The following is a 72,089-nucleotide window of genomic DNA, read 5'->3' on the forward strand; positions in this document are numbered from 1 at the left end:
TAAGGTTAAATTTGGAAATCTGAGTTCAACACTTATACTTACTGTTAAAGTATAAAAATTTATTTATAAAATCAGTAGGTAACAAGTCTTAGGCGTTAAATATGGTTTTAAACCATACTATGCGCCTAATTAGCGTAAAAGTCAGTAATTGACGGTATTCAAGGTGTTTATAAAATTCTGAAGTTTTGATCAGTCTTAAATGTTTAAAATATTTTATTTAACATATGATATCAGTAGGAAAAAGGTTTGGTATGCAAATCATATGTCAAACTCATTTCATTAACAAAAAGGGCTTTATTGTCAATTACTGAATTTATGCTAGAACTCTATGCTATGGTCAGTATAAAATTTGACAAAAATTTCCAAAAATCCCTAAATATTATATCATAACAGTGGGTATCAAGTTTGGTGCCAAAAATTGGGTTTAAATATGATTTATGCCAAAAACGCAATTTAATTAACAAAAAGTTTTTGTTTTACGATATCTTGCATAACTTTTATTTTTGACCATAAACTGATGTCAAATTTTTGTGACATACTTATATATCAGTAATAAAACTTTTTGTCCTCTCACATTTTCAAAAATCTCGTTTTAATAATAAAAGGGCAAAATGGTCAATTTTAAGCAAATAACGGAACATGCATGTAATCTCTAATTTCTAAGGAACCATGTAATATAACTTCAGAGAGTTATACTAACATATAATATGGTCACAAAAGGAATCCTAAGGCATAGCTAAACTAAGCTAAATCGGGTCAGAACTGAAAGTCAAAGCAAAAGTCTTTGCGACTTTTGGTTGCGAACCGAGCCTAAACTCAGAATTGTCGGGTTGAACATGCCTAAACATGTTCTTATATTATTTACCAAGTTGTTTAAGTGATAAAATGTAATTTATAGCTTCTACATTATCAGTTATGATTTATTTTGCAAAAACTGACTCGTTTGGCTTTTCTGTTAAGTAGTTTGACCCGACAATTGACCAAGTAAATGTGATAATTAGGAGGTGCCCTTTTAAGGGTTTAACACCTACATAATTACCAACACATAGCCACTTTCAATTCGAATAATGGTTGGACCGTTAGTGACTAATCACAAAGTCAAAGCGTAATTACGATATCTTTGACTTTCGGTCATTAAACTAATAAAAGCTTAACTATAGAAGCTAAGAACGCTTACAATGGTCCTTAGCACGAAAATTAGACTTGAGAAAGCTTCCTAGATGACCAGGATGCTTCAGAGATCAATTGAGAGCAAAATGTTTAAGAATTTTGAATGTGCAAGTCTGAATGGTGAAATGAAGCACCTATTTATAGCAAAAGGGAGTTGTAGGAGATGAATCCAAGTGTCCCCAGGTGTTATATGATGCATACAAGTGTCCTAGTGGTTTCCCAAAACCGTATGCATGCTGCTGGTTTTGTTCAGAGTTGCAGAAGATCCTCAAAGATTGCAGGTTTGCATGCTGGCAGCTGCCAGTTTTGGCTAGAAACGGGGAGCTGTCGCGCCACATGCTAGACCAGGATAATCCTGGCGCGCCACGCGAGGGGACATGTTTCAAAGTTGTTTTGTTTGTTTGCATGATCAGTCCCTGCACTTTCTGAACGCGAATAAATGACTTTTTCAGCATGCATGGTCAACATAATCAGGTCTGGGATGCTCTAGGGAGTGGGAAGATGCATTCATAAGTTTTGGATGCTTTGAAAATGTCTCTCTATTGAATAATTGCTATATTTACACTTTTGACCCTTTTCTTGGAAATTTCAATTTACATCACAATATTGAACCGGATCTTTATGAAATCTTTATCAGATATTCATGAGGGTATATTAATACATTACAAAGCTTCGGGAACGTTAAAAGGTCACTCAGAGGTAAGAATTAACATGTTGACACTTTTAACCCCTGTGTTTCGTAACTTTTGATTTTTTAAGCACAAGCGGCTTCTTATGTCCATCAATTTATTCAATAACAAATATGAATATCTTATGAAGTCAATCAGAGGCACAAGTTTGGCATGTTGACACTTTTGGTCCTTCTATTTACACCTTTACATTATTTGACAGTTTTTGTCCCTCAAGTTTTCTTTTAACGTGATCAGGGTTTATGACACGTGTCACCAATGAATTAGACATGATTTTGCGAGGTGTTACATAAACCCTAAAAGCTAAACACTATATATATTTAAACAAGATTTGACGAGACAGTTCCAATGCTACTGGAATGAGATCAATCGGAGTTCGTTTGACCCGGTTTCCTACACTTCCTAAGTTAAGATCGTTTTGTATTTGATCCTTTCCCTGTGGTACCTTAGTGTTAGAAACTCACCAGTGATTTAATAAGTTTGGACTTTGATTCATGGACTTCGATCCTTTCCCTGTGGTACCTTAGTGTTATAATCTGTTTAAACTTTTTTTAAAACGGTCCAACACATGAGCACACATCAATCAAAATGTCTAGAAAGATCTTTGATTTCTAGTTATTCTGAAAGTTGCTTCTGTTTGATTTTTGGATCACATATATTCTGTTTTTATTTTCTTAAATGTTGTTTCTGTTTTCATTTCCTCTGTTTGATTTCTGAAGTTGCTTATGAAACTTGTTTCGGTTTTCTTTATAATCTCTATGTTTGTACTTGTTCATTGTTCTCATTGCTGTTTTAGAAACTAAATAGTTTAATGTATACAGACAGAAACCGGTGCCAGATTCATATAGGCAGCACTGGTGATTGATATTATGTTACAGAGCTACTTCCTTCACAAGGACTCATGTAATTAATTTGTCTTTTTATCCAACTGATTGACTTCTGATCCGTCCCTAGCATTCAGGTAACATTCAACGTGTAATTAGTTTTAAATTTAATTTTTTTCATTATTTTTTTATTAGAATAGTTTGCATTAGCAAAGTAGAGACTTGATAATAACTACTTATACACAAAGGATGCAGCAAACTGTGGTCATCATTTAATTTAAGTAGTAGTATCTATAACCATACTTTCATAATATCTTTGACGTTACATCTTACCCATAATTCTCTATGTAGCTATTTTACATCTCAATGCTTGATTGCTATGTGTATTTAGAGATGGCAATTAAAAAAATTCTTTGGAACGAGTTGATTTGGGTTGTGTTATATTTTAAAAGGGTTTTAAAAATTGTATTGCTGACTACATTTGACTTTTTTCTGATGTGGCGTGTACAAACTGTTTGACTTTCTGATGTGGGTTCTATATTCTGGATGCAGGAGCTGACACAAATGTAGTTATCCTGCATAACCTATTCCTTTGCAGCTCATAACCCAGAAATAGCCAGGTATTTTCTGGAATTATTCTTCCTTTTCAGTTTTACTAACCGTTGTATGCTTTAAAATTTCACATTTTTCTACACAAGACTCAATAATTACAACCCACAGCCTAACACTAGTCATGTATGCTCATGATTCTTACTTCCTTTTCAGTTTACTAACCATTTCTATTTCAACATTTCATGTTTTTCTACAAGAACTTGAAGACTGCAACTCACAGCCCATCACTCACTAGTCACGTGTGCTCTCAATGTTATTTCCTTATTAACTAGCATCTATTTTTAAATTTATGGAATCTTATATCCTTTTCATTTTACTAACCACTTCTGTGTTATAGTTTCGGATTTTTTACACAAGACCAGAAGACCACATCTCACGTCTCAACACTAATTAGGTATGTTCTTGAATATTACTTCATTTTCAGTTTACAAACTGATTTGGTTTTAAAATGTCAGGTTTTTCTACATGAGACTCAGACGGCAACTCATAGCCCAACACTAGTGAGGTATGTTTCCATTTATTATTTCATTTTTAGTTACTAACCGACTTCCTTTCAAAAATTCTGTTTTTTCTACAAGAGACCCAAAAACTACAACTCACAGCATAGCACTAGTGAGCCAGTGAGGTATGTTCTCGAATATTTATACTCGAATTTGATCATTGCCTAAAACAACTCTAAATTTGTGTAGTAACAGGTTATTGTAACAAATGTATTTAGCTTAATAATGCCTTAATAATCACACAAAAAGACATTCCTACAAGTCTGTTTATCAACTAATAACAAATTACATATGTAAACAACTAATCGCATGAAATTAAAATTGCCGATGTTCACTATTACTGTCAAAATAACCGATTCAAACGATTGTAAAATCCCTAATCCTATGCGCATTTTTACTAAGAACATCCAGAATTTCGTAATCCAGATTGATATAGTATTGGTACATAAAATTAACAAAAGATTTGTATAATCTGACGGATAATTATATGAAAGAATGACATTAATTCGAGTGGAGTACCTGTTGCAGCTGCTGCTATGAAGGCATCTGAGAAACGCAGGAGTTGCTAGGGTGTATGATGATGACAGTGGAGTTATTTTTTAAGAGAAGCCGATTAAGAGTGCCTTTGAGATAACAATGATGAGTTTAACAACCGTCCATTGATTATCAGTGGGTGCATGCATGAATTGACAGACCTTATTAACCGCGGAAGCAAGATCGGGATGAGACAAAGTCACGTATTGCAGGTCACCCACAACTTGGCGGTACCGAGTTGGATCGTCAAAAAGAGGGCTATCTCCCGGTAATAAAACAAACTTAGGACACATTGGCGAGGCCACAGGTTTGGAGTCCCCGATAAGCCTGCACATTGAATAAGATCAAGTAGGTATTTCCGCTGAGAAAGAACAATACCCGATTGGTGGTGAAGAACTTCAATACCAAGGAAATAGTGTAACCGACCCAAGTCTTTGTTAGCAAGCATCGAACCAAGCTGCCGAAGAATACCAGTGACAACACGGTTATTGCTTCCTGTAATACTAATGTCATCAACATAAAATAGCATATAGATAATAGAACCAGCCTATTGGAGGATAAATAGTGAGGGATCGGTTTTCGAGCCATGGAAACCAAGTTGTTGCAAAGTTGTTGAAAGCTTAGTAAACCACGCCCGAGGGGCCTGTTTGAGACCATAGATGGATTTTCAAAGCAGGCACACATGATCAGGCTTCGAAGGATTACCGTGCCGGTCTGTCTTTAACCTGTAAACCCATTTACAATCAATAACATTAGTGTTGCGAACTGGTGGAACTAAAGACCAAGTTCCATTCTGACAACCAAAGAATGTTGTACGTTTTGGGTTAGGACATAGATAAGATGGACGAGTGCGGATAGGCGGTGGGGGTGGTGATTGTGGCGTTGGGGATGGGGTTTGGGGGGAGGTTTGGGTTGGGGGTGGTGACGGCGGTCCAGTGGGTGAAGAGGGATCAATAAGAGTGGGATCAGAAAAGGAGATGTAGGAGAGTTAGTTGGTGTAGGAGAAGATGGGGATTCTTGGTAAGGAAATATAGTTTCATTGAAACGTACATGTCGGGCAACATAAATACGTTCAGTTGTCGGATGAAAACATTGGTATTCGTGGTGAATAGGACTGTATCCAAGGAATATACATGGGATAGATCGGAAATCAAGTTTGTGGCGATTGTAAGGACAAAGGTAGGGAAAACATTGGCATCCGAACTATCACACCCCGACCACGTAAAACAAGGCAGAAACGTCGGGGAGTGTCGTAACAGAATCATTGTTTCACAACCATGGATTAAATAATTTCGTTTTATTGAATTATTGAACTCATTGTTTTATTACAAATCAGATAATTACAAATATTATCTTTCAAGTTTTAAAGTCGCTAAGGCACGAGTCCATCCTATGTATAGCATGCATCAACAATCATCACATAACAACACCTGAAACATATGTAAAAATAGGTACGTCAACATAAAAATGCCTATTATATACATAGGTTTTATTATAATAGGATTCATGACTTGTAAGTTTAGAGAAAAATATTTAATCAAAAATAGTCATGAACCTTAAAATATTTTCTTTTATAAAATCATACTAAAATTTATAAGAAATCAGGTGATATAACAGAATAATGCATAAATAAATAATTAAGTAAAATGAGTTTGTATAAAATATGTTGTTTGTAAAACAACATTTTGATAAAAAGGTTTGTAATATATATATATATATATATATATATATATATATATATATATATATACACACTTTGGTTTTAAGAAAGTCAATTAAGTAATATATTAAAATATATTTTAGTTCCAAAATAGTTAAAAAATAGTATATTAAATATACTTTAATCGTCAAAATAATAATTTTCAGTAGTATGTCAAAAGTATACTTTGGTTTTATTAATAACATAATAAACTATGCTTTGGTTTTATAAATAACATATTAAACTATGTTTTGGTTTTATAACTAACATATTAAACTATGTTTTGGTTTTATAAATAACATATTAAACTATGTTTTAGTTTTATAAATAACATATCAAACTATGTTTTAATAATTAACAAAATATATGTTGGTTTTGTACAATATCACACATGAGAGCATATCAAACTATACCTTTGGGAGTATAACAAAATATACAATAAAAATGTGATTTGGAATTTATTCAAACCTTAGTGCATCAAACTACACCAATTGAGACTATAGAAATACCACAAAGGCAATCTCTATTTGGATAAAAATCGGTTTCTGACATTCCTTACAACAGGAATGAGGTGTCTAATCCTATAGCGCTATATCATACTACCAACCGGTCTGGTGAACATAAAATAGGTACAATCCAACAATTAATTTTATAATCTTTGAAAAATTAGAGTTTAAACCATAAATAATCATTCAGTTTATCAAAAGATAAGTATTAATATGTATAATCAATTATACTTTTGAAATCATGAACATAAGAAATAGGTACACATATTTCACCCCAAAACATTTGAAAACAGTAAAAGAGGGGACTACGTACTCACTTGAGAATGCCTAAAAGTCTTGAATAAAAACCAAGCAAAGCTAGAGGGATCACGAAAATCAATCGGCACCTAATATAAGTAACTATGTAAATAAATCGGACCTAAATCGGAAGATCGGAAAGAATGAGGTTTCGTAAACCAAATGAGTATAGGACTCATGTAATATGGTTTAACAAAGCCTACATACTAAAACGAAACCTAACCTAAGTGCTTACGACCCATTACGACCCGTTTAGGTAGCTCACGCTACTTTAACACGTCGTTCGCGTAAAACGCGTTCGGACCGCCTAACTAGTCCTATGAAAAGTATCATATGCCTTAACATGTCCAATAATGTTACCTAATCAGTTTAGATGTAAAAAAATTTAGGTTACATATGCTTAAAATGAATTTATGCGTAAGAAGGGCATTTTGGTCATTTACCTAAGGCATATAAACTACCTATCATATGACTACTTAAACGAAGTGACCATAAGGTATAACCTCGGAAGGTTATTCCCTATACAACTATGGTCACAAAATATGTTTGGTCAGATCCTAATGATCGACCAAACGGGTCTAGTTCGAAAGTCTAAGCGGTTGTTTAGACCGCTTGACTTACGACTCTATATAAGCACTAAACTAAAAGTGATGGGCTAAACATGTTGAAACATGTTTAGTTAAGTTAGAAAACAGGTTTTGAAATCAAAACAAAGTGTTTTGAAACCCAAGAGTAGTTTGGTTACAAAATACGCATGAATATGCATTTTGGCCGAAACTACGACTCGTCACTACGCCTAAATAACGTGGTAATCAGTAGGTATAGTCACAAGGGACTATGACCATCGTGATTACGCTCACGTTGCGAAGTTCAAATGAACTTCGTGTTGACCATTGACTGGTCAAAGCTGAAAGTCAAACACTGTTTGACTTTCATGCTTAAAAACGCATAAAAGAACGAAAGAAGCTTACAAAGGGTCCACGCTAGGAAGATATGATCTATAAATTCTCAGGTATGAAGCATTTGAGCTTCAACTTAGAGAATTATTCAGATCATGAGTGAAATGAAATGAGGTGGGGTGGGTTTTATATAGTTTTCATAGAACCGTTAGGATCGTTTCTCGTAAACCGAGCTTGAATCATGGCCTTCCATGTGGGCACATGGTTTTCAAAACCATGGGAATGTTAAAAACCATCAAATAACAGCCCATAGTATCCAAAATCAGCCACTAAAACCCATCAAAACTTCAAAAATGGACCAGATTCAATGAATCTAAAATGAGTTTCCAGAAATGTCAAAAATGGTCCCTTCATGTTTAAAAAGTCAGTTTTCGGCACGTTTAAGCCCCGTTAACCTCATTTCAAGGCTCTAAATGATGTTAAAGTATAGGGAACATAAAACATGCTCAAAAATATCTCGGATGTCGGTTCGTTTGGTCGTACGGTTGCGTTGTTCGGTTAATTACGACGAAAGTCGTAACGAACGCAAAGACGATCCAAAGTAAGCGACGAATGGAATTTTATCATGTCAATCACTAAAATAAAATATTTTAATGATTACATAAATTTTTAGATGTCCGGATATATACAGAACGTAAGATATGCGCGAAAATGCAAACTTATGCACTTTTTGACGCTTTTAGTTCCTATTGATCAATAAAGTTTATTTTAGCATACCGAACCCCTCAAAGCCTATTTCTAAGCTATGTAAAGGATATTTAAGGTATGTTTAAATTATGGTCAAGTTCCGGAATGTTCGTTACTATGCAAATCGGCATAGTTTCGCAGTTTGACACAAATAGTCCCTGCGATCGAACAAACTTATTTTCAACACACCAAACCATCCAAAACTTATTTCTAAGTTATGTGAAGGTTATTTAAGGTATGTTAAGCCTATGTCACTATTCCAAGGTGTTTGTCGCATTAAACTGATCACATTTACGCATCAGTTCGCGTATAACTTCCCAGAAAGCAATTTAGAGCTCGAAATTGAACAAGAATCGATATGTGCAAACGATACACATATTTATACAAATCCCAAGTATGAAATACAATATTTCATTGGTTTGGTATTTGTTTGATGGTTGAAGTGACACAGGTGTCACACGAACACTCGTTGGAATGAGTAATCCGGGTGTCGATGAAAGACAAGCTCAAAGGGAGAGTGATTTGAGGAGACACGAGAGGGAAGTCGATTAATGAGATAGACAACAGTTTGAAAGGAAAAGGACCAGAGATGTTGTGGTAATCAGGACTGACTGGGGGGTGTGAATCTCGATGAACATTTTTACCCCTGCTGCAAAACGGTGATGCCACAACTTACTCTGGTATAATCCTTTAGGTTAGATATTATGACCCAAATGGTGATGCCACAACTTACTCTGGCATAATCCTTTAGGTTAGTTTTTTTTTTTTTACCAAAATGGTGATGCCACAACTTACTCTGGCATAATATTTTAGGTTAAATATTATGACCAAAAAGGGGTACTGTCACAACCCCCGACCCCTTAGGAACGGGCGGCCGTGAGCCAGTTTCGGTGGTATCGTGTATTGTCTAATTTGGCAGCGGAATTTTTCATCAGGACCGTAGTTAGGAAATATTTTTATCAGAGTAAAACCACCATATTTTCATAATATTAAACACATGGGTAAAAACCCAAGTTTGTAGTACACACATTTTCATAGGAATAAATCCTATTTTGTTTATAAAAACATCTATTTTATTTTAGGTAACTTTATTGCCACTTTTCCAAGCCTTCAGTGCTCTCCAGCTGGCTTTTATTGGCTTCACACTAAGTTACCTGAAACACGTGTTTAAAACATTTTATCAGCAGGAAATACTGGTGAGTGAATCCCAGTTTAATCAAGTTTAAATAAAAACCAATTTGCAGTATTGAGGGCACATCCGCAATTACATTTGTATCCAAGACATCACAATTAACATCAGTGGTACGGTCATACTCAACTTATGGGATGTTACCACGCCAGTAACCAATTTTGTATACAAAACCCCAACATACCCACTATAATTGTATTCTTTACAAATACTCAATAACTGGTTTGTATGTATTTAGTTAAGTGAGGTTTTGTAAAAACAGTTAACAAAAAGGAGATTACTCACAAAAATGAGTACATAAAAAGAAGGATCAACTCACATTGTTATTATAGGGCTTTCCTTTGTGATTCCCTGGTTATAGTCTAGTTAAATAAACAATGCACACGCGTTAGTATAATAACCCATTTTAACATTAGTAATACCCTCCCCGAGACGGTATTCCAACGACTACGTCGGGCAGAACCACGACAGCCGTTACGGAACCCTAAATCAATCGGGCAGAGTATCTAATACGTATCCAGGGGTTATGATACTTACAACGAGGCAGAGCTTCGCTAATTAGGGGGGTATTAGACCCGAGTATAATGCCCACTATTTAATTTTGAGAGAGAAAGAAACGATTTTGAACGAAGCAGACTGAAGGCCCGATGCCTCTTTATATAGTGCTGAAATCCGTCTTCCTCGCGGCCCGCGTAACATTAGGGCAGGGCCTACGCGGCCCGCGTTGACCCCAGGTCAATGCGTAGCTTGGCTGGGTCAGCTCATAGACTTGCCGGGTGTTGGGCCACGTGGCCCCACCGGGCTGCGCCACCTTTTAGCTCCCACGCGGCCCGCGTGAACTTAACGGGTAGCTTACGCGGCCCGCCTAGACTTATATTTTCTTGTTTTTGATTATTTTTAATAATATATCATAATTCGGGCTCGGTTTTCACGTATGGGATGTATTTCAGGAAGTGTAGGGTGTCAGAAAAATATTCGGGAGGGTTGTTATATTTTGGGTACAACTCCTGGATTATTTAATAAAATATATAGTACACTCACATTAAGTATAGCAACCCAATTCAACTTTATCCCTACGTCACGAAACAGAACCCCAACGAATTTAGGCAGAGCCTTGATATACGTTACGGGACCCTACGTCAGTCGGACAGGGTATCAGTGATCAAGGGCTACAATACTTAAAACGAGGCAGGGCTTTGTGTGTAATACTTAAAGAAAATATGGAGCATATATATGTATAATAGATCGAGTGAGAAGGGAAGAATCTGTGCATTTCAAATGGCTTCTCAACTTCTATTTATACCTGAATTCTTTACTTAGTGGCTACGTTTCACAGGACACATACATATCTTCAAAAGTTAGTTCAGCCATACACGTAGATACTTTCCATTCACATCTATGTTTTTGATTTGTTTTGGCCTTATGGGTTCCACGTATACCCACTTAAATCAATATTTTAGATTTATTATTATTATTATAATTAAATTTCTTTCACAAGTACTTAACGTGTATTATGATTTTATTTTCAAATATTTTGATTTTCATTATCAACTATTATATTAATTATATATTATAATTAATTCAGCTACTTAACTTTATTTGACGCATATAACTTTTAAAATATGATGTTTTATAAATTAATAAATATGCCTTTAGAACGAGAACATTTTTATCTACATTTTGAACCAAGTTTCATTAAAAACAGAGTAGGTTCAAAATTAGTTATTAAACGGTTCCTACGTTTGCCCAAAATATCTCATATTTCCATTGGTGAATTTACCCATGATGCATCCTTTTAATAACATAAGTTTTTATTTCTTATATATATATATATTTTATATAAATAGAGTTTTGGAAATGTTACATCCTCCCCACCTTGTTTTAAATCTCGTCCTCGAGATTCCCTGAAATATGGATGATTATTTAGTTAGTTTTAGCTTCTAGGTATATTCTGGTCTTTATTTTCGAATTTCACTTTACTTTGACCAGAACTATTCTTTATGCTTTGAGATTCTTACCTTTAATTTGTATGATCTTTTAATGGATTTAAATTCTTCATTTACCTCTATAACTTTGAAGAGGTACAACTAAAGATTTATCAGTTAGGTATGTATTCCTGTCATTTCAAATAAATTTAAGGGTTCCGAATGGTAAATCTTAGTAGAATCATAGGGGAAGAGAGTTCTTGTAAATATAGCTAGTCGTGGTTACTCTTATTTTCTCAAGAGCTCTTAATAAAGGTAAAACGACTCTCTATAAGTTTTTAGATGTTTTGTGTCTTAGCACAACTTTTGGTTACAGGCTTCCCAATGCATTAATAATCGCAAAGGAAAATCTTATACTTTCCATGGCGTCCCAACTCATAGGGTTCCCGTCGTTTGTCGCACGAGTTTCGAGACTGATGATCAAACAAAATAGTGTTTGATATCGGAATTATAGACGTATACGATAGATTCTTGATTAAATCTAAAATTATCATTGACACACTTGTTCGTGATTTATCCCTAATTGTCAATCAATATGGTCTTTGGATTTCTTCATAGATATACATATCTATATAATCATATATTTCACATACTGTAATATACACACCATTCATCAGGTCAGTGTATTTAACAGATTCATATTTCCAAAAATAGGTCAGACATCAAGTCATGGTACTATTTAGGGAATTCCATTAACATAACATATACCCCCTCTCACCCGGTCTCGCCGGAGAGGTACCCCCATCTTACCCGGACAAGCTGGAGAGTCTACCAGTCTTGCCGGAGAGGTAATTATCATTGTATTTCCCTTAAATAGAATTTCTCTCAAATCATGATTTTTAAAAATGCATTATTTATTTTGTCTTTATATCAAGAAACAAGGAAATTAGTATTCTCATGATGGATCATATTCTAGAACCGAGTAGTATTAATAAACAAGAAATAACAGTGGCCAGTTGTTATCGCTTATTTATCATACTTGCACTGTTCTAGTCATCATCCTCACGGGATACCAATAACCATCACACTTTATCCACGCAAGTAATTAGCTTATCTCAAAGCTTTATACTAAGGCATTTTTCTTAGATTCAAGTCTAAATATTGTCCTGGTTGTTACCAGTGAATATCAATATCGTAACTCTTTCATTTAAGCATAGATATTATTATGGTTGTAGTTTTCTTTTGGTTGGAGAATGGAGTTTCAAATATATCATTGTCTCCATTGATACTATAGCTAGGTTCAATGTAATAAGTATGCTTACAGTCAACTCTGTTCATGCTTATATATTATGAGATTCCGATGCATGGAATATTTTGTTGAAACAGATGGTATTTTTAAAACATAGTAGGTTTCATGATTTATTCTTATAATGGCTTCATGTCTTTATAAGAATTACCAGTGCTATTTTCTCTTATGTTTATCTTCAGAAGATATTTGATTATTATATTGTGTATACCATCAGCAGATTGTATATACATGTGTATATTTATTATTTAGAAACAAACGAAATTTTCAAATCTCTAGTTTAACATTTAAACTTTCGAAATATATACACATATATAAAGTAATAAGTATACATACGATGGTACCAATTATCAAGCTTAATTCCATGACTTTATTTTATCTTCTTATAAAAGTAGTATATTGAAATAAATTCTGTCAAATATAATATTTTGAAATTTAAAAGTTTAAGGAAATAAATTAATCCAAGTATAATTTTCTGGACTCATAAAAACAATTTCATTCTTAACTAATGAGTTAAACCATACCAGGTACAATATTTATATTACCTTAATAATTTCTCCTCAAGTAATCATCTATATATATGTATTCCAATTATCACATGCCTACCTTTTCCCTTTTGAATCAATCATAATATATATTTAAGATTGACATGCATTATTTAGAAGACTATGTGCATATGTGATTAATGACATGGTATTTATGGGTTACCCAGAGATATATATACTATATGTAAATTACTTTCTGTAATCGAAAACTTTAGTTGTAGCAATGTAACGGATATATATATTAAATATTAATATATATAGTACAAACTTAAAACACATAAATTTTTTTTTTCAACCTTGTGTAACGTACTTCATCCCATACTATCAAAGTATGTTTATTTTATATTTAGAATATGTTAAGATTAATACTTTACTTTGTATATATTCGAGATCCATTTTTTTTTCCAAGTATTTAACTAAATAGATCTTTTATAGATTCACGTAATCGGCTTTATAAAAATTTATTTGTATCACGGGTACATCACTGATATTTTATTACTACAGTTATTTTATGAGAATTTCCATCCCCATTATTTAACCAATCACAATTCAATTTCTTCTCTTTTATCTTCGCTATAATCTTTTTAAAGTATGAGAACTTCGAGACTACTTAGGGTAAGTTTAACATTCAATTTATCAACTCAACTCATTTATCAATATTGTATTATTTAGCTATTATATATCAGCCAAGTGACTCGAATACTTTTCTTTAGGATACACAATCCTATCACTAATATGACTGGTTAATCTTATTTCCGGGCATAAGACCTATTTTGGACATATCTTAATATTAGAGATTTGTAGAAATGCTTTCAATGTTTAGTTAGGCCTTTCTACATAGTCTAACCAACCCAAATCTCTAAAAATTTTAAATGATTTTATTAAATCATGAATACCAATCATATTCATTTAACCATCTATTTTATTACTAATTATTTTAATAGAAACTTTTACAAGTAATCCCAACATCAGTTATTTCATAAAACTATGAAAGTATGAAGTCTTATGGTCAACTAGTTATAAACCAAAAATGATAAAATAGAGTGAGAAATTGGTACACCTGGGTTTCAAAACTTGCTTTGGCTAGATCCACTAAAGCAATCTTTTAAAGATTTTATCACTTCTTAAAATCCTTTCGGTTAATTTAATAGCTTCGGTTTTATTTATTGGAGTATAAATTATTTTGAAACATTATTATTAAAACCATAAAGTTTTAAAGTTTTATACCATATATTTCAATATATATTTTTAAACCAAAGTAAATGATTGGTTTCAAAAGAGAGTCATAAACATGACTGCTTTGTTAACAACTAACTTAGTTTGATGTATATTATAATGTTATTTGAGTAGGTGGTATTAATTATCACAGACAAATTTCTAGTATAAATATTTGGGTACCATCATAAAAATAGATTGATTAAAAACGGCGAACATTGCGACTTATATATATATGTATATTTATTGCAACTACAACTGGGGTTCAAAATATACTAGGGATTATGCATTCATAACTTATTTTAATCTATGTAGGTTATAAGAGTATTATGCTCAACATACTTTTATGTATGGTTTTATTCTATCTTTTTCTCTTACTAGGTTGTTTATTTAATGGGCAAAATTTCTTTTTAAAATTTCTGGCTCATAGGTGGCATGGGTGCTGGTACTGGTTTTGCGGTTCAACTATTTAATATTAGTTCTGTAATGGCAAACATATGGAGATTTACCCATTGTTTATCTTCCCATGGTAGGTTATTGCCTATTTCCTGAGTTTGTGCATTTGTTTCCTTATTAATTATTACTTCCTTTGGTTGTGACTTCTTTATTTTCTCTTGATCTTTTTTTTTTAGTAATCCTACTTCTCTTTTTAGTGGTAAATAATTTCTCAGACTGTGCCTTACGAATAAAAATTCCCTTCTCAGTATCTGCTGAGTATCCTGAGGGATTTGGTTGAAGTGATGTTCCTTTATTTTTACTTCTTAAAAATATTAACTATTAATTCTCTTTTATACCGATTGTACAAACTATCAGACCCATTTTTTTTAATGGTGTATTATAACGTATGTTTATTAGAAGTATACTATACGACAACGTGTATATTATTTTACATACAATTAATATTGTATATTAACACAATTTCTGGATTTAAGGTCAATTCAGGAATTTACCATAATCTATACCACCATTCATAAGGATAGATCATGGTATAGATCATGAAGTCTATGAATCAATTAAAATAACATACTTTTATTTATTTAAGGTGGATACATAATATTATTCGATTTCTTACGTAAGTTTATCATAAATTATGATTTTAGATTTAATATCTAAAATTTATACCCATGATCTAACTCAAGGTGGTACCTTAAGTTACTAATTGTATAAGAGTGTAGTATAATACATCTGCCTAGGTAGCCTATGGGTACGTCTAGTCATACTCTGAACTCAAAACATAAAAATCATAATATAAATATTAAGATTTATCTACACGGAATAACACATAAATTGTTATATTAATTTCCTAACACAGAATTTAAAACTTAAGTGTCAGCAGAACACTTCTTTGGCTTGAGCCAGTGGCATAGCTCTGATACCACCTTCTGTCACAACCCCCGACCCCTTAGGAACGGGCGGCCGTGAGCCAGTTTCGGTGGTATCGTGTATTGTCTAATTTGGCAGCGGAATTTTTCATCAGGACCGTAGTTAGGAAATATTTTTATCAGAGTAAAACCACCATATTTTCATAATATTAAACACATGGGTAAAAACCCAAGTTTGTAGTACACACATTTTCATAGGAATAAATCCTATTTTGTTTATAAAAACATCTATTTTATTTTAGGTAACTTTATTGCCACTTTTCCAAGCCTTCAGTGCTCTCCAGCTGGCTTTTATTGGCTTCACACTAAGTTACCTGAAACACGTGTTTAAAACATTTTATCAGCAGGAAATACTGGTGAGTGAATCCCAGTTTAATCAAGTTTAAATAAAAACCAATTTGCAGTATTGAGGGCACATCCGCAATTACATTTGTATCCAAGACATCACAATTAACATCAGTGGTACGGTCATACTCAACTTATGGGATGTTACCACGCCAGTAACCAATTTTGTATACAAAACCCCAACATACCCACTATAATTGTATTCTTTACAAATACTCAATAACTGGTTTGTATGTATTTAGTTAAGTGAGGTTTTGTAAAAACAGTTAACAAAAAGGAGATTACTCACAAAAATGAGTACATAAAAAGAAGGATCAACTCACATTGTTATTATAGGGCTTTCCTTTGTGATTCCCTGGTTATAGTCTAGTTAAATAAACAATGCACACGCGTTAGTATAATAACCCATTTTAACATTAGTAATACCCTCCCCGAGACGGTATTCCAACGACTACGTCGGGCAGAACCACGACAGCCGTTACGGAACCCTAAATCAATCGGGCAGAGTATCTAATACGTATCCAGGGGTTATGATACTTACAACGAGGCAGAGCTTCGCTAATTAGGGGGGTATTAGACCCGAGTATAATGCCCACTATTTAATTTTGAGAGAGAAAGAAACGATTTTGAACGAAGCAGACTGAAGGCCCGATGCCTCTTTATATAGTGCTGAAATCCGTCTTCCTCGCGGCCCGCGTAACATTAGGGCAGGGCCTACGCGGCCCGCGTTGACCCCAGGTCAATGCGTAGCTTGGCTGGGTCAGCTCATAGACTTGCCGGGTGTTGGGCCACGTGGCCCCACCGGGCTGCGCCACCTTTTAGCTCCCACGCGGCCCGCGTGAACTTAACGGGTAGCTTACGCGGCCCGCCTAGACTTATATTTTCTTGTTTTTGATTATTTTTAATAATATATCATAATTCGGGCTCGGTTTTCACGTATGGGATGTATTTCAGGAAGTGTAGGGTGTCAGAAAAATATTCGGGAGGGTTGTTATATTTTGGGTACAACTCCTGGATTATTTAATAAAATATATAGTACACTCACATTAAGTATAGCAACCCAATTCAACTTTATCCCTACGTCACGAGACAGAACCCCAACGAATTTAGGCAGAGCCTTGATATACGTTACGGGGCCCTACGTCAGTCGGACAGGGTATCAGTGATCAAGGGCTACAATACTTAAAACGAGGCAGGGCTTTGTGTGTAATACTTAAAGAAAATATGGAGCATATATATGTATAATAGATCGAGTGAGAAGGGAAGAATCTGTGCATTTCAAATGGCTTCTCAACTTCTATTTATACCTGAATTCTTTACTTAGTGGCTACGTTTCACAGGACACATACATATCTTCAAAAGTTAGTTCAGCCATACACGTAGATACTTTCCATTCACATCTATGTTTTTGATTTGTTTTGGCCTTATGGGTTCCACGTATACCCACTTAAATCAATATTTTAGATTTATTATTATTATTATAATTAAATTTCTTTCACAAGTACTTAACGTGTATTATGATTTTATTTTCAAATATTTTGATTTTCATTATCAACTATTATATTAATTATATATTATAATTAATTCAGCTACTTAACTTTATTTGACGCATATAACTTTTAAAATATGATGTTTTATAAATTAATAAATATGCCTTTAGAACGAGAACATTTTTATCTACATTTTGAACCAAGTTTCATTAAAAACAGAGTAGGTTCAAAATTAGTTATTAAACGGTTCCTACGTTTGCCCAAAATATCTCATATTTCCATTGGTGAATTTACCCATGATGCATCCTTTTAATAACATAAGTTTTTATTTCTTATATATATATATTTTATATAAATAGAGTTTTGGAAATGTTACAGGTACCACAACTTACTTTGGCATAATCTTTTAGGTTAAATATTATGACCAAATAGGTGATGCCACAACTTACTCTGGCATAATCCTTTAGGTTAGTTTTCATGAGAAACGGTGATGCCACAACTTACGCTATCATGATCTTTTAGGTTAAATATTATGACCAAAAAGGGGTTGCCACAACTTACCCTGGCATAATCTTTTAGGTTAAATATTATGACCAAATAGGTGATGCCACAACTTACTCTGGCTTAATCCTTTAGGTTAGTTTTCATGACAAACGGTGATGCCACAACTTACGCTATCATGATCTTTTAGGTTAAATATTATGACCAAAAAGGGGTTACCACAACTTACCCTGGCATAACCAAAATCAAGTCACTTGGAGCACCATTTTGAAGTAAGTTTTACATCAATGGACTCGTGTCATCGTTCTGATCAAAAGCCCTAAGAAATCTGTTTGTAATTTGGAAAAAAGCACAACTCCGTTAAGTTTTTTTAAGGGGGACCATTGTAGGTAAAATAGGTGAAAGGTGGGACTGGTGGGGGGAATATTCTAAGGTGGGATTATTAATGGCCAATAAGGTCTAGGTGGGATTATTACAGGCTAATTCCCCTTTTATATAATATGTCATGGATATATATATATCAAAATTTATCATATTTCAACTTCATCGATAAAACGACATTTACTTAGCGTGTAAAACATTCAAACGATATTTACACAAGTTTACCCAAACATTCAAAAGATGGTTATACAAGTTTTTTTTTAACAAAAACGACTAATATAATAGCGGAAGCTTCATTGATTTGTGTGTTCGGTCCTCATTCAAGCTTTGATCGCCGTCCAAAAAGACTTCATAGTTACCTGTAATCCAAAATGGTCATAAAGTTTAGTTATGGAAGTGTATAATTTAATAAAAACCAATCTGCAGCACAAAACAATTGAACTGAACAACTTTTGCTGAGTTTGTAACCCGTCACGTGCCACGACGGGAACTAACATCATTGTCGCGTGATGCGACGGTGCTCGCGGGCCGCGACCACAAAACCTAGACCCTGTCGCGCGGCGCGAGGGTCCTGTTTCGACAGAAAGATTTGTTTTCAGACCTGCATTGTTCCAGCCAAACTAGTTTTTACGAAAACAACCATAAGTTGTTCAATATTGATCCGATTTAAGTCACGTTTCTTCCTATGTTATCATAATTCGATCCTCTATAACATGGAGTCAAAACCCAACATCTGAATCAACAAAATTCTTAAATTTAAGCTCTCGGCTTATAATAATTTCAAGTTATTTTGACCCGTTATGTTTTTAAACGTCAATTTAGTCAAAATAACTATCTATTCTACACTAACATCACAAACTCAGATGTTTACAGATACTAGGGCTTAACCATGAGGTTTATGCGCTCATTATCTTTGGTTGATCCATTCGACTACAACTTAGTCGAACATTATTGACATGAATTCCGTATACGGAATTATGCTTATTTTAGTCATACTCAATACCTGAGTTTTGACTTGTATTACGCGTATCCGACTCTCGGTTAACGCTTATAATGAATATTAATTCATTATCCGGTCATCATCTCGAAGTCTCTATCGTGTAACCTTCCCGGTTTACATCAAGACATCGATTTGACCCGTTTAGCTTTCTTAGCGACATCCATCGCTCTATATCACCAAAGTTTCTTTACTTTGGTTATTTTGACCCGTTTGGTTTGTTAGCGAAATCCATCGCTTTCATACAACCAAACATGTATAATTTGAGTCATTTTGACCCGTTTGAACATTATAGTGGAATCCACCACTTTTACCTTTTTACTTACCGCTATTCTCTAGTTATTCAGTTCGGTTAATACATACGGAAATCCTCTGTTTAGTAACAACCAAACTACATAACAATTCAATTATCATTCAAAGTAAATAAACATAAGATACTAGCGAAAATTTACGAAGCGCATAACCGCGTACCTTTAAAGCTTTCCTTTTAAACGGTTATCTGTTCAGCCTTGATTACTCGATGATCCGCCCAAATTATCTATATAATCCAATTCGATCATATCGCTTAGAACTCATGATTCAATATTCGACACATAATGCATTTAACTACTCAATTAAGTGAATCTTTCATATTTATCAATATTTCAAGATCACTTAAGCATTTTGTCGAACATCTTGTGGGCGAAATTAGTATCCTAACATTATCATGTTCATGTAATAATTTTAACCATGTTAAATCATCATATTCTAAATCATATGGCTCATATGCATAAAGAACATCTAGAATTGTATCATAACAATCAAATAACATCAATAATCACAATGATTCAAGTATTCATCACAAAACCCATACAACACATGTATGAGAATTCTTTAATTCACTAGTTTATGTCACAAAATTATTAGTTTCTCATCTAGGGTTTGTTCCTAGACTTGTAATCATCTTAATTTAGTCATAGCATCAATCAATCCTTCAAGAATTTCATTCATGAGAATTCATAGCAAATCAAAACTTCACCAAAGATCAAAATTATACATACCTTGTGATCCTCTAACTATAGTGATCACGAATTTAGCTTAGAATCGAGTTCAAATCAGTTTCTCTCTTTGATTTTTAGTGATATGTAGTGAATTTAGGGTTTATAGGAAGAACTCTGTTTCTCCTGGATGTTGGTCGATCAAGGGATTGCACACATACAATGTGTTTTAAACTTATCCATGTTTTAATAAAATGACTTTCAAGAAATGTCAATTTTAGTCCCTCTAGTTTTTAAGACATGTAAAATGGCTAGGATCCCTTGATTCCCATCTTTCTATTACATAATTTTAACTAGGTTAATTATTCCCAGTTTTATTTTTGCTAATTATTATCGATATAACTAATTATACATGTATACACACATATATAGTTTCATATTTTCGGGGTGTTACAAAATGTGAAGGGACGTGAAATCAGATCTTTATTTACCTTCTTTTTCATTGTTTGGTGGAGCTGTTCACCGGAATTTTCCGACCGATCAATGGGCTTGTTAAGCTTAAGGTTGAATATCTGTGTGTGGAAACAAGGGAAAGAGAGATGTATTGTATTTGGTATTTATTTAGATTTAAGATTTTAATATTTTATTATTTTTAAATCTACCATAACCCTAGTCTACTTACTAATCAACAACTTGTTAGTAGCATCGAACAATGGAATGACTTCATTTCTAATTGTCACTTGATTTCAAATAGAGTAAACTGCTATTTTGGTCCCTGTGGTTTGGGCAGTTTTGCCATTTTAGTCCAAATCTCAAACTTTTTAAATCTGGGTACCTGTGGTTTGCATTTTGTTGCCATTTTAGTCCAAAATTCAAAAACCCTCATTTTTTACTGCTCCAACATGCCTATTTTGTCTTTTGCGCAGGGGCATTTTGGTCATTTGAAATTATTATAATACATTAAATATCATCATCTTCTTCTTTAGACCAACTTCTTCTTCACAACAGACCATCATCTTCTCCACCCCCACTGCACCACCAGCATCCCCACCGCACCCCCACTGCACCACCACCATCCCTACCGCCGGCGGCACCTGCAACCACCCGTCACAACCTAACCACCTGCAATGACCCGTCACACCCAGCGGCACCTTTCAGATCTACGGTGTGGGCTACAATCGGAGATGCTTTGTGATTTCTTGAGTCCTCACGGAGTGAAAACTACCACAACAAACTCGAAAACACACCGGAAACATATGATTTTGCATCAAAACAACCGCATCTGATACAAAAACTGTCAAAAGATAAAACCCTAAAATCCTTCATCAGCTGCACACCCTTTCTCCCTCATCTGATCAGAACCCTCCGGTCGCCGGAGCAGCCCCTGGCCGTCGTTCCTGCCGTCGTGCAGAACCACCTCCACTATCTTCAACCTCCAGTAGCCTAACATCATCATTGACCTGTTATCCAACAGAACACCGAAATCAATCTTCAGAAAAAATGAAAAAGGACGAGGGAAACAGAGAGAAGTGTTACCGGTAAAATAACTCGTCGGACCAAAAACCGTGCCGCCGTCGCCGGCGTGGCTCCGCTGTCTCCCCTGCTCCGGTCTCTCTCTCATCGCCGTCACTCTCTTTCTTCGTCGTCACTCTCTCTCTCTCTCCGTTTCTTCGTCGTGCCACCACCAGACGGTGGTGGCGGTGGTTGGCCGATACACAGATCAAAGGGAGGTGTGGTTTAGGGGGTTTGGATGTGTGGTGAGGTACCAGAAAGTGAGAGAGGGTGTGTAAAGGAGGGTATTTATTTGGGGTTTTTTAATTAAGAAAATGTTTTAATGAAATGTACTTGGACAAATATACCCCTGCACAAAAAGACAAAAAAAGCATGTTGGAACAGTAAAAAATGAGAGTTTTTGAGATTTGGACTAAAATGACAACAAAATGCAAACCACAGGAACCCAAATTTAAAAAGTTTAAGATTTAGACTAAAATGGCAAAACTGCCCAAACCACGGGGACCAAAATGATTGTTTACTCTTTCAGAAATAAACTACAAAATAGACAATGGAAAAAATAATAAAAGTTAATCAAGTTTTATTTATTTTCTTGAGTTTTGATTACATTATTATTGTTTTATTTTATTTTTATTATGCATATTTATTAGATTAGTTATATTGGGAGAAGATCATGTGAGAACCACCTCTTATTGTGAGAACCGCGAGAACCAATGTGAACACACCAAAAAATGCCTAAAAATAGCTAAAAATCACACAAAAAAAATTTAGGTTTTTTTAGGTTTTTTAGCTATTTTAGGTTTTTTTAGGTTTTTTAGCTATTTTAGGTTGTGTTCACATTAGCTATTTTAGGTTGTGTTCACATTGGTTCTCAAGGTTCTTACAATAAGGGTGGTTCCCTAGTTATATTATATAATTTATATATTTTTTTTATATATTATAACGTAATAATCCGGGTTTCAGATCAAGTTGAACCGGTTCGACCTTTTACCACGTATCCGGTCGAAAACATTGCTTGGTAGTTTGATTTGCAGGGTTTCCACATGCAATGACTTCCGCACAAGGTAATACGAAAGCTTATTTCTTGTCCTTCCTTATTCCCAATTAATATTTGTGTATAAAGTTTTATGCTTTATGATCTGGGTATTTGTAATTTAGGGTTCTTGAAGCCATTACATAATTTTTGGTACCTGTTTGACCGCCGTTACTTTTGGCAACCTCAGACGCACTCAAATCAAGCCACCTGCTGACCCATTGTGAACCATTGTCAAAGGTACCCAACCTACTGGACTTTGTGTGATTATGTGTGTGTGTTTTGAGTATGTTTATATGAATGTTTCCGTTGATTTGTTTTGCAGGACGCCAGATATTTGTTCGGTTTACGTTGATGGAGAGCTCGTGCTGTTCTCTTCCTTCACCGCATCCCATCGGTTACGATGTACGTTTCCTTATCGTGTTTGGTTGACTGATTGTTTAGCCCTGAATTCATGATTTAACAGTTGCAGTCATGCCTCTTATATATTTATCATGAGAATTTTATGATTTATCTCGTATCAAATGATCAATTCCTTGAATACCCCTCTCATAGTTGTTCATAGCGAATAGCGACAAGGGGCCTATATGCTACATAGCGAATAGCGACCGCAATTTTATAAATAGCGATACACTAGAAAAAGAATTTTGAAATTTTTTATATGTATACTATATCAAAATACCTTGGTATATATGCTATTTTACATATATATTTAACAAAAACCTATAAATCCAGCTATTTTATAGTTATATCTAATTGCTATTTACATAAAAAAAACCTAACTGACGCTATTCACGCTATTGGTTGCTATGACCCAGATAGCGACACTTGGTCGCCTTGCTACATAGCGCGCTATAGCCGCTATTATTAAAGCATTAACAAGTGAATTGCATTACTAGAACTTATCATGAGGTGCTATTTAGTGGGTTGCTTTGATGGTCAAAAGAGGTGGTGAAAACATCAACAAGACACCTCTCTTGTAGACTTAGAATTCACTATAGAGCGGCCTATTAGTCTATCAGTATATCTTTAAGGCACATGCTCAAATGCTTCTAGTTATAGTGAAATTTTAGTTATGTGGTTTGAAAATTTTGACTGCTTTGACTGTGAACCCAAATTTTGGCATCTTGGCCATGACTTTTCACAAATAAATTAGTTAGTGGTAACGCAAAGGCATTTTTGTCCCAATTGGTTTCTTCAATACGGAAACTGGTTATCAAACTAGTTTATACATATAAAACTTGGCTCATAATGTTACTTATTTATGAACAAGGCGGGAATAAAAAAGATGCATTTGTGATATGAAGTTTCTAATAACCGGTATAAAACATGTAGATTTGTGCCATAGTTATCAAACAAGCTAGGCGTACTCAAGGCGCATAGGCCTCTCCTGGGGCCTAGGACAAGGCGCATAAAAAGCGAGGGCCTAAGAAAAAAAACGAGGCCTTGACTTGGATGAAAAAAATATATATTATGTATTAGAATAATACTATTCTTCGAATAAAATAAACAAAAACTATTATACAACATGTAATATCGTCTAATTAGCACCAAACGTCTTAAAATAGTGAAGATATAAATGCAATTACAAAACCTTGAAAGCTCTAAAGTTCTAAACTGGATCAGAAATCTGGATGAAAGTTGCTTCGATCGGCATTGTGGAAGCTTATATTGTGGAGAAGATCAATAATTTTGTATTAAATAATAAGAGAGAGAATAAATCGGTATTTAGTGCGCCTTGAGAGCTGAAGCGAGCGCCTAAGGACTAAAAACGCAATTAGTGGGCCTCGCCTGGAAAATGCGCTTAGGCGCATGAAGCGAGGGCTTTTAATAACTATGATATGTGCTTCATGTGCGTGATGTTAATAGTTTTCACATTAGAGCACTTAAAATGTGAAGACTTAATTAGACAAGATCAATCCATCTATGTTGCCTTTCAAAAGCAAAGTGATATGTAAAAGAATGAGTAACAATTTTAATTAAATGCCTTTCAAAAGCAAATTGGTTCATCCAGATGACAATTACGCTAACAAGAAAAACCGAAGACAAATGACTAATGGCTAATTTCACCTATTGCCATCATTATGAGTTTGACATTCTAACATGATTTTAGTTATGCAAATCTAAGAATTTGGCGATGAATCTAATGTGGCAACATCTGAATTGGGTATGTGTTTCATAAATTTGAACATGTGTGATAATTTTCATGAATTTTATATATGAAAGTCAGGAAACTTGGCCAAGATGTATCCATATGATTTTGATTACAAGGACAAAAGATGAGTTTAAACTTCACTACGACATTGATAACGTGAAGAAGATGAAAAATAACTTGAAGTATTCGATCTTGTAAGATTGATTTTGGAAAAAAAAAAAAAAAGTCTTTCGTATTTGTTGGTCTGTCAATTATTTAAGCTATCATTCGTTTTTACCTCGTATTTGTTGGTCTATCAATTATTTAAGCTATCATTCGTTTTTACGAGTTGCAACCAAAACTGTTGAGAGGTTTATTTTAATGAAACTTGTGAAGTCGGATTTGCGCAATCGGATCAGTGATAATTTTATGAATGATTATTGCATTTGTTTTTAAAAGAATTACTTTACAATGTTTGAAAATGATGTACTGTTTACAAAATATGAAAACTCGTAGAGAACAGTTATAAAATGTCTTTTTTATTTGTTTCAAATATTTTAACTGAGGGCATGTTTGGCTAAGCTTATTAGAGTTAAAAAGGACTTTTGGGAAAAGGACTTTTTGAAAAGGAGTTTTTAAAAAAAGTGTTTGGATTAGCTTATGGGGTGAGAAAAGCCAATAAGTCAATAAGTTGTTTTTTAAAAAGTGTTTGGCTTAGCTTATTGATGTAAAATGACTAAAATAAGGGGTATATTGGTAATTTGTTGTTTGAAAAGCTATAAGCTGATCAAGAAGTCACAATCTCTTAACTTTTCAAAAACTTCATTTCCGTCGTATCAAAAAGTCATTTTAAAAAGCACTTTTCTATTTGCCAAACACTATAAACTCCTTATTGGCTTTTTGATAAGTCAATAAGCCAATAAGTTGGTTTGAAAAGCTTAGCCAAACATGCACTGAATTTCGGTGACCCCACCCTCATAGTTGTCAATAACACTTGCTATAGCGTGCCACGTAGCGATGTGAGAGTCCAGGATCCGGCGAGTTTGACGGAGCTTCGGTCCCGAGATAACCGGTTCGGTGATAAGAAATGAGTAGAAGTAGAGAACGACACCGAACAAGTCACTTATAATCTGGTTTCTATTAATATATGAAAGTTACATACCCGTGAAACCAGTTGGACAACATCTCCACTCAGGGAACCAAAAGCTTGTCCAACACAAGACCCAACACCTCTATATATAGGCATTGTGCCTTCGTACGAACCCACATAGGGTGCCTTCGTACGAAGCGCTTCAAGTCTTGTGCATCAGTTACGAACTAGCTAAGCAGTCCGTTCGTACGAAGGGACTCCCTTTGTACAAAGGGGCTGTTACATCACAACACCTTTGATTCGTAACGGATTTCGCTCTATTCTATACAATATTCAACACACGCTCTATCTAGCCTATTCACACAGTGGCAGACATACAAAATATGCACCAACAGATTCCCCCTTGGTTGTCACTGTCGAATCATCACATTGAAAACCTTGAGCCGTGTTTGAATATTCTGCAACTTCAAATATTCTGCAACTCCAATCAGGCATCTTCAAATCTTCAATAGATTCCCCCTTGATTGATTATCCGGGTTTGCTTTGACAGTGTTATGCACAAATTCCCCCCCTGAAATGAATCTTCAGGTCTTTGTTTGCACAGTTCACGACTCCTCCTCTGATTTGCTAAACTGCAATCTTCACGAACAATCACCAACTTGAAACTAATCAATGCAGCTTCTCTGTTTCAACCTTAACCACATCTGTATTCGGTTTTTGATATATCATTCCAGCACCAACGATCTCGCATTCCGCCTGCTTGATCTGTTTATTGTACAAAAACCCAACCGGCAATTGATAGAAACTTCAAACACCCCACTGGTTAACTTCAAATCTGTGATTACCCATGAAAATCTGAAATCCTCGTTTTCCATGATCAACGTTAAGCACCTTCAAGAATGATAAATCCGTGAAAATGATAATTTCCACAATCAGCAAATCTTCAACGGATAACGAATTATCTGGTAACGTATACTGATCTCCGAAGCATTCGTCCACAATCAGATTCACCCTCTCGGACAATCTAGATCTCAGAAGCATTCATCCACAATCAGATTCACATTCTCGGACAATTCTGAAGTCTGAACCACCCGAATACTGTTGCAGCGTCACGAATTTCAAAAATGCTGGAATTTCATCTGAAATTTTTATTCCCCCTCATTTTTGCAAATTCTGACGTCTGAAGTTTTTGTTCCCCCTCATTTTTGCAAATTCTGACGTCTCATCACTGAATTTCCCCTCAAACTTAGCAATTCAGTCTTATGTCATCTCTGAAAAACTTGACTATACTGAGAATATGACAATCTCTGCCCCGAATGTCAGTTTTTCATCTATGCGGATTTAACGTTACGGCCCAAAAAAATTGTCAGATAACCCGAATGATAAACATTATGCACCAGTATCATGACTACCCTCCTAAATTCTACAATCCGTGATCGCATCATCAAATATGTTGGCTAAGATTCCGGACGAAATGACAATTATGTACCAAGTGCCCCTTCGTACGAAGCTAGAATTCTCCCTTTGTACGAAGCTGTGAAATTTAACAGTTTAGTCCTCATGCCTGTTCGTACGAACCCGGATGTGCCTTCGTACGAACCCAGGAATGTCCCTTCGTACGAACCCATGAGTAGATTCGTACCAGCTTGTGTAACAGTTGTAACGTCCCTTCGTACGAAGCTGCGCTGATTTCTCAAGAACAATTCCAACCACATCTTTCGATCGAGAATCTTTATTTCTTTGAATTTCATGATGAAACTTCACAGGATTGTGCGAAAATCAATTCCGAACATAATGATGTCTTCAATTTCAAATTCCATCCGTGAATTGACCTTCAATTTGATGTTTTTCTGATATTTTATGTCAAAACTCACTACACATCCAAAATTAATGAGCGTACGTGATTCAATCAACTGTTAGATCGATTGAATCGGTACCGTAGCTCTGATACCAATTGAGAGTCCAGGATCCGGCGAGTTTGACAGAGCTTTGGTCCCGAGATAACCGGTTCGGTGATAAGAAATGAGTAGAAGTAGAGAACGACACCGAACAAGTCACTTATAATCTGGTTTCTATTAATATATGAAAGTTACATACCCGTGAAATCAGTTGGACAACATTTCCCCTCAGGGAACCAAAAGCTTGTCCAACACAAGTCCCAACACCTCTATATATAGGCATTGTGCCTTCGTACGAACCCACATAGGGTGCCTTCGTACGAAGCGCTTCAAGTCTTGTGCATCAGTTACGAACCAGCTAAGCAGTCTGTTCATACGAAGGGGCTGTTACATCACAGCACCTTTGATTCGTAACGAATTTCACTCTATTCTATACAATATTCAACACACGCTCTATCTAGCCTATTCGCACAGTGGCAGACATACAAAATATGCACCAACACGATGCATCCATATGGCACTATAAGGTGTTTAGCGACAAATAGCGACCTTTTCTATAATTAGTTTTTTTTTTGTTTTACGATTTATTAACACGTAAAATAGAATTGTTATTGAATGCTTTATGATTACAATGATAGGCTCCATAATCTATATATAAAGTAGGATATTACAAAATGATAGGCTCTATAATCTATATATAGAGTAGGATATTACAATTCAATACTCTATACAATGACTAGAGTAAAATAACAATCCTAACTTAATTAGTATATACTAATACGATTGAAAAACAAAAGCGTATTTAGATAAAATATACATGTAAAAATAGCATATTTTGATAAAATATACATGTAATGTATTTCACAAATTTTCTACTACTTTATCGCTAAACATGAAATAACGGGCGCCATTTCGTCGTTATTGCTACGTAGCATATAGGTAGCTTGTCGTTATTTGCCACTATTCACTATTGACAACTATGCACACCCTGAATCTACAAATTGAGTTGAGAGATATCCTAATACTGCAATTACATGCACACACCATGCCACATTTATCACATGTGAAGTCACATGTATTCTAAACATTCTTTTATGCTTCGCCTCGTTTAGGGGTATGATCGTAAATGTTCATTAATTTTTGGCCCTCACGTCACGTCTCATTTCCCCTATAAGTATCTAATATTTATGCTTCGCCTCGTTGCCAGTCACTACTGTCTCAACTACTCCATTCACAACTCCACTCTCAACGACGTGTGTTTGCTTGTTCGCGATTGCAGGTATATTTTTTATGACTTCTCTTTGATTGTTGAGTAATTATCCTTAGATTCTTATTAAAAAAAAAATATTTTTCTTTCATTTTTTAGATTTGGGGTTACAAAGGTAATTAATTGTACAGATCTGATCATTTTTCCCCAATCGGATGATTTTGCCTAAATTTGATTTGACTTTGTCTGATCTGAGTTTCTGCTCTTAATCGATTCAGTGCGATCTAATCGATTTTATTTGCTGTATTTGCACTTTAAATATGGCAAATCTGCAATTTAGTTTGCAAAACAAGAGGAAAAAATGTCCTATTTTTTATGTTGATTTGCAAAACATGTTTTTAGGAAGATAATTACAATCACATATATACAAATTTAACACTCACCCTCAAGGTGGTTTGAGGGAAGATTTTTAGATTGATATATCATTTCTATAATCGGACACTTGGCAATATCCGCCTAAAATATTACTGCTGGACACTTGGCAGCTTGGTTTAAAAAAGCACGCCTAGGCGCAAAGTGCAACAAGGCTCAAGCCCATGCACTTTTAGTAGCATAAGGCGCGCCTTTTTTTCTTTTTCAAAAAGCGCACCATAGGCGTGATTTCTTGGCAAAAAATTGACCTTGAGGCGCGCGCCTCATTTATTTTCCATATTTATGTGCAACAGGTTGTTGTATTGCATGCCTTTCATTGTACATCTATTTCTTTTTTTTTTTTGAATGGCTAAACTTGCACTCCATGGGGATTGAACCCCTGACCCCTCCTATCCTAAACTCTATATAACTCACCAACATCACTAGGCTATTCCCAAGTGGATTGTACATGTATTTAATTTCCATATTAAAACATATACAAACCTTGTCTCTAAATATTGGGTAAATGATGCTAGAAGCCTATAGGAAATATATAAAATAATTATATGATTATTTGCGCCTCGGGTACGAAAAGTTGTGCGCTTGGCGCTTCGGCTTTGTGCCTCGGTTCCAGACCTTGTTGCTTTTGTGCGCCTTTTGCTTTTTAAAACCAAGCTTGGAAATAATCCAAGAGGCGTTGACTTTTTTAAATGTATGGATTTTTGCCAAGTGTCCATTAGGAAGATTTTTAGGAGGGTACAACTTCTGTTATTCATATGAATCCCATCTCAACTCGTACTTTTGATGTTTTCCCAAAGCATTCAAAGTTCAAACCTTGCTCTAGGAGAATGTTTGGAGACCATATAAATATATTTTTCACTGCCAATATTTTTAGGTGGATTTATAATCACAGTCATAATATTATAAACTAATTAAGCAAATCAAGTACAATCATAACTTCACATAAAACAAATGGCCATATGTATTATTACATATAATTATGATAATATTAATTAAATTGTATATATTGTGTTATATATATATATATATATATATATATATATATATATATATATATATATATAAATGGGGGGTCAAGTTATTCTACAAAGACTTCTAATTGTAAGAAGTGTAAGAAGGATTTATAGAGTGACAAGTGTCCAATAACCTAAAACTAAACCCACTACCTATGTTGTCAAAGACGCAAGGCGCAGGCGAGGCGCATCGGCCTCGCCCGGAGCCTAGGCGCAAGGCGCAAAAAAAGCGTGGGCTTTTTTAAGAAAAACGCACATAGAGAAAAAAAATATAAAAATATGTTATGCTTTGAAAATAAATAAGATTCCACATATATAATTAAAAAAAACTATTATACATGCCATTTAAGATCATGGAGCTAATAGCTAGTAGCAAAAGTTTAGGACTTATATATGTTGTAAGTTTTGGGTGTGTGAATAGAAGTCACAAAAGGTGGTAAATACTTTGTCCCACATCGGTGTGGGGACAAAGTGAGTGGTTGTTTATAAGGTAAAGTCTTCACTACTCTATTGTAGCTTTATGACATGTTTTACCACAAGTCCTACTTGCGCGCAGGGGGGGGGGGTGAAAAAGTGAGTTTCTGAGCTGGAATTTGGTTGAACTCATGCGTGCCCGCACCTGCGGACACGAATGCAGCTCCGCTTTTTGCGCTTTTGACAACATAGCCCACTACATCACCACCAAAAACCTAAACACCCACCCCCACCACCACCCAAAAACCTAAACACCCCGGCCCCCCCCTCCCCCCCCCCCCCCCAAAAAAAAAAAAAAAAAAAAAAACCTAAAAAAAACTAAACACCCACCCCCACCACCACCCAAAAACCTAACCCCCTACCCCCTCGGCAAAAAATTTTTTTTTTTTTTTTGGGGGTGGGTGATGTGTGTGTGTGTGTGTGGGGGGGGGGGGAGGTTTAGGTTTTTGGTGGAGGTGGATGTTTAAGGTTTTTTTTTTTTGTAGTGGGGTTTTTTTGTGTAGTGGGTTTAGTTTTAGGTTATTAGACACTTGTCACTCTATAAATCATTCTTACACTTCTTACAGTTAGGATCCTTTATATTTGATCCTAGGGTTTGGCTACAAAGTCCAAAACTCTTAAGAGTGTGAGAAGTCTATATAGGTATGGTGTTTTATATTTTAGCAATGATGTTTTAGATTCTTTTGACATAGTATTATATAAAAAACACCAAACGCAACAATTTAAAACACAATGAAATGTTTCTAGGCATGAGATTTAAAACACACCGATTAACTTCCTAGAATACATTTCATTGTGTTTTAAATTGTCACGTTATGTGTTTTTCTATATAATACCATGCCAAAAGAATCTAAAACACCATGCCTATAATTTAAAACACAATGCCTACATAGATTTCTTACACTTTTTAGGAGTTTTTAACTTTGTAGCCAACTCCTAACCGATAAAAATAAAATAAACAAACATTTAATACATAATAAACGAGCAAGAAGGCTCGAGCTTGAAAACTTATTCACGAGCCAATCTCAAGCTTTAGGCACATAGCTTGAGAAAAAGCCGAGCTCAAACTCTTTCAAGTCAAACCAGTAGAGCTCTAGCTCAGGCTTGGTTCGTTTACACCCATACCTTCTGTATCTTATATGGAATTTGTGTTTACTCATCAAAAGCTCGAGTCATAAAGTTTTCTTTTTTGAGTGTAGGAGTGGTTAATACAAGAGTATGGTTAGAAACCCGAACAATGAGGCATCTAGCAGCAAGAGTTCCAAGACATCTGACGACACGGGTTCATCAACATGGCCAAATCTGAACCCAGAATTGCTCTCTTTAATCATGATGCGACTTCGAGTGGTTGATTACCTTGCATTCAGCGGCGTATGCAAATCTTGGAGGTCACTCGCACACTCCGAGAAGAACAAGTTCATGAGTTCCAAACAACCCATGTCGGTATCGTTCTCATTCTCTACAAAAGCTAAGAAAGAGTGTCACTTAACGGACTTAAACGGAAATACGTTCACGACCGTTCTTCCAAGTTCCACCGCGAAAACATCCGTAGGATCAACTTGCGGCTACCTGATCTTCTTCGGTAGGAAAACCCGTGAGTTCGTTCTCGTGAATCCTATCACGAGGCACGAACTTCATTTCCCGGGGTTTCCGTTTCACGTAAGTAATGATCCAACGAGCGTCAGGGGTACACTCGTCTTTTCACCCTCGATCTCTGGATGGGTGCTTGTGATCTCACACAGATTCTCGAGTGTCATATCGTTCTCTTTAGCGGGTACACAACCCTCGTGGGATTATCTTTCGTTCAATTTTCCCGTACTGGATATACATTATTTTAAGGGAAAGATATATTCCCTAAACAGCGAGAATCGTTTATGTGAAGTGAAACTTAACTCGAAACCACAGCCTGTTTTGACACCACTCACGATGAAAAACGTCCCTGAGCATGAACTCATACATCCGGAGTTTGTAAGCTCAGGTGAAAACCTGTATGTGGTGAGTCGCATTTCAAAAGATGCGTACGAGACTTTTAAAATAGATTTTAACAAAATGGAATGGGTGTCGACTGGAAAGACGATCGGGGAGTACGCAGTCTTTGTTAGCGACTTGAAGAGTAGCTCGGCTATGAATCCTGACACCTGGATGCTGTATGATACCGATAAAAGTAAAAACAAAGGCATGTGGTTTACAGCAAACTTGTGGTACTTCCGTCATGTTTGCGAGCAGGCTAATCTCCTACAGTAATCTATTGGAATTTGCTTATATGTTTTTAGTTATGGATTAAGGATTTTATATGCTTTTCTTTTTATTTTTAAGAATTTTATGTCTTTGTTTTTATTTTATTTATGGTTGAACAGTTTAAGGTGTTTTTTCATGTCATTTAATTCCTTTTGCATTGTTGGTTTGTTTTGTTTTATATGGTTGTTCGATAGGGATAATCGATTAGGTTACCATATGGGCTTGACCCGCTAGGGTTTCTTAGGTTTTTTCAATATTTTACGCGAAAGATTTCTGTCACCTCAAACGCTTGAGCTGTTGCAGCCGTGGCCTCCTTGCCATCCTGCATCGGTTCGTCATTTTTAAAGCATTGCTGGTGTGGCCGCCACATGCCACCATTGCATTGTTGATTTGGTGTTGTGACCATGGCTTGCCACCACTTTAGACACTTCTCAGCATTTTATAATGTTTAAAGAGGGACTATGTTAAGAGAAAATAATCATTTTTAATGTGTTATATCGCTAACATGCAAGTAGCTGACTTTCGCGAAATTATGTTCACATATCCACTTTTACTCCACTTATCATGTGAAATCAAAAAGACATTTTTACATATTCACAAACTAATAGTGTCATACACGAATCATGAGTAAAAAGCCAAAATCGTCCCCGATGTTTAGTATTTTTGCCTCTTCCATCCATTTTTTTTTTTTTTTTTTTTTTTTTTGCATTTGAGTCCTTTAGGGTTTGCGCTTCATTGTCATTTTCATCCTTGAGTTTGGCAACTTACTGTGACTTTCGTCCCTCGAATTTTGGCTAGCAGAGATGAAAATGGCAAGATTTTAAACTTTTTTTTATTAGATGAAAATGACACCTCAGAGAGAGACGAAAGTCATAAAAGCGTTCAAATCTCAAGGACGCAAATGATATTTTACTCTAGTATTATATATAACATTTCATGAGACTTAGCTACAGTGCCTTAGTTTCATTTTTCTTCTTTCTTCATTTTTTTGTTTTCCCTAATTTTTAAATTGTATTTCATACAATCCCTCAAGTTTAGTAAACTTAATTTTCCCCTACGCTTTAGTTTAATTTTTGTTTACATCCCCTGCAGTGTAGTTAGGTTGATTTTTTCCTTTTTCTTTAACTGATTTATACTCTACCCTTACTATCACACCCCTTTCTGCGGCGGAAGCACGAGGTGTGATCATGAAAGGTTCTCATTGCATACGAAAGGTAAACATGCTATATGCTCACAAAATAACTTCAAATACCAACCATTCATAATTTGAAAACACAAGTTTAACGTCTACATCGCGATGATAGCTTAAAACATTGTCTTAAAAGTTTACAACTTTATTTAAACAAAACATAGACGACATCCACAAGCATGAGTAGGACCGCGCGCACATCCACCTTTAATTACCTGAAATACATGTGAGTTTTGGAAAAACGTCAACATAATGTTGGTGTGAATTCATGCAGTGATTGTTTTGAATGTCTAATATCCTTGAATGAAACATAGTATGAAACTTGTAGAATGTATGAATGCTTGAATGTAACTTGTAAAACGTATATGTAACTGGGTACTATGACTGTTTGAATGTGTGAGATTGCTAGTGGTTTGCAAGGCCACTAACATATGTCGCGACATAGGAAGCCATCAAACCTAGGAATTTTTGTCACCTTGACTGAGACACAGAAGCACTCATTGGTAGAAGTAGGCCAAGAGTGGGGTTGCCTGAAACCCATTAGATCTAACCTTTTGTTTCGCGGTCTGAATGTATACGTTGATTAATGGTGCTTATGATACCCTATTCGAGACATGGTCTAGAATGTTTCACTTGAATGTTTTTGTACCCATCATAACACATGTAAACAATATAAAATTTGTGACATGTATTTTACCCCCGAAGTGTAAAACAAAAACAGTTAAAGAAAAGGGGGAGCATGAACTCACAACTTTGCGTTCCTTGCGTCGTAAACTTCACCGGGTTTGCTTTATCTAGCGTCGTGACCTAAACGTGTTTTCTTAACGTTAGTCACTAGACTTGTATCGCACAAGTACAGTCACTCTCTTTGGTGTATATATTCTTGTGTTAAAAATATTTTATATTTTTAACTAAGTATCTTACTTATATTATTTTCTCTAAAATTAATATAAGTATCTCGTGTTTTGCACTTTGCACCCGAATTATGTATCTTGTATGTTGTATGTGTATTTTTATGTTTATACCCCTCACGAGTATTTAGTGTATTTTTAAGTCTTAATACACTAGCACGTATAACACATACTTTATACACTTAGCACAAAAGTTGGTGATAAAATAATATATATTTTGCTCTTAAAAATATACATACTTATATTTATTTTTATTCTTGAAGAAATCCTCATTTCTTATCACTAAAAATTAGGGAAACCTTGGTAATATTTTTAAATACATTTTTAGGGAATAAGTTTCTCAAAAACTTATATTTTTTTTTCTAAGTGTCAAAATTTATAAAAATTTTGACAGAGTTTCCCCTAAAAATAGAGGTTTCTCATGTTTTCAAAACACGTGTTTATTTTCTTTTAAATTGTCAACAATCATCAACAATAATCATCAACAATAATCACTAATTTCTCTATTTCATGAACTTGAATATTTACAAAAATGTGTAGTAACTTAATAGCACATTTTGTAAGTCTTTCCATCTCTAAAAATAAAATCATTATCTCGAAAACTTTATTTTTAAAGAATATGAAGTTTTACAACTTCTAGTCGGTATTTACGAAAATTATTTCTTTGTTAAAACTTTTGTTCCACGAGTGTCCACACTCTTGTTTGTTCACAAAAAACACATCTAGTTTACGAAAGATCCGACTTAAAATAAGACTTGTTTATATTTCACTTGGTCCTTCGAAAATACCACTTGTAGATCTTTAGATCTACTAGTTTAGAACTCCATTTCATAAGAAAAATCGTTTTTACACAAGTTCATGTTTGTGAGTGAAAGGGTTCGTCATCTAGTTATTCCTACACTAAACATAGTGCTAGTTCATGTTCCATGAACATGACCTAGCGTGGTTAAATGACGATCCGTTCCCCTACTAGCATCCAACAATAATAAATAACCATAACCAAACAAGTTTTATGAGTTTTACACCAATATTTACTCATTAACCACTTTGTTCATCATTTTTAGTAGACTTTAAACTTTGATCTCTAGTGTTCATAATTTTTACCCGATAAATCTCTTATTAACCACTTTAAATAAGATCAAGAGAGTGTTTAAAATCACTTACAACTAGCACAAGGCTAGGGAAGAAACTAGATGAAAAATGGGTGGTTAATAGCGTTGTGGTGAGGTCCTTGTGATTCCGTAAGCACCGGGTCTCCTTATGTGAACTCTAGCACCTTGGATTTATGTAGGATTGTAAGATGGAAATTTGAAAGTGTGTGGATGTGAGTGTGTGTGATCGGCCGAATGTAAAAGAGAGGGAAAGGAAGCATTTTTTTTTTTTGTTGTGAAGAAGTGTGGTAGTGGTTATCCTATATGCTTATTTATGGTCCAACTTTGGTGATTATCCACCATATAATATGCCATAAGATATTAGATATCAAGATCAAAATATTCAAATTGTAAGAGTGTGTCTCCTTTTTGGGGGGCTGATCATTGGGGGGGGGGGGGGGTAGGGTAATTGGGTTGGTTTCCAACTTAGTTGGTTAGTTTGCTTAGTTAGGGAGTTTAAGTAAGTTACTAGTGTGTTGTGTATTGCACCGGGTGTTAGGGTATTCGGGGATCCTAACTGTCTCAGAAAAAAGAAAAACAATGTTATTGTCAATATTTTTGTGTCCCGGGTAAAGTCCGGTTGTTCGGTTGGATAGTGATCCGTTAAAGTGCTAAATTACACTTTTTAGTGTCTTTTATGTACCTTTCTTGTACCCTTTCAATTCCCAACACTTAGGGAAATATTCTGGATAATAGAACGACATTTCTGCACAATATTTATGTTGTTAAAAGCTGTTTAGAGCTGAATTATATAAAATTCTGCACTTAAAGTGCGTTTCGGGTGCTTTTTAGTGCTTATTTTTGCTTCCGAAGAGTATATATATTAAACCCTTGTATGTACTCTTGGGTTTTAATGTATTTTTGTTTTTGGACCTACACCTAAGCTCCAATTTTGTTGTCTGACTGCTTTCTGCAGTTCCGTTGACACAGTGTGTCTTACCGGTGAGTTTACTAATATTTCTGACGCAACGCTCTCGTTTATGCATAAAGCAATATTTTGTAGTATACAACATGCATGAATTCACTTGTTTAGCATGTAGTTAGTCAATGTTGACATTTAAGCACATAATCGCAGTCATTAAATAATAATTAAAGTGTACGGAAATTACCGGTTTTGTGCCAGTTGTCACACTTACGTTAACAAATTTATCATTTTGAGTTTTTAACGGTTACGTTTTCTAAATCATCGCTCTATTCGAGTTATTTTTATCTACGTTTCGATGTGAAATTTTGTAGCGTTGCTTACTTGCTATTAAAACCTCAAACATTTTTTAAATTGTTAGCGCTCATATCTAAATTCATCATTGCGACATGCTTTTTAATCTACATTTAAATTGAAAAGTTGTAATATGCGGTCCTCGTGTTTATCGTTATATACATTCTGGTTTTAATCTTGTTTGAATAACTTGAAGTTTCGTATATAATGAAGTAACTTTTCCGTGACTTTCGAGTACGTAGAAGGCTCCGTCAGGATTTGTTTATTTTTATCTACGTTTGGAACTTGCGTGACTTTCGAGTATGTAGAAGGCTCCGTCAGGATTTGTTTATTTTTATCTACGTTTGGAACTTGTTGCAAAGTGCAGGTGGTAATCACTAGGATTATTATATAAATTATAAACATACATTTATAAAGAGGATGCAAAGTACATTTGTCATGTTGATCCATGTGAACTCCACTAGCTTTTTTTTTTTTTTTTTTGTACTTTTTTTTGAAAGTTTTAAGGATATAATCTAAATAGCATTTTTTTGAATGACAAAAAGGAGATACATGAAATAAAAAGTTGATGGTTAGAAAAGGCTAACCAAACAACTACACAAGAAACTACATGTGCATTAGTGGATTTTTAAGCCACCCGGTCCAATATAACCTAAGCTTTATAAAAAAAAAAGCTTCATGTTTAGATGAATAGTCTTGAAGATTTTCTCATTCCTTGCCTTCAAAATAGCCCATCATGTCATGAAAATTATGCCTTCAACCACATTTTTTTTATTCTTCGTTAAATGACAATATTGACGCCATGTATAGATCTTCTTAATATTCAACAGAATCGGCCCCGAAAGTTGTAACCATTTTATAACAAAGTTCCAAACCTTCTTTGCAATTTAACAAAAAATGAATAAATGATGAGTTGATTCCACTTCCCTTTAACACAAAGGACGCCTAATAAATGACATATCTATCCCTTTATTTAAAATATTCTCACAAGTTGGTAATTTGTCAAGAAAAAACCTCTAGACAAAGATGTTATCTTTCTACGGAGGCTTTTATTCCGTTTGGTTTGCCAAAATTACTTCTGGAAGAATTTTCTTTACAATTGAACTTCTAACTTGTTTAACCACAAATTCTTTTTGCCCTTCGAAATCCCACTTAAATCTATCAAGTTCATCAATCCGATGATATTCTTGTGCAATATTAGTTAGCACTCTGAATTGCCTGATTTCCACACCTCCGTGAAATTCACGGCTTCACGCCTTCACGCCTTCAATCCCATTTCCATATACCATTTTCCAATCGATCTTTGATAAAGTCTTGGTAACCGAGATGCTAAAGGCTCATTTCCAATCCAAACTTGCTTCAAAAACTGAGTTGAATCTCCTTTACCCACATTTAAAAAAACCCGAAGATGGTTTAAGTTTTCTTCTTGTAAGTAATGAACACTTTTAACTATCCTGCTCCATTATCCATTTCCTTTGGCAACCGATTTTTTTTTAATAAAAAAACATCTATATAGCATATAAATCCATGCAAGGTTCTAGCTCAACTAGCTGAAGTGTTTGTTGTGCATCTAAAGCCTAAAACTCCTTAGACTAACTCCATCGCTTCCGAAGATGTGCCGCCGGAGATCAGGTGGATTTGCCATCTACAAGGGCTTGCTATATTTTGAATCGTGTGCCATTTTTGCCATCTTTATTAGATCATGGGGTATGGAATGGATACTCTCTCCCGCCACGTAGGCGTCACGTCATCACGGGAGGAGGACCATCCTCTTGGGGACTACCCAAGGGTGTGGAGAACTACCCACTTTTAATTAAAAAAAATAATCTATACATATAATAAAAGAAACCACTTTGAGGACACTTGTCATCATATTAGGCCATGCCTTATAGATAATTATAATTTTAGTTTAATCTCTTCTAATTAATTATAGATAATTCTCCTACGAAATATTATTTAGTTTAATTATTATTTTTATATTTACCTATTTACTTCAAATTCAAACTTAGTTATCTAATTTGATATTAGAGTAAATTACGATTTTGGCCCCTGTGGTTATATCACTTTTACCCTTTTAGCCCCAAAAAGAATTTTTTAACATCTGAGCCCTCAACGTCTTTTTTTCTAACCCTTTTGGACCCTAACGTCTTTTTTTTAACTCTTTTGGTAGGGGCCAAAAGGGTTAGAAAAAAAAGACGTTGTGGGCTCAGATGTTAAAAGATTCGTTTTTTGGCTAAAAGGGTAAAAGTGATATCACCATAGGGGCCAAAATCGTAATTTACTCTTGATATTAACTATATATTTGAACGTTTTGTTTAGTTTGGTATCAAATAAATTTTACGAAACTTAAAATAAAATTAACTAATATTATTTATCATTTCTACATTTACAAGTTTTAAATAAATGGTTAAATTTATTGAGACTTCGTTACATTTACAAGTTTTAAATAAGGGATTAAATTTATTGAGACTTTATTAACAAATTTTACTACAATATAATAATCTATTTATATCAATATAAATATATATTTATACTATATTATATAATAAAACATTAATGTATAATACCTATCATTCATTGTAAGCATTTATTTTATGATTTTCTAACCAAATTTTGTATTAATATATGAAATATTTTTATTTTCATTACTAAAAAAATTATTATATCAATTTTATTAGAGACATATTGTGTTATTATTTAGTATATAAAATTAATTTATTCGACCCGTGTAATACACGGGGTTATAATCTAGTATATTACTAAATGAGAGAGAGAGAGAGGGGGCCCACTAAATGAAAACTCAGCCAACCAACCACCACGTCGCCTCCGTCTTGCAGAAGCCGCCGAGGACGCGACGACCCACCGGGGGGTAGTGTGCGACGCCGGGGACGGACCGGGACGGGATGGGGACGACCCCCTTACCCTTTGGTCTTATAATTTTATTGAACCATCTCATCACATTAATTAAAAGCCTCATTTAGTTGTCATACTTTCTTTCAAACGAATCAATCAGGGTTGTGTTAAATACACCAACCTTTTTTTTTACTTTTTTCTCACAAATCAACTTTTTAAATTTACATAAACTAAGACCATGTGTAGTGGTGAACAAACATAATGCCCTCACCATGAGGCATTATCCGACACGTGGCATCCTAGTCAGCGTTGGGGCATTATAGCAAAAGTGGCGTAGTGGGGCATTATGCCAATAACCCTCATTCAATCATTTCACAATTATTTTTTTTTAACTTTAAATACTTCATTAAATTAAAAAAAAAATACAATACTAGAAATAAAAAAATATCCGATTAAATTTAAAAAAAACAAAAAAAACACTAGTTTTCGTCTTCGCTTTCTTCACCCTCGCCAACTTCGTCTTCCTCGTCCTCCGTTTCTTCCTCTCCCTCAGGTGGTACATACCGAACCGACCATGCGTGGTGTACCAAATCAACCATTAGCTGGGAATGGTACGGCTCGTAATGCAACTCTCGCGCATTATTCACTCTTTCTTCCATTGTCGCCTGTGGATGCTCCTCTTCAACGGCTTCTGGCACATAATTCTGGCATATCGCCTTTCCTTCGTCTTCCAAAATCATGTTGTGCATGATTATACAAGCGTACATAGCATCTCTCATTTTTTGCTTGCTCCATGCATGACAAGGATTTCTCAAATATTGTTAGCGTTGTTTAAGAACCCCAAAGCATCTCTCAATGTCTTTTGTGAAGACTCTTGAACCTTTTTAAAGTATGCTCTTTTTTCATCAATAGGTTCACTATACGTCTTCACGAAAATCGAATACCTAGGATAAATTCTGTCGCTCAAATAATATCCATGAGGGTAGTAGTTTCTGTTATGGGTGAAATTCTGAGCCCATATCCTGATTTTGTATCTTGATTTTTTATTAGTTGTATATGATCAGGATACCAGATCAGGATACCGGATCAGGATATTAGTAATATCCTGAGGCAGTATCCTGACTATTACTAACGATTGGCTTGTAAAACGTTGGTTGCAAGGTACCAACGTTAAAAGACTTGATCTACCTGAAGATTCGCTCAAGGTGGTTGAAAAATGGACGTTGATGGTGGAAGAATGGGTCTTGTAACGGTCAGAAAGGCATATTCCGCGAGAATATCGGATGTTGGTCAATGTTATTGACATTGTAACGGTTATATGAGCTGAAGACCCGGTTTTGTAGTCAATAAGCACGTGGAAAACAAGTAGAAAGAGTCCCCCAACGTTCAGAATGGAATATTCCCAGCATCCCGGAATAATAGGAGAGTTAGTTTGTTTTTGTAACTATATAAAGGGGCGATCGGATCATAGGTAGACACAACTTTTCACACACTTTCACTCACACTCTTTGCTCTCTAGCTACTAGCAACCACTACACACAAACAGTTGTACTCAAATCTCATTGTAACACTTAGCGATCCGATCAATATCCTACACTGTATCCTGACGTTTGAAGTAATAGAAGAACAAGGCAGCTGCGATTGTCAGCTCCCGAGGTTTTATGCCGGCGATCTAGATTGATCAAGGGCTTTCCTCGTACATCACGTGTCAACCTTTACTTTTTTGCTCATTGTTTGATCACAGATACGGCTCTATATCCTGAGCCGTATCCTGAAACTGTTTTTGCAAATAACTCAATTAACATATTTTTGAACACATTCTCTTAGCACACTACCTCACTTAACTAATTTGATCACTTAATTGCTTCGGTAATTTTTGACCAAAACAGTTTCCATTTGCGTAAAACGACGCTTTTGGAGCTTTGCCAGAAATCCACTCCTCTAACAACGGAGATTGTTCAAAAACATTGATATCATTGCATGACCCGACCACGCCAAAGTAAGCCGACCAAACCCAAAGGTCATGTGAAGCAACCGCCTGAAGAATAATAGTGGGTCCTTTTTGGTCACCACGTGTGTGTTGGCCTCGTCATGCAGTCGGGCAGTTATCCCAACGCCAATGCATGCAATCTATGCTCCCGATCATACCAGGCAAACCATGCTCAGCATTATGTACACATCAATTATACCTTTATAAAAAAATATAGACAAACATAAGCTTCAAAAAAAAAGAAAATTGTAAACATAATCGTCGTTTTTTTTTTAAAAAAAAAGTAAAGTATAGGAATTGTACCGCGACAAAAATGCTCCAAGCTGTCTCGTGTTGTTTTCTCCGCCATTTTTAGATACTCGTCGTTGATGTCGGTAGTGTTACCATAAGCAAGGATTCGTAACGCCGACGTACACTTTTGGATACCGGTAAATCCAAGTGCCCCTCTCGCATCCGGTTTTTGTTTAAAATAATCGTAGTTGGCTTCCAAGTCGTCTACTATGCGTAGAAAATGTCGGCGCCTCATCAAAATAATCTTTCATCAAACGATCGTGTGTCGCGCATCGGTCTCGTTCAATATAACCTCTTTTATTTTTTTCTGCTTGGGGGCGACGACAATGCTTGACATATCTCACTGCCAGTTGACAAGCACTCGTAACCGCCTCTTGCTCAAGCTCCTCATCGGTCGAACCATCGCCATCCGCAAAATACTCGTTGTAGTAAAAATTTACCATGGATGAAGAACTAGGAGAATCCATCAAGTTTTTTATAAAATGGTTGGGTTTTTTAGAGAGTTTTTGAGATTGTTTTTGTTGAAAATGAATGAATTTATATATATATATATATATATATATAGGTAAAAGGTTAAAAAAATAATAAATAAAAGAAGTAGCCGTTAATATATAGCCGTTGGAAGACATTGATTGGCCGGTCAAATCTTGCAAAGCGTTTTAATTAAAACGCCATTTTGATTTTTTTTTTTCAAAAAAAATGCCCAGTAACGCCGGGTGTAGTGGTATGGGGGGCGTTATCCGGCGTTTTTTTCTGAAATTTTTTTTAAAAAAACGCCCCACTACGGATGGTCTAACAATACAATGGACCCACAAGTCAACTAATAAATTTTTTTTCCATAAACTTCTTTTAATATTTTTAAAAAGCAGGTTTTTATTTTTATTTTTTATAAATAAACCCATAATATTATTTTTGTTATATTCTTTTACTAAATAAACATATTTATATTATTATTTTTAATCTTGCTCGTCTTATTGACCTGAAATTTGATGTTTGGTACATTATTAGTAAAATGAGATATGTAAGAAAAAAAATAATTATTAGTAAAATGAGATATGTAAGAACAAAAAGATAATACATATAATAAAATAAAATAAATATTCATATGATATTATCTTCAAGAGAATGACACGACATTCTTTTTTATATTACTTTGCAGTTTCTTTCATGTTTTCGACGGACTCACTTTGTAAATAACTTTGAAATGATTAGAGAAATTTATAGTTTTACTATTATTTTTTAACGGCTAACAGAATCAATCCCAAACATTATCGGGGCATCCACTGGACTAAACGGAGTACTCCGAGAGTAACCCGAGTCCACCACCAATTTCTCTATCTAAGGGAAATCAACTACATAGTCGATCAAGTAGGCATATTAATTCATAGTTAATGTTTGCACGTTTACTTTTTTATTAGAGACTTGTTATTTATTTAGTTATGAAGAACTTTTTCACTTTCGTATTTATAATAACGTGTCTTTATTATTTGTTTATTAATATTGATATTAATACTAATAATAGTATAACAAAATATAAAAAAGTAACAAAAGTATTATAAAATAAAATAACATAAAAAAACATAATTATTACTTTTGACTTTAGAATAAAATAATGTATTAAATCACTTAATCATTACCAAGTTTGACTAATTTAGTAAATTAATCCATATATTGGGTGTATTTATCACACCCTAATCATACACTTCATTTAATTAATTTGCTAACTCCATTTAACAACATTTACACTTTATTTAATTTACTTGCTAACCCATCATTCAAAACAAAACCAAAAACCTAATTGAACTCTATTTATTAACCTTATATTCAAAACAACCCGTCAAATCACACAAAGAGCACATAGCATTCATGCACTATCTTACCAAAAAAAAATAATAATAATAAATCCAAACCAAAACCTTAACTTTACCAAGTTGTTGAATCAAGGTATTGCAGATGAAAACCCAAACTTATTACTTTCAAACTTTGGGACGTCGATCGGACGAACAATACAAAGAGTGGTACGTCAGACGAACTATTGTTGTGAGCAGTTAGAGAAGAATGTGTTGCTGATAGAAAGAATAACCCCACCGGGCAACAATTTCAATATAAACATGTTTGGAGGGTTATGAAGGACTACAAAAATGGTCTGGACCAACCAAGGTATACGGTGCTCAACCGCCCAGACGCTCAAAGATAGCGAACACTGGTGAATACACCTCGGTTGGTACTCCTGATGCTCATACCACAACTTTCGACCTTAACATCGATACCTCGTTGTCGGTGGAGGATATGACATCTCACTGGATGATGATGTCCATGTGTATGATGATGATAAAGATGATGTTCATGTTGAGGTTGAACCAACACAAAGACTAATCGGTGATCGGAGTGTCGCGCTCCGGTCAAAGATAAAATTTATAGCCCTAATTACCCTTAACAAATAGCTAGTGGTAGCAAGGGGTCGAACCATGAAAAGTATGTGGTTTGCGAATGGACTTGATTGATTTTAACGGTTTGTCACTATTATGAAGCTTACTAGATTATTTTTATGAATTTTTGGTTGTTTAGGAAATGGGTCGGAATGAACCGACAATTTGGTTTTTAATTGCTAACTAACGAGAACTTAAAACAAATGCACGAAATTGTAATTGATAGTTTTAAACAAGATAATTAAACAAGGTTCACACCCGGTTCGGTAATTGCAATCCTAGGATTTCTACACGTTTTAGATTTGATTCAATTGCAAAAGTGACTAACGAATTTAGTGTTACAAGGCTTAGGTGCCAATAGCTATCAACGTTACAAAGAACGGACAAAAATGCACTTCATTACCAAGAACATGTAAACTCTAACCTAGACAAGGCATAATTGCACATAAACATTTCATAAAGTCAAATTTAATCTTCACTCGACAATTTATGAATTCAATACAAATGCAAGACAATTGTCATAAGCTTCAAAATCAAATAGCAATTTGTCACAAAATCAAACCAAGAACAATGTTAAAACCCTAGACTTATAAAAACCTACACCGGGGTGAAACCTCCAAGAATTTAGCCGTTCATGGAAGGACGAACGCTATCACCGGATAAATGGAACTTGAGATTGAACATCTTGGATGTTGGAAATAGTGAATGATGATGATTAGGGTTTTGGTGAGTGATGGTGATTGAAAGATTAATGGATGAAGAAACTAGGGTTTGGTGAATATAGATGAAGATGAATTGGGTGATGATGATTCTTGATTCGGATGAAGGTTGGTGATAGAGATGGATTGAGAATGGAAAGGGTGATAGGTTATGGCTCCAAGAAGTGATTTCAAACTCTATTCAAAGTGTAACTCCCGAAATGGGTCAAAACAAGCATTAAAACTCGTCACCAACCAAGAAAACCCCAAAAATCTCGTTTAGCATCAGGAGGGGGCGTCGCCTACGCCCCTGGTTGTCACACCCCGAAAAATCAGAGCTGGCGTGACTGGACCGGTATCTTCATTGCACAGCGGAAGCAATAAGCTAAGACTTCTAAACAGTGAACGCCCGCTAAGTACTCAAATCACCATGGGTTCTCCTATTCCAACCGTTCCATATTTTTGAAAATGCAACCTGAGAAAGAACATGCGAAAAATCAACATAAAGTTGAGCGAGTTCATAGTTTGTTTTGAAAAGATTTAAAATAAATCTTTTTGATAACCGGTTTAAAAGTTGTTGAGAAAATATAGAAAAATCATTTTCTTGGCATGATATATGAGGACTGTGAGTCTAGCCCATGAGAGTGTTTGTGCATTGCACGAGAGAGAATGGGCCGAGCCCAAACGAACCTTTGTAAGAAGGATCAGCGCTTCCTCTTACTTAGGTATAACTTGAAAAACGTTACCAAAGTTTGTAATTCATGTATTTGTGAGTTTCCATCAAATGAATCTTATGAATACGTGAAAGTTTTAGTGTTGTAAATGGGTATGTAAAGCGTCTATGAACAGGTTGATCGTTAATGTTTCGCGAGGACATTAACGTATGCGGCGACATAGGAAGTACTCAACCTGTGTAGACGGTTTTTAGTGTCGAATCACCTCGACTGTGTGAATCATGTCGACTGTGTCGAATAACCTCGATTGTGTCGAATAACCTCGACTGTGTGAATCACCTCGACTGTGTCGAATCACCTCGACTGTGTCGAATAACCTCGACTGTGTCGAATCCCCTCGACTGTGTCGAATCACCTCGATTGTGTCGAATCACCTCGATTGTGTCGCCCGTACCCATTAGAAAATCATGCACGTTTCGTAATATGTGAATCAAATTTGTAAAACCGGTATGTTTGATCGAAATCATTCGTAAACCATTTAAGTTCCTTGAAATTCATTCGCAACACGGTTTATAAATATGAGTTTTCGTTCATCGAAAAGTTGTTTATTTTTGCAAAACTTGCATGTCTTTCCACCCCCGAAAACATTTATAAAAATGTAAAATAGTAAAAAGTGGGGGTTATGAACTCACCTTGACGTTCCTGTGCAATGCTAGCTTAGTGTGTTTCCGTAGTGTCGTTCCACGAATGTGATGTAGCTAGCGTGCATCTATAGTATTCCTAACAGGGAATAACTTGTCAGTTTCTAGTTTAAACGTAGCTAAACTACGTGTCCGAGCTCTACCAAATCGTTAACTAATTGATTCTATAAATGTGTTAATATTTTGGTTTGAAATAACCAAACTATTGTTAGTTGATCCCATTTATAATCGGGATAAAACCAAGTCTCGAGATCGACTTAGTTTTCGAGTGATTTAGATATATATTTATATAGATTCAAATATAAATCTATACCTGCGATGCCATGTTGGTCGTCGTAAATTAGAAATACGTATACGGATAAGTGAGCGTCTTGTTGTGTCGTATATGCTATGGTAATATACCGTTGTAGTATCGTATGATGGAAATAAATAAATATATACATATATATATATATATATATATCTATTCGAATACTTGACATTGAAATGAATATAACAAATATATTCTTTTTATAAAAATGTTCGAACTCTAAATAGTTGAGATAAACATAAACAATTATATTTATATATATGATTTTCGAATGCTAAACGTTTAAAGTGTAAATCCCGAATCGCTAACGTTTGAAATAAATATAAAACATTTTATTTATTTTACAAACTATTTAAAAGTTTTGGGCGTTTGAAATAAATATAAACATTATGTTTATTTGTATAAACGTTCGGAAATATCAATGTTCGTAGTAAATATAAACATTATGTTTATTTATAAAAGCGTTTGGGATAACGATGTTTGAAATAAATATAAGCATCATATTTATTTTAACTAGGTATCGGTTTCAAAATCTCATAACGTCGTCAAAACAAATATACCTCTATATTTATTTTTATAAGAAAACTTGTATCTCAATAAGTGTCGTCTTTATGACCATATACGTTTCGTAAACCGGGTTTTTAACGAAAATCGGACAGAGTTTGTTTTTAGGATAACCTCGACATCAAAAGTGTCGATATTTTAAATCAAAACGCAACGATAATTCAATCAAACAAATCAATATATAATAAGTTTTCGTCAAACGTATCAAAACGTAACTAATATCTAGTCAAAGTGGGTCGAGCTTGGTCGCGTATAACTATAAATCTAACGGATCTTTATATAAAGTTTAACGCATCGTTAAAACTTTACCGGGTCTTGACTGACTACGACCAGTTGACCAGCGTTGACTTGCCCGACAGTTGACCATGTTTTGACTGTGGTTGACCAAGTTAACGTACGTTGACTACGACCGGTTTGAACCGAACCGAATACTGAGACCCGAACCACAGGCTGACCGAAGCTGACTAAGTCTGACCATCCTTGACCAGCTTTGACCGAGTGTTGACGCGAACACTATTTGACCCGAGCCTGATCCGAACCAACTGACCCGTTGACTTAAGTTGACCGGACCGAAATCTGTTGAAAGGAACCCCTGATGTCGTCGTCACCATCGGCATCATCATCTTCAATCTTGTTTCAACATCATCACCCACAGTAACAGAACATCAATCTTCAGAAGATAAGAAAACAAAATAAAAGAAATAGAGGGTTTTACCGGAACCGAGTTGGAAAACAATGAGCACCACCGTCGTGACTCCACTGCCGAGTTCCGCCGCCGCTGCACTGCCGTCTCCGGCGTGCTCCGCCGGCTCATCGCCGGCGTGCTCTGCCGGCTCATCGCCGGCGGCTCCTTCTTCTTCGATCTCTCTTTCTTTTCGTCATCTCTCTCTCTCTCTCTTGAACGGCCTCTCTCTCCTCTTCGAAATAGGATGGTTGCAGGTTATTGCTTGTGTTCGATGAAAGTTGCAGAGGAGATATGAGTTTTGTAGAGTTTATAGATGAAGAGTGAGGTTTGAGATTTGAAAGTCAGAATTCCTTTTTTGTGTTGCAGAGAGGAAATCGAGAAGGAGGGTGAGGAAATTAGGGGCATGTTTTCTTATTTTGGTTCATGGATTGTGGATAAGGTTTGGGGTAATAGTTGTAGAGAATTTTAGGGAGGAGAGGCGTTAGTGAACGGCTAATCTATGGAATGAGATTAGGGTTTCATTACCCTTTTATACTTAGGTTAGATGTAGTTTTTAGTGGGCTTGGGCCCAAGGCCCACAATGTGACAACTCGGACTTTAGACCCACTTTGTGCAACGTATGTGAACGTGTTATGATTACGAGCTTTAATTTTAATGAATGTTATGTTACTATGTGCTACGTGTATTGCGTATTTAGTGTGTTTGTTTATTAATGGAATCGAATCGCACAACACGCACGGCCCAAGGGCAGCCCGATCGAATGGGCCGGCCCACTCCCCCTATGCGCAAATAACCTTAGGGACTTGGTTAGTTTTCTCATTTGTTACCAAAACCCTAACACACACAAGAAACCTAGCTCTCTCTTTCTCTCCCTCTCATTCGCGAAGCAAAGGCGGCCAAGAACCTCGGGACTCTTATCGTTCGGATCAAATTATCTCGATCGGTTAGTGTTTAATCGTTTTGCTTAATTGAATGATTTCTGAATCGCATGCTTAATTGGTTAGGGATATGTTTGATTTAAGCTTTGTTCGATCGGCCGGACTTGTTGGATCGGCCGGACGTGAATGTTGTTAGAACCGGTTAGTGTTTGCATGATAATCGGATAGTTGTTAATTGGTCGGATTGTATGATGATGTTAAATCCGTGAATTGGATTCGATTTAGTTGATCGGCCGAATATTAATTGTTAATCGATAGGATATGGTTGGGGTTATGAAGATGAACCGGTTATGCACATGTAATCGAATGATTAACTTGGTTAATTGGTTTGTGAATGGGCTAGATTGTTCAATTAGGGTTCATGTGACTTGAATACTAAATGTGCTTGTTTGATCGATATCACGTTAAACGACTTGTGGAAATCGTGTTAATTGATAGAGTACTAGGTAACTGATAATCTAATCGTAACCAACTTGCATGATATTCGGATTATTGAATCAATCGCACCAAGTAATCTGTTCGCACAAGATACCCACACACAAGCTGGTCCGGTTACACATCCGATCGTACGAGTGAACTGTTGGGCCGAATAACACGGACTGTCCGCACGGACGGACCACACCAACTGTTCCGCACGAGTTTCCGACCGGACGGATTGTCAATCCGGATGGACTGACCATCCGCACGAACCAACTGCCGCACGAAAGGTCCAATCTGGATGAACTGCCATCCGCACGGACTACACGATGTCATCCGCACGAGCTGACAGTCCGCACGGATTGCCACTCGCACGAACTATCCATCCGGACAAGATGTTGAATCGGGCGGATTGACTCCCGCACGGATTGTCCAATCCGGACGGACTGCACAATGTCATCCGGACGGACTGACTGTTCGCACGAACTGCCACCCGGACCATTTGCCAACCGCACGAATTGACACTTGCACAACATTATTGATTTGTTTGGGCCACGAACTTTGTATGCTGCAATTTATTAACTTGGTGTAACCATACGTGCTATACGTGGACCGAACCTAACTGGTATAAATACATGATAGGACGTGATTGATCAATTACTTGCTACCTATTCTCTTGTGTATCTGCCGAGCAAACCAAGGTGAGTTCACACAGCCAAGGCATGGGATTCCCGGGTTGGGAATTGGGTTGGATATGTTATTGTAAAAGGAGTTACTCGTACTTACGCATATACCAGACTATAGACCATCGTCCTCAGGTTAGTCAGGACACGTTACGTAAAGCCTACGTAACCCAGTATATTTGCCATATGTCTCCCGGGTCGGGAGGACACGTTACGTAAAGCCTACGTAACCCAATACCATCCACTGGCTTCCAGGTCGGAAGGCCACGCTGCGTAAAGCCTATGTAGCCCCCACGCGTACCACCGTCCTCGGGGAAGGGCACGTCACGTAAAGCCTACGTGACCCTGTACGTTTTCCTGTTCTCGGTAAAGAAGAACACATGGTCGGAAGTTAGTCTAGTAAGTACCGTTAATGAGAAGCCCTCATTAGCCAGGATAAACATGGGAAGCCCCCACTAGTTATACTTATGCACTATATTATGAACTTACTTCCTGTGAACTCGCTCAACTAGTTTGTTGATTATTTGCTGCATGCCTTGCAGGACCTTAGGTACTTTATGGAGCTTGCACAAGGAAGGAGCAGGTCGTTGTGGCAGATGGATCATGAACGTTATTCGAACTTATAAGTATTTTGAGATTACATACTATGCTTCCGCTATTTAAACAATGATTGGTTTTGGAACATCAATTCATGTCATGATGATTTACATTAATTACTTTTATTATTAAATGCTTTGTTTGATATGATTGATGGCTTGATCCTGGTCAGTCACGCCTCCAAGCGGTGGTACTCCGCGTGTGGGATTTTGGGGGTGTGACAGATTGGTATCAGAGCCATTGGTTATAGAGAACTTGGTTTTAATATGGGAAAACGTTTTTATTAAAACCGGACTATAACCAGAACAGTGCTCTCAACGATCCACAACGACGCTTCGCTCCACGTGCAAGACTCGACATCCTAGGTAATAAGGTTTATGTTTATTGCCTGTATGCTAGAATTGTTTAGAACTTTGCTCGCATTACGTTTAGATACACATGCTTTGATTTCATGAGAACACCTATATGCCTATACTTTTCTGTCATCGCCCTATTCGCGAACCATTCTTACCTATGCTACTTGTTACAATGAAGATCATGTCTGGAAGAATCAACATGACACAAGCCCAGCTAGAGGCTCTCGTTCAAGCCCAAGTCACAGCGGCACTTGCGGCTGCTCAAGCAGGTAGGATAACCTGTAGTCATAACTTACGCTAGGATCTTTAGATCCTACACTCCTAAACTAGCTCTTGTATTTAAACTTTGCCCTACTCGTACACAATAGGTCAACACGCGCAGCAGCCTGTCTGCACATTTAAGAATTTCATGGACTGTCGTCCAAACACCTTCAGCGGCACGGAAGGAGCAGTGGGACTACTCCACTGGTTCGAGAAGCTAGAATCAGTCTTTGAAATGTGCGAGTGCCCTGAGGCTCGCAAGGTCAAGTTTGCCACCGGCACTTTGGAGGGGATAGCATTGACTTGGTGGAACGCCCAAGTCCAGATCTTAGGTTTGGCAGCTGCTAACGCCACCCCATGGAACGACTTTAAGGAACTCATCAAGCGTGAGTATTGCACGCGGGAAGACATACACAAGCTGGAAGACGAGCTTTATAACCTGAAAATGGTTGGATCGGAAATCGAAGCGTATACCAAACGGTCCAATGAGTTGGCCGTTCTGTGTCCTACTATGGTGGACCCTCCATACAAGCGCATTGAGTTGTATCTCAAGGGATTGGCGCCAGAGATTCAGAGCCACGTGACGTCGGCTAACCTCGAAAACATCCAGGAAATCCAGCGCCTTGCTCATCGCATCACCGATCAGGCAGTGGATCAGAATAGACTGCCCAAGCGTGTTAATGCTACTGCTAACGTCACCACCTCAGTTACTCCTGCTACATCTGGTGACAGTAAAAGAAAATGGGATGGAGATTCTAGCAAAGGTTCAGCATCTGTTCAGCCACAAGCTCAGCAGCAGAAGATCGATCACTATCAGAGTCCCAGTCAGCAATCCTCTAGTGGTCACAGACAGAGGAGATATCAGGGTAGTCAACCCAAGTGCCACAACTGCAACAGGCATCACCACGGCCCGTGTAACAAGGGTCGTTGTCAAAGGTGCCTTAAGATGGGGCACGAGGCCAAAGACTGTAGGAGTCCACGGCCTGCGAATCAGAATCAGCAGCCTCAGCAACCAGCTCCACAGAACCAGCAGCAGCAGCAGCCACAGCGTGGAAACCGGGGGTGTTTCCAGTGTGGGGCTGAAGGTCACTTCAAACGCGATTGCCCTCAGTTGAACCAGAACCGCAACAACAATAACAACCAGGGCAACGGCAACAATAACGGCGGGAACAACAACAACAACGGCAATGAAGCTCGTGGTCGTGCTTTTGTGCTAGGTCGAGGCGATGCAGTGAACGATCCCAACGTTGTTATGGGTAAGTTTCTCCTCGACAATATTTACGTTACTGTTTTATTTGATTCGGGTGCGGATACAAGCTATATGTCTGTGAAAATGTGTCAACTACTAAAACGTGCACCAACACTTTTACCCACCAAACATGTAGTCGAGTTAGCTAACGGTAAAAGTCTAGAAGCCACGCACGTAGTTCAGGGTTGTACTCTTATCTTAGCTGGTCAAGCCTTCTCTATTGACCTCATTCCCATAGTTTTGGGTAGCTTCGACGTCGTGATTGGGATGGATTGGTTATCTCAACACCAGGCAGAAATTTTATGCAGCGAAAAGGTTATTCGCATTCCTCGTTTGGGTCAGGAACCTCTAGAAGTTCAAGGCGACAAGAGTGGTGCAGTGGTTGGCATCATCTCTTTCTTGAAGGCTCAGAAGTGCTTACGTAAAGGTCACACAGCCATTTTGGCTCTTGTTTCAGATGCATCAGCAAAGGAAAAGAAATTGGAGGATATTCCAATTGTACGTGATTACCCTCAGGTGTTTCCTGAAGACTTGCCTGGCTTACCGCCTCATCGTCAGGTTGAATTTCAAATCGAGCTCGCTCCAGGAGCAGCACCCATAGCTCGCGCACCATATCGTCTAGCTCCATCGGAATTGGAGGAATTGTCAAAGCAACTGCAAGAACTCTTGGAAAAGGGTTTCATACGTCCAAGCTCTTCGCCTTGGGGAGCTCCAGTACTTTTCGTGAAGAAGAAGGACGGTACGTTCAGGATGTGCATCGACTACCGTGAACTCAACAAGGTGACGGTGAAGAACCGTTATCCTCTTCCGCGCATCGACGACTTATTCGACCAGTTGCAAGGGTCGTGTTACTATTCGAAGATAGATTTGAGGTCAGGGTACCATCAGCTGAGAGTCCGGGATGAGGACGTCTCCAAGACAGCCTTCAGAACTCGTTATGGTCACTACGAGTTTCTGGTCATGCCATTCGGGTTAACGAACGCGCCTGCGGTATTTATGGATCTGATGAACAGGGTGTGCAAACCCTATCTCGACAAGTTCGTCATTGTTTTCATCGACGACATTCTGATTTACTCCAAGAGTCAGGAGGAACACGAGCAGCATCTTCGCCTTATTTTGGAACTCCTTCGGAAGGAACAGCTGTACGCCAAGCTTTCTAAATGCGACTTCTGGCTTCGAGAAGTCCACTTCTTAGGCCACGTGGTGAACAAGGATGGGATTCACGTCGATCCATCCAAGGTAGATTCGATCAGAAGCTGGCCTGCACCGCGTACACCGACAGAAATACGACAATTCTTGGGTCTGGCAGGTTACTACAGACGATTTATCAAGGATTTCTCGAAGATTGCACAACCACTTACACTACTGACACAGAAGGGTGTCACCTACCGTTGGGGCAACACGCAGGAAACTGCTTTTCAGTATCTGAAGGATAGGCTTTGCAGCGCACCTATTCTTTCATTGCCAGAGGGCACAGATGACTTCGTAGTATATTGTGACGCATCAATACAGGGTCTGGGTTGCGTATTGATGCAGAGAGATAAAGTTATTGCCTACGCCTCTCGTCAGCTAAAGGTTCATGAACGGAACTACACGACGCACGACTTAGAGCTGGGAGCTGTTGTTTTCGCGCTTAAGATATGGCGACACTACCTGTACGGTACCAGGTGCACGATTTACACCGATCACAGGAGTCTCGAGCATATTCTTAAGCAGAAGGATTTGAACATGCGTCAACGAAGATGGGTCGAGCTACTTAACGACTACGAATGTGCTATTAAGTATCATCCAGGCAAAGCCAATGTTGTGGCTGATGCCCTCAGTCGGAAAGACACTCTACCACGGCGCGTGCGAGCGCTACAGCTTACGATTCAGTCTAGCCTTCCTACACAGATACGAAATGCTCAGGTAGAAGCATTGAAGCCCGAAAATGTCAAGGCTGAAGCCTTACGCGGCTCACGACAGCAGATGGAACAGAAGGCAGACGGCGCCTACTATGTAACGGGCCGGATTTGGGTCCCTCTTTATGGCGGTCTACGCGAACTTGTGATGGATGAGGCTCACAAGTCTCGCTATTCGGTACATCCAGGGTCGGATAAAATGTACCACGACATCAGCACTACCTATTGGTGGCCTAGTATGAAGGCCCACATTGCTACGTATGTTGGAAAATGCTTGACCTGTGCGAGAGTCAAGGTCGAATACCAGAAACCAGCTGGCCTACTTCAGCAGCCTAAGATACCACAGTGGAAATGGGAAGAAATTTCCATGGATTTCGTTACAGGCTTACCTAGATCTCAGCGTGGGAACGATACGATATGGGTGATAGTGGATCGACTCACCAAGTCTGCACACTTCCTACCTATAAAGGAAACGGATAAGTTCTCCACACTCGCAGACGTTTACCTTAAGGAAGTTGTTTCAAGGCACGGAGTACCCACATCCATCATTTCGGATCGCGATGCACGATTTACGTCAGAACTTTGGCAAGCGATGCACAAATCTTTCGGCTCACGTTTAGACATGAGCACAGCATATCATCCTCAGACGGATGGGCAGTCTGAGCGAACGATCCAAACTCTCGAAGACATGCTTCGGGCATGCGTTATCGATTTCGGCAACGGCTGGGAAAAGCATCTCCCTTTGGTGGAGTTCTCGTATAATAATAGCTATCACACCAGCATTCAAGCCGCTCCATTCGAGGCATTGTACGGGCGTAAATGCCGGTCACCACTCTGCTGGGCAGAGGTGGGAGATAGTCAGATCACGGGTCCAGAGATTGTTGTGGACGCCACAGAAAAGATAGCACAGATACGACAACGCATGGCGGCAGCACGCGACCGTCAGAAAGCCTACGCGGACAAGCGTAGAAAGCCATTGGAATTTGAGGTTGGGGACCGGGTTTTATTGAAAGTCTCACCCTGGAAGGGTGTGGTACGTTTTGGCAAACGGGGCAAACTAAATCCGCGGTATGTCGGACCCTTTGAAATCATAGAAAAGATTGGCAAGGTAGCCTACAAGTTGAACCTACCAGCTGAACTCGGGGCAGTTCACAATGTCTTTCACGTATCGAACTTAAAGAAGTGCCTATCAGATGAAAATCTCATCATTCCTTTTAAGGAACTCACTATCGACGAGCGGTTGCAGTTCGTTGAGGAACCAGTAGAAATCACGGACCGGGATGTGAAGGTCCTCAAACACAAGAGAATCCCTCTTGTTCGAGTTCGTTGGAACTCCAAACGTGGCCCAGAGTACACCTGGGAACGCGAAGACAGGATGACAGAAAAGTACCCCCAGTTATTCGGGAACAAGGCAACCACTACTGAGGCTGAAGCTACTACTTCGGAATTTCGGGACGAAATTCCAGATCAACGGGGGGAGGATGTGACACCCCAGGAAAATCAGTGAACAATACAGTTTATCTAGCTTCCTCAGTGAGTGCATACCAAATTTCGGGACGAAATTTCCAATTAGTTGGGGATAATGTGACAACTCGGACTTTAGACCCACTTTGTGCAACGTATGTGAACGTGTTATGATTACGAGCTTTAATTTTAATGAATGTTATGTTACTATGTGCTACGTGTATTGCGTATTTAGTGTGTTTGTTTATTAATGGAATCGAATCGCACAACACGCACGGCCCAAGGGCAGCCCGATCGAATGGGCCGGCCCACTCCCCCTATGCGCAAATAACCTTAGGGACTTGGTTAGTTTTCTCATTTGTTACCAAAACCCTAACACACACAAGAAACCTAGCTCTCTCTTTCTCTCCCTCTCATTCGCGAAGCAAAGGCGGCCAAGAACCTCGGGACTCTTATCGTTCGGATCAAATTATCTCGATCGGTTAGTGTTTAATCGTTTTGCTTAATTGAATGATTTCTGAATCGCATGCTTAATTGGTTAGGGATATGTTTGATTTAAGCTTTGTTCGATCGGCCGGACGTGAATGTTGTTAGAACCGGTTAGTGTTTGCATGATAATCGGATAGTTGTTAATTGGTCGGATTGTATGATGATGTTAAATCCGTGAATTGGATTCGATTTAGTTGATCGGCCGAATATTAATTGTTAATCGATCGGATATGGTTGGGGTTATGAAGATGAACCGGTTATGCACATGTAATCGAATGATTAACTTGGTTAATTGGTTTGTGAATGGGCTAGATTGTTCAATTAGGGTTCATGTGACTTGAATACTAAATGTGCTTGTTTGATCGATATCACGTTAAACGACTTGTGGAAATCGTGTTAATTGATAGAGTACTAGGTAACTGATAATCTAATCGTAACCAACTTGCATGATATTCGGATTATTGAATCAATCGCACCAAGTAATCTGTTCGCACAAGATACCCACACACAAGCTGGTCCGGTTACACATCCGATCGTACGAGTGAACTGTTGGGCCGAATAACACGGACTGTCCGCACGGACGGACCACACCAACTGTTCCGCACGAGTTTCCGACCGGACGGATTGTCAATCCGGATGGACTGACCATCCGCACGAACCAACTGCCGCACGAAAGGTCCAATCTGGATGAACTGCCATCCGCACGGACTACACGATGTCATCCGCACGAGCTGACAGTCCGCACGGATTGCCACTCGCACGAACTATCCATCCGGACAAGATGTTGAATCGGGCGGATTGACTCCCGCACGGATTGTCCAATCCGGACGGACTGCACAATGTCATCCGGACGGACTGACTGTTCGCACGAACTGCCACCCGGACCATTTGCCAACCGCACGAATTGACACTTGCACAACATTATTGATTTGTTTGGGCCACGAACTTTGTATGCTGCAATTTATTAACTTGGTGTAACCATACGTGCTATACGTGGACCGAACCTAACTGGTATAAATACATGATAGGACGTGATTGATCAATTACTTGCTACCTATTCTCTTGTGTATCTGCCGAGCAAACCAAGGTGAGTTCACACAGCCAAGGCATGGGATTCCCGGGTTGGGAATTGGGTTGGATATGTTATTGTAAAAGGAGTTACTCGTACTTACGCATATACCAGACTATAGACCATCGTCCTCAGGTTAGTCAGGACACGTTACGTAAAGCCTACGTAACCCAGTATATTTGCCATATGTCTCCCGGGTCGGGAGGACACGTTACGTAAAGCCTACGTAACCCAATACCATCCACTGGCTTCCAGGTCGGAAGGCCACGCTGCGTAAAGCCTATGTAGCCCCCACGCGTACCACCGTCCTCGGGGAAGGGCACGTCACGTAAAGCCTACGTGACCCTGTACGTTTTCCTGTTCTCGGTAAAGAAGAACACATGGTCGGAAGTTAGTCTAGTAAGTACCGTTAATGAGAAGCCCTCATTAGCCATGATAAACATGGGAAGCCCCCACTAGTTATACTTATGCACTATATTATGAACTTACTTCCTGTGAACTCGCTCAACTAGTTTGTTGATTATTTGCTGCATGCCTTGCAGGACCTTAGGTACTTTATGGAGCTTGCACAAGGAAGGAGCAGGTCGTTGTGGCAGATGGATCATGAACGTTATTCGAACTTATAAGTATTTTGAGATTACATACTATGCTTCCGCTATTTAAACAATGATTGGTTTTGGAACATCAATTCATGTCATGATGATTTACATTAATTACTTTTATTATTAAATGCTTTGTTTGATATGATTGATGGCTTGATCCTGGTCAGTCACGCCTCCAAGCGGTGGTACTCCGCGTGTGGGATTTTGGGGGTGTGACACACAAGCCCAGCCGCGTGTTTTGAATGGCCCGTCACTCCTACGAATCCGTTTTCAAACCCGAATTCACCGTATCATCATAAACCACAATTTTAGATTTAGAAACATGTAAAATAGTGCCGGTAGATGTCGTTTGCGCGTTCGTTCGTCGACTACGGTAATAATCGCGTCATTCGTTGTTTTAAACTGTTTTCTGATCCGGTTTCGACTACTGATATAAAAATTTAATTACAAAGTTCAAATGCATTGTAAAAATTTAATATTTGTCGGCGTTGTTAGTATTTTGTACGACATCAGTTCATTGGCGTTTATCGTTACGCAGTTGTTCTGAAAATTGTCATATGCGCATTGTAATGTCCGATAAGCGTTCGTAGGCATCCAGGAGCCTAATTAAGTTAATTCGTGCTTTAAACGCTATTTATTATCGCTCTAAACGTTTGTTAATCGCGTAACTAAAAAGGCGTTAATTACGTGTTGTCACATTCTCCCCCTGTTGCAGAAATTTCGTCCTCGAAATTTAGACCATGCTATCTCCTCAGAGTTGTGTCGTTCGCAGGTAAGTCCGAACAATACCAAAGTGAATGACCGCATAATCGAATCAAGACTTATTCAGATTACGTGAATGTAAGGACATTTGCATCAATAAGAACCCAACGGTTCAACTGAGTTTGTTCCAGAAATCGAGGTCAAGTGAACGAAGCGTAGTGATACTATCACCAATGTGAGTAAGTTTACGAGGGTCCAACAAAAGAGGAATCTCGACCAATAGAATTCCAAATGAACGTTCACAATATGCAAATAAATTTTGAAACAATAGAATTCACTACTAACGAAAATTTGTGTTGGTTGTATGATCAAAACTTGAATCAACAAGCTCAAATGGATAGTCTCATGAAATGATTTGTCAACTATTGACCAATAAATGAATAAGATAAAATCAACGTGTTGACATTGTTGAGTTGCAAGGATACACCGAAATGAATTACAGCCGAACCTGGTGTATCATCGTCTTAGTACATAGTTGCATTAAGACTACTTAAATGAGGTGTCAAACGAAAAGCATATATAGTTTCGTATGAGACGGCTGATAGTGATTAGCATAAGCTACAAGTTTATACCGACGCCACAAGGTGTCGTAGTGATTGGAATAATTCAATAATAGCGGTGATCGAACAAGTATCACCCGTGTTTTGCATGAAAAGCTCGATTATGATTAGCCCAAGCTACAAATTTATACCGACACCACAAGATGTCGTAGTGATTGAAATAATTCGATAATTGCGGTGACCGAACAAGTATCACCGTGTTTTGCATGAAACGCTCGATCATGATTAGCCCAAACTACAAGTTTATACCGACACCACAAGGTGTCGTATTGAATGAAACAATTCAATAATAGCGATGACCGAACAAGTATATCACCGTGTATGAAATCAGATGAAGGGCTCAACGAAATAAATGTGAATGTTTGTTCCAAACAAACATCATGAGATTTTCAATTGATAATGAAGCAAATAAATAATGTTTTCGAGTAAAGATGAAAAGCAATGAATATCACCAAAATGTCCGTTCGATGATGAAAGATCCGTTAAGAGGGACACCGAGATATGACATGAACTTGTGTACCATTATCTTAACACACGATTGTATTAAGAATGTTTTAACATGATAATTAACAAAGCGGATTTAATATCAATAAACAACTAAATAAATAATTAAATCCGTACATGAGTTAAGCAAAGAGATTAGCGCAAGCTTCAAACTTGTGAAAACGCCACCACAAGGTGATCGTGATCAAAGAAAACGATTCAATGAAGTCGAAGACCAAACAAGCATGTTATGGTTCAAAGCAAATGAAGCGCTTGTTGGGATTATTTCGAATATGATGGCCTCAATCCATCATATGGAATTTTTGAATCGAATATATATTACGAGCAAGTTCAATCAATTGAACTTGGCTGAAATAAAATCAAACAATGAATTCGTATCTCGATAAGAAAAGTTTCGACATGGTTACAACAAAAACCATGTATACCACTCGAAAGAAAATGAGTTTTCCAAGAAATCCGTTGACACGATACCAAAGAGTCAACATTTTGCAATAATACGGGTCGTCTAGAATACAATGCGAAGATTTAGTATAGCGAAATAATATATGAGATGTTGACAAAACAACCATTCGAAGTGAAACCACATGCGTAGCAAACAATGCAAGTGTAGCGTAAGAATTTGCCAAGAATGAAGCAATTAAGTGTTCATTATCATGAAATAAAATCTTCGTGATGCAATGGCCATTAGGGGGAGTAGAAATGCAAAAATCTACTCACTAGATGCAAAAGTCGGAATTTCAATAAAAGAAATTTAAGGAACTTACCTGGAATTTTGTGTGATGACCGATTGTTACATGACATTACCATGGAATGTCGAACATAGCGTAATCGCCATAACGAAGTAGGGGAAATGCGAAGATGTGTGACTTCTTTTGCAGCGCCAACAATTGTGAGTCTCTTTAGACTAAGCATCGATCGTTATGAAATCTTGTTTAAGCGTACCTTAGTGTGATTCGTGTCGTTTGCAGGATCACTTGCCAATTTGCCGCTTTCGATCAGTAGTTCTCCCACTGACGGGGTTAGCATCGTTGTTGTCATGCTCAATCATGTTTTCCAAAGGCCTTGCCTCGAAAGTCGTGTGTGATGTATTTCAACGTCCGCTGACGTATAGTTTAAGTTTCACGTGTATTCGCGCACTAGCGTTTCATTCCACGTAGATTATCTGCTCGGATAATTAAAATAGCATAGGCGACCTAATGTAATGGCATTTGCGCGAGTTAATAATCACAGTTCCTACGTGGGGACCTTTAATGAATTTCGTCATAAGTTTTCCTGAGGTCCTAAATGTGTGTTACCACAACTCTCAAAGTCTTGCTTTATGTGTGTAATTGTTTCGTGTACTGTGTATCGACACAACATTTGTATATGTTTAAAATCAAAACAGTCGATCATTCTTCTTGGCAACGGTTGGAACCCATATTCGAGTCTTAGGCGTTCTGTACGTGTTCAATTCTTGATATCTAAGTCCCCAGAGGAGAGTGAGGTTAAAGCCTAGGTATCTCTACAGAAACCTAATTCGCTGAAACCTATAGCTCTGATACCAATCTGTCACACCCCGAAAAATCAGAGCTGGCGTGACTGGACCGGTATCTTCATTGCACAGCGGAAGCAATAAGCTAAGACTTCTAAACAGTGAACGCCCGCTAAGTACTCAAATCACCATGGGTTCTCCTATTCCAACCGTTCCATATTTTTGAAAATGCAACCTGAGAAAGAACATGCGAAAAATCAACATAAAGTTGAGCGAGTTCATAGTTTGTTTTGAAAAGATTTAAAATAAATCTTTTTGATAACCGGTTTAAAAGTTGTTGAGAAAATATAGAAAAATCATTTTCTTGGCATGATATATGAGGACTGTGAGTCTAGCCCATGAGAGTGTTTGTGCATTGCACGAGAGAGAATGGGCCGAGCCCAAACGAACCTTTGTAAGAAGGATCAGCGCTTCCTCTTACTTAGGTATAACTTGAAAAACGTTACCAAAGTTTGTAATTCATGTATTTGTGAGTTTCCATCAAATGAATCTTATGAATACGTGAAAGTTTTAGTGTTGTAAATGGGTATGTAAAGCGTCTATGAACAGGTTGATCGTTAATGTTTCGCGAGGACATTAACGTATGCGGCGACATAGGAAGTACTCAACCTGTGTAGACGGTTTTTAGTGTCGAATCACCTCGACTGTGTGAATCATGTCGACTGTGTCGAATAACCTCGATTGTGTCGAATAACCTCGACTGTGTGAATCACCTCGACTGTGTCGAATCACCTCGACTGTGTCGAATAACCTCGACTGTGTCGAATCCCCTCGACTGTGTCGAATCACCTCGATTGTGTCGAATCACCTCGATTGTGTCGCCCGTACCCATTAGAAAATCATGCACGTTTCGTAATATGTGAATCAAATTTGTAAAACCGGTATGTTTGATCGAAATCATTCGTAAACCATTTAAGTTCCTTGAAATTCATTCGCAACACGGTTTATAAATATGAGTTTTCGTTCATCGAAAAGTTGTTTATTTTTGCAAAACTTGCATGTCTTTCCACCCCCGAAAACATTTATAAAAATGTAAAATAGTAAAAAGTGGGGGTTATGAACTCACCTTGACGTTCCTGTGCAATGCTAGCTTAGTGTGTTTCCGTAGTGTCGTTCCACGAATGTGATGTAGCTAGCGTGCATCTATAGTATTCCTAACAGGGAATAACTTGTCAGTTTCTAGTTTAAACGTAGCTAAACTACGTGTCCGAGCTCTACCAAATCGTTAACTAATTGATTCTATAAATGTGTTAATATTTTGGTTTGAAATAACCAAACTATTGTTAGTTGATCCCATTTATAATCGGGATAAAACCAAGTCTCGAGATCGACTTAGTTTTCGAGTGATTTAGATATATATTTATATAGATTCAAATATAAATCTATACCTGCGATGCCATGTTGGTCGTCGTAAATTAGAAATACGTATACGGATAAGTGAGCGTCTTGTTGTGTCGTATATGCTATGGTAATATACCGTTGTAGTATCGTATGATGGAAATAAATAAATATATACATATATATATATATATATATATATATCTATTCGAATACTTGACATTGAAATGAATATAACAAATATATTCTTTTTATAAAAATGTTCGAACTCTAAATAGTTGAGATAAACATAAACAATTATATTTATATATATGATTTTCGAATGCTAAACGTTTAAAGTGTAAATCCCGAATCGCTAACGTTTGAAATAAATATAAAACATTTTATTTATTTTACAAACTATTTAAAAGTTTTGGGCGTTTGAAATAAATATAAACATTATGTTTATTTGTATAAACGTTCGGAAATATCAATGTTCGTAGTAAATATAAACATTATGTTTATTTATAAAAGCGTTTGGGATAACGATGTTTGAAATAAATATAAGCATCATATTTATTTTAACTAGGTATCGGTTTCAAAATCTCATAACGTCGTCAAAACAAATATACCTCTATATTTATTTTTATAAGAAAACTTGTATCTCAATAAGTGTCGTCTTTATGACCATATACGTTTCGTAAACCGGGTTTTTAACGAAAATCGGACAGAGTTTGTTTTTAGGATAACCTCGACATCAAAAGTGTCGATATTTTAAATCAAAACGCAACGATAATTCAATCAAACAAATCAATATATAATAAGTTTTCGTCAAACGTATCAAAACGTAACTAATATCTAGTCAAAGTGGGTCGAGCTTGGTCGCGTATAACTATAAATCTAACGGATCTTTATATAAAGTTTAACGCATCGTTAAAACTTTACCGGGTCTTGACTGACTACGACCAGTTGACCAGCGTTGACTTGCCCGACAGTTGACCATGTTTTGACTGTGGTTGACCAAGTTAACGTACGTTGACTACGACCGGTTTGAACCGAACCGAATACTGAGACCCGAACCACAGGCTGACCGAAGCTGACTAAGTCTGACCATCCTTGACCAGCTTTGACCGAGTGTTGACGCGAACACTATTTGACCCGAGCCTGATCCGAACCAACTGACCCGTTGACTTAAGTTGACCGGACCGAAATCTGTTGAAAGGAACCCCTGATGTCGTCGTCACCATCGGCATCATCATCTTCAATCTTGTTTCAACATCATCACCCACAGTAACAGAACATCAATCTTCAGAAGATAAGAAAACAAAATAAAAGAAATAGAGGGTTTTACCGGAACCGAGTTGGAAAACAATGAGCACCACCGTCGTGACTCCACTGCCGAGTTCCGCCGCCGCTGCACTGCCGTCTCCGGCGTGCTCCGCCGGCTCATCGCCGGCGTGCTCTGCCGGCTCATCGCCGGCGGCTCCTTCTTCTTCGATCTCTCTTTCTTTTCATCATCTCTCTCTCTCTCTCTTGAACGGCCTCTCTCTCCTCTTCGAAATAGGATGGTTGCAGGTTATTGCTTGTGTTCGATGAAAGTTGCAGAGGAGATATGAGTTTTGTAGAGTTTATAGATGAAGAGTGAGGTTTGAGATTTGAAAGTCAGAATTCCTTTTTTGTGTTGCAGAGAGGAAATCGAGAAGGAGGGTGAGGAAATTAGGGGCATGTTTTCTTATTTTGGTTCATGGATTGTGGATAAGGTTTGGGGTAATAGTTGTAGAGAATTTTAGGGAGGAGAGGTGTTAGTGAACGGCTAATCTATGGAATGAGATTAGGGTTTCATTACCCTTTTATACTTAGGTTAGATGTAGTTTTTAGTGGGCTTGGGCCCAAGGCCCACAAGCCCAGCCGCGTGTTTTGAATGGCCCGTCACTCCTACGAATCCGTTTTCAAACCCGAATTCACCGTATCATCATAAACCACAATTTTAGATTTAGAAACATGTAAAATAGTGCCGGTAGATGTCGTTTGCGCGTTCGTTCGTCGACTACGGTAATAATCGCGTCATTCGTTGTTTTAAACTGTTTTCCGATCCGGTTTCGACTACTGATATAAAAATTTAATTACAAAGTTCAAATGCATTGTAAAAATTTAATATTTGTCGGCGTTGTTAGTATTTTGTACGACATCAGTTCATTGGCGTTTATCGTTACGCAGTTGTTCTGAAAATTGTCATATGCGCATTGTAATGTCCGATAAGCGTTCGTAGGCATCTAGGAGCCTAATTAAGTTAATTCGTGCTTTAAACGCTATTTATTATCGCTCTAAACGTTTGTTAATCGCGTAACTAAAAAGGCGTTAATTACGGGTTGTCACACTGGTGGCGTAGGCTATGCCTCACAGAAAACCCATTTTTCTGTTTTTGTGTTTCTCGCTTCCGATTGACCCGTTTCGCGTTCCGATGGTCCATTTTTCGTCCCGATAGTCCGTAAAGCTCCCGAATAGCTCCTTAAACTTCATCAAACCTGCAAAACACAATTTTAATTAAAAGTAGGCTATTCAAAATTAAAACCCATGTGAAAACATCAAGTTACACCAATAAGAACACCGGTTTTCGACCATGTATCACATCCCCACACTTGTCATTTGCTTGCCCTCAAGCAAATCTATCTTTCACTTTCACGTGGGTCGCATGAGAAACACACTCCCCATTCCCGAGACAAAGGTTAAGGTTTAATGTCATGCTCAGTTCAAACTTTTTACAATTTTCGACATATTTAGCAATAAATTATTAATCATGTAAAAGTGGTTATCCAAGATTAACCCGCCCTTGAAACTCACAAATAATGCATATCCTTCACAATGTTCACTCCACTCGGTTTACCAGTCGGCTAATTTTATGATGTATTAGCACTTTTGGAAGTAATCACTCAAAAACCGAATAGAACATGTACCCGCATAAGCTTGCAACTCAATCATTCTCCACCACTGATCACGAATACTAAGCACAAGTCAAAAGGTCTTTAAAGGGTTGTAACGGGGCAAGGCTAAGGGTAGGAAATAAGATATTTTAAAGTGGTTAAGGTGACGAAAATTCGATTCTTTTATTACAAACAACTATACTAAACAAAACTAACTATAAACATCAATCTAATAGGCAACAATTTTCGCCTTTTATTCAATAACTGCTACACATCTTTTTTTTTTATTTTTTTTCCTTTTTTTTTTGCTTTTCTCAATGCTTTATCAATCTCTCTTTTTTTTCGCAACATTTTCTGAATTTTTTCTTTTTTTTATATATATAAAAACAACTCACAACTATACAAACATATACTCCTATAATCGAATTTTCATCACACGGGTTTAAAAAGAAAAGGCTTATGGTTATGGGCTAAGTGGGTTGTCAAACGAAAGGTTTAGGCTCAAAGTTGGCGACTAGGGGATAGATTTCGGGTAAGGATATATAAATGGTGTAAAAGGAAAAGGTTTACCTAATGCCTTAATCATTCTCGTGCTTGTATTCGGTCTATGGTCTCAAACGTATCAAAAGATGCAAGTTCTACAATACATGACTAATGGTCCACTCAAACAAAGAAATATGTGTATATATAATGTATACAAGTGGCTCAAAATCTCACGTATATGGGTATGGAATATGATATACATGAATTGCAAGTTTCTTAGGCGAGTTACTCCCAAATAACCACCCGCTAAATACCCGTCATGCTATTAACTTGAACTTGACCATGACAAAAGACCAAATGGGTTGTGTCATCCCTTGTTAACTTAGTTACTTGTGCTTTTTAGATCGCTTCAAACAAAGACATTTTTGAAAAATTTTTGAAATTTTTCCCCCATCCCCACACTTGAGGTAAACATTGTCCTCAATGTGTAGTGTTTAAATGAACGGGTCAAAAATCGAAAAACTTTTACTCCCTCATCCCCACACTTGAGGTAAACATTGTCCTCAATGTGTAAGAACTAGAGTTTTTAAAACGCACAAGGGATGTGACACGACTAACTTCCCCAAAATTTCATCCCGGAAATAAAATACAAATTACATTCCACTTATTTGCTAACTAAAAAAAATAAAGATAAAAAGAAACGTATGCACCTGGTTTTCTCGCTAGTGCCTCGTGTGCTCTTCATCTTTTCAACAAAGCGGTCGTCTCCCGAACATAATGTACCTACAAATCTCAACCCTTGTGTAGAAGCATGCTTCTCACAACCATTAAAACTTGTTAGTTACCTAGTTCTACCACTTTTATGAAAATATTACCAAGTCATAAGTTAATTTACTTTGATTTATGTGGAAAAGATAATTTACAACAACAACAAACCTAACTCACTTTCGTAGGAATCACGGTTGCATTTAGCGTATGCAACAAGCCCTTTTAAACCTCCCGATAGCTCGGGAGGACGAGTAGGTCTCGTAAGGGTTATATAGAGAACACACCCACAAAGTTCATTTACCTAGTAAACGAAAATAATAGTGTAAGACCCTAATTCGTATTTGACAAAAAGTTGCAGCGGAAATTCGTGCCATAAAATTTCTTTCATTACAAACGTCTTGACTTACTTGAAAGTTCGTTTTAATATGTATCTTTTACAAAGATAACGCATAAGTCCTGATTACTAATAATACATACTCAATTATTCCCGTACAATCTATCTTGTGACTCGGTCTTCGATCTCTAATCCTTGTGATAATCGCCCGTTATCCATACAACCTGCACTCACCACATACATTCATAACATTAGCACACATTATATAAACAAGATTCATTCGCGTACACTTCACATTTCGTCATCTTTCAAACTTTAAGCATTTCATCTGCGTATCCATTTCCTGGTGAGGCTTCAATAATGTACCTGCATTACTTTCCATTCTCAAGGTACACCATTAATAACGTTAACCCTCAACGTGTCTAAATCATGCATACATACGTACTTACATACATACATACATACACATCTACATACGTACATATCTTTCCTACAACTTTACATACGTGCAAACACTCATACATGTCTTTATACATACATACATACACATCTACATACGTACGTACCTTTCCTACATCTTTACATACAATACGCTCGTACATATCTTTATACATACATACATACACATCTACATACATACAAACCTTTCCTACATCATTACATACATGCATACACTCGTACATATCTTTATACATACATACATACACATCTACATTCGTACATACCTTTCCTACATCATTACATACATGCATATACTCGTACATATCTTTATACATACATACATACATACATACATACACATCTACATACATACAAACCTTTCCTACATCATTACATACATGCATACACTCGTACATATCTTTATACATACACGCATACACATCTACATTTGTACATACCTTTCCTACATCATTACATTCATGCATATACTCGTACATATCTTTATACATACATACATACACATCTACATATGTACATACCTTTCCTACATCATTACATACATGCATACCTTTACGTACACGTGCTAGATCACGCGTACCTCTTACATAATCATACATTATTTACATGGGTCTTAGACTTAGCTTTATAGCCCATAAACATCTAAGGAACCATCAAAATCATGTTTGGAAGGTCCGCCGTAGACCACGGATGACAAACCGAAGCCTACGATACATAAATCACCTTAAATAACAAGATTTCAGCTTTTGGAACTTGGGGAGGCCATCGCCGACAGCCCTAGGGGCGTCGGCGACGGGCCTTGCATTTACCCGTAGCCAGAAACACCCGTAGACAGGTAAATAAGGCGTCGGAGGAAAATTGGTTTTCTAGAGCCCGTCGGCGACGGCCCTAACCCCGTCGGCGACGCCCTCTAGAAAACCCCTTTTTCTGCAGATCCGTTTCATCGTCCGTACGCACTAAAACGCGCATAACTTTTGAACCGTTTACCCGTTTAACCTCCCGTTTCTTCCTACATGCTTGTAAATTCACATTCTATCATATGAACTTAAAATCCCATATCCGGATTAAGGAAATTATTAACTTACACGCTATCGGCTTATTATTCATGTATGATTATTCGACCCGTTCATGTTTTCATCAAACATTTCATTCGTTTTAGCCCAAAACTTACACGAACCTTATAACCATAATACTTTTACATTATCCGGGGTTTCGTACTTGGGATTTACGTACCCGATACCCGGTATGCGTTAAACTTATTCATTTCATTCATTTATACGAAAACAACTTGGTTAATACAATTTCAACTTGCTAACTTGATTGTCCATTAACCATAACTCACAACCGGGTATTTATACTATTAATTCGCGCCTCTAATTCTTGATTAGCGTGCTTATGTACCATTCTACCCATACCCGGTTATAGCACCGTATTCATTACTTACGCAACCCTTCCGGTATAGTAATAAAACCACATTTTGATCCATTACATCTACTTAGCGAAAACCATCGATTTCATACAAACCATCCTTATTTGTCCTCAATTATCATACTTAATTAACTAGCACATATCTTTACGTAAACAACTAAGAAGTGATTACGGAAATCACTTACTTTGTGCGTCCATGTTCATACTCGTTTCCTCGCCACTTCTTGACCTGTTAGCCTTCCGTGCTTGATTCCGTCTCGACATAATTCCTATACTTCCATGTCATCGAAATCACATTCTTATTAGCATACACAATTGTACATGTTAACGATCATATCGATCGTATAATTCACATTTGACGTTCATAGTCACTTCTAACAAGCATAATACATGTAACCAAATTCATATCATTTCCAACTCGTGGAATCCGTCATGTCATCGCATTAAACACACATACGTCTAACACGCATCGTATAACTTACTTTAATCTTACAATTATGACAACATGACAGTTGACTTTTAGAAGTCAACGGTCCATTTACTTTAACTTTCGACTTATCATTATATACCCGTAACATCATAATCGACTATACGGACAACGGTATATACATATCATCTTTTACTTACATACAATTTCATTTATTAAGCTCACCTAGGCATTTCATCAAACACTTGGTGTGCGTACCACTATCTTAGCACAATGTACAACTAATTTATGCATATTCTTCTAATCTTATACATAATTCATCCAATCCTCCCACTAATTAGCATTTATCCTTCATACATAACATCAAGCATATCAACACCATATTTCTTTCAACTCATCTAACAAGAATTCATCATACTCACATAATACAAACAACATACAACAAGAATTAGACATGGATGATGATTCAAGTCATTATTCTTACCATAACTAATGGGTTTCGCCTCTAAACATCAAATTAACCTAAACCATGCATAATCCATGTTCTATATGATGATTCTAACATATCCTCATGCTCAATTTCATACCAATTCATGATCTACAACACAACCCACTTCGTGGGTAATCACCAATCTAGAATCTAAGACATACCTTATGATCCCCTAGTGTAGGTGATCACAAATTCGTGTTCGGTTCTGAATTTGAGCTTCATTTATCCTTCCAATTTGATGGATTAGATGGAGTTAGGGTTTTGACTTCATGAGAGCTCCTGCTCTCCCTCTAGAACACACGATCGTGTGTGTGTTTGTGTGTGTAAAATTTTATTTATTAATTCAACTTTCAACTTAACCCACTTTAACCCCTCAAGTTGTCACTAATTATAAAGGGGCATAACTTTCCTTCCTTTAATTGTTTTTACCATTTTGTTAACTTGGTTAAATAACCTAGTCATTCATTCCTTGATGTACCATGCAAGAACATTTAACGATTATAAACATTCGGATTTTGGGGCGTTACAAGTCTACCCCCCTTAAACAAGGTTTCGTCCCCGAAACCTTTCTCACTTCCATTTATACATACACCAATCATTGTTTGACTTTATGATCACATCATAATTATAAGTAATCATCTCATCTCATTTCGTAT

The 72,089-nt window shown here is 37.0% G+C and overlaps 1 protein-coding gene across 2 annotated transcripts; it reads left to right on the forward strand.

Moving 5' to 3' along the window:
• The first annotated feature begins 23,198 nt into the window (after positions 1-23,198).
• LOC110877586 lies at positions 23,199-33,907 on the forward strand. Of its 2 annotated transcripts, XM_022125745.2 has the most exons (5): positions 23,199-23,306; positions 23,401-23,515; positions 23,601-23,680; positions 29,605-29,676; positions 32,723-33,907. In XM_022125745.2, exon 5 carries the CDS (start codon positions 32,742-32,744, stop codon positions 33,765-33,767), a length of 1,026 nt encoding a protein of 341 aa, XP_021981437.1. In that variant the 5' UTR covers positions 23,199-23,306; positions 23,401-23,515; positions 23,601-23,680; positions 29,605-29,676; positions 32,723-32,741; the 3' UTR covers positions 33,768-33,907. The 2 variants fall into 2 exon arrangements, with proteins under 2 accessions (XP_021981437.1, XP_035842778.1); XM_035986885.1 differs by lacking the exon at positions 29,605-29,676 and having other exon boundaries at positions 23,300-23,515; positions 32,723-33,883.
• The last annotated feature ends 38,182 nt before the right edge of the window (positions 33,908-72,089 follow it).

This window comes from Helianthus annuus, chromosome 17 (assembly GCF_002127325.2).
Source record: "Helianthus annuus cultivar XRQ/B chromosome 17, HanXRQr2.0-SUNRISE, whole genome shotgun sequence".
NCBI classification, from domain to species: domain Eukaryota; kingdom Viridiplantae; phylum Streptophyta; class Magnoliopsida; order Asterales; family Asteraceae; genus Helianthus; species Helianthus annuus.

Bases quoted from the DNA above. Each gene is read 5' to 3' on its own strand.
- LOC110877586 (XM_022125745.2), top strand. From the start codon at position 32,742: ATGGTTAGAAACCCGAACAATGAGGCATCTAGCAGCAAGAGTTCCAAG.